The 72,089-nt window shown below is 44.1% G+C and overlaps 2 protein-coding genes across 2 annotated transcripts; both read left to right on the top strand.

Moving 5' to 3' along the window:
• Positions 1 to 31,524: 31,524 nt before the first annotated feature.
• LOC124647836 (protein NRT1/ PTR FAMILY 8.3-like) lies at positions 31,525 to 33,433 on the top strand. Its single transcript, XM_047187704.1, has 3 exons — positions 31,525 to 31,687; positions 31,777 to 31,994; positions 32,084 to 33,433. The coding sequence occupies exons 1-3, from the start codon at positions 31,525 to 31,527 to the stop codon at positions 33,431 to 33,433; spliced, it is 1,731 nt and encodes a 576-aa protein (XP_047043660.1).
• A 6,228-nt stretch (positions 33,434 to 39,661) lies between these two features.
• LOC124647835 (probable sarcosine oxidase) lies at positions 39,662 to 40,846 on the top strand. Its single transcript, XM_047187703.1, has one exon. It carries the CDS (start codon positions 39,689 to 39,691, stop codon positions 40,844 to 40,846), a length of 1,158 nt encoding a protein of 385 aa, XP_047043659.1. The 5' UTR covers positions 39,662 to 39,688.
• The last annotated feature ends 31,243 nt before the right edge of the window (positions 40,847 to 72,089 follow it).

The following is a 72,089-nucleotide window of genomic DNA, read 5'->3' as shown; positions in this document are numbered from 1 at the left end:
CCTTTGTTACAGCAAGCCGGTGAGATTGACAACCTCACTGTTTCGTTGGGGCAAAGTACTTTGGTTGTGTTGTGCAGGTTCCACGTTGGCGCCGGAATCTCTGGTGTTGCGCCGCACTACATCCCGCCGCCATCAACCTTCAACGTGCTTCTTGGCTCCTCCTGGTTCGATAAACCTTGGTTTCTTTCCGAGGGAAAACTTGCTGCTGTGCGCATCATACCTTCCTCTTGGGGTTGCCCAACGAACGTGTGAAATACACGCCATCAAGCTCTTTTTCTCGGCGCCGTTGCCGGGGAGATCAAGACACGCCGCAAGGGGAGTCTCCACTTCTCAATCTCTTTACTTTGTTTTTGTCTTGCTTTATTTTATTTACTACTTTGTTTGCTGCATTATATCAAAACACAAAAAAATTAGTTGCTAGCTTTACTTTATTTACTTGTCTTGTTTGCTATATCAAAAACACAAAAAAATTAGTTTACTTGCATTTACTTTATCTAGTTTGCTTTATTTACTATTGCTAAAATGGCCAACCCTGAAAATACTAAGTTGTGTGACTTCACTAGCACAAATAATAATGATTTCTTATGCACACCTATTGCTCCACCTGCTACTACAGCAGAATTCTTTGAAATTAAACCCGCTTTACTTAATCTTGTCATGAGAGAGCAATTTTCCGGTGTTAGTTCCGATGATGCTCGCTGCCCATCTCAATAATTTTGTTGAACTATGTGAAATGCAAAAGTATAAAGATGTAGATGGTGACATTATAAAATTAAAATTGTTCCCTTTCTCATTAAGAGGAAGAGCTAAAGATTGGTTGCTATCTCTCGCCTAAGAATAGTATTGATTCATGGACTAAATGCAAGGATGCTTTTATTGGTAGATATTATCCCCCTGCTAAAATTATATCTTTGAGGAGTAGCATAATGAATTTTAAACAATTAGATAATGAACACGTTGCTCAAGCTTGGGAAAGAATGAAATCTCTCGGTTAAAAATTGCCCAACCCATGGACCGACTACTTGGATGATCATCCAAACCTTCTATGCAGGACTAAATTTTTCTTCGTGGAATTTATTGGATTCAGCTGCTGGAGGTACCTTTATGTCCATCACTCTTGGTGAAGCAACAAAGCTTCTTGATAATATGATGGTTAATTACTCTGAATGGCACACGGAAAGAGCTCCACAAGGTAAGAAGGTAAATTCCGTTGAAGAATCCTCTTCCTTGAATGATAAGGTTGATGCTATTATGTCTATGCTTGCGAATGATAGGACTAATGTTGATCCTAATAATGTTCCATTAGCTTCATTGGTTGCACAAGAAGAACATGTTGATGTAAACTTCATTAAAAATAATAATTTCAACAACAATGCTTATCGGAACAATTCTAGTAATAACTATAGGCCATATCCTTATAATAATGGTAACGGTTATGCTAATTCTTATGGGAATTCTTACAACAATAATAAGAATACACCCCCTGGACTTGAAGCCATGCTTAAAGAATTTATTAGTACACAAACCGCCTTTAACAAATCTGTTGAGGAAAAGCTCAATAAAATTGATATTCTTGTTTCTAGAGTTGATAGTCTTGCCTCCGATGTTGATCTTTTGAAATCGAAAGTTATGCCTAATAGGGATATTGAAAATAAAATTGTTACTACAGCAAATGCCATCCAAGTTAGAATTAATGAGAATATAAGATTAATGGCTGAACTGCGTGCTAGGTGGGATAGAGAAGAAAATGAAAAACTAGCTAAAAAGGAAAATGTAGCTAAAGTTTGGACGATTACCACCACTAGCAATGCTAATGATTCATATGTTGCTGTACCTCCTACTATCCATGATAAAATAATTGGTGTTAGCAAAGCTTCTACTCCTAGTGCAAAGCGCGCAAAATTACCTGAAACTGCTAAAACCGCTGAAACCGCTTGTGATAAAACTCGCTGAAATTTTTTCCAACCTTGGGGATGATAATCCCATTGCTTTAGATTGTAATGATTTAGATTTTGATGATTGCCACATCTCTGAAGTTATAAAGTTCTTACAAAAACTTGCTAAGAGTCCAAATGCTAGCGCTATAAATTTGGCTTTCACAAAACATATTACAAATGCTCTCATAAAAGCTAGAGAAGAGAAACTAAAACTTGAAACTTCTATTCCTAGAAAGCTAGAGGATGGTTGGGAGCCCATCATTAAAATGAGAGTCAAAGATTTTGATTGTAATGCTTTATGTGATCTTGGTGCAAGTATTTCGTTATGCCTAAAAAAGTCTATGATATGCTTGACTTGCCACCATTGAAGAATTGTTATTTGGATGTTAATCTTGCTGATAATGCTAAAAAGAAACCTTTGGGGAAAGTTGATAATGTTCATATTATGGTTAACAATAACCTTGTCCCCGTTGATTTTGTTGTCTTGGATATTGAATGCAATGCATCTTGCCCCATTATATTGGGAAGACCTTTTCTTCGAACCGTTGGTGCTACTATTGATATGAAGGAAGGTAATATTAAATATCAATTTCCTCTCAAGAAAGGTATGGAACACTTCCCTAGAAAGAGAATGAAGTTACCTTATGATTCTATCATTAGAACAAGTTATGATGTTGATGCTTCATCTTTCGATGTTACTTGAGTTACACTTTCTGCGCCTAGCTGAAAGGCATTAAAGAAAAGCGCTTATGGGAGACAACCCATGTTTTTACTACAGTATTTTTTGTTTTATATTTGTGTCTTGGAAGTTGTTTACTACTGTAGCAACCTCTCCTTATCTTAGTTTTATGTTTTGTTGTGCCAAGTAAAGTCTTTGATAGAAAAGTAAGTACTAGATTTGGATTGCTGCGCAGTTTCAGAATTCTTTGCTGTCACGAATCTGGGTCTATCTCCCCGTAGGTAGCTCAGAAAATTATGCCAATTTACGAGGATGATCCTCAGATATGTACGCAACTTTCATTCAATTTGAGCACTTTCGTTTGAGCAAGTCTGGTGGCCTAATAAAATCCATCTTTACGGACTGTTCTGTTTTGACAGATTCTGCCTTTTATTTCGCATTGCCTCTTTTGCTATGTTGGATGAATTTCTTTGATCCATTAATGTCCAGTAGCTTTATGCAATGTCCAGAAGTGTTAAGAATGATTGTGTCACCTCTGAACATGTTTATTTTTATTATGCACTAACCCTCTAATGAGTTGTTTCGAGTTTGGTGTGGAGGAAGTTTTCAAGGATCAAGAGAGGAGTATGATGCAATATGATCAAGGAGAGTGAAAGCTCTAAGCTTGGGGATGCCCCGGTGGTTCACCCCTGCATATATTAAGAAGACTCAAGCGTCTAAGCTTGGGGATGCCCAAGGCATCCCCTTCTTCATCGACAACATTATCGAGTTCCTCCCCCGAAACTATATTTTTATTCGGCCACATCTTATGCACTTTGCTTGGAGCGTCGGTTTGTTTTTGTTTTTTGTTTTGTTTGAATAAAATGGATCCTAGCATTCACTTTATGGGAGAGAGACACGCTCCGCTGTTGCATATGGACAAATATGTCCTTAGGCTCTACTCATAGTATTCATGGCGAAGTTTCTCCTTCGTTAAATTGTTATATGGTTGGAATTGGAAAATGCTACATGTAGTAACTCTAAAATGTCTTGGATAATTTGATACTTGGCAATTGTTGTGCTCATGTTTAAGCTCTTGCATCATATACCTTGCACCCATTAATGAAGAAATACTTAGAGCTTGCTAATTTGGTTTGCATATTTGGTTTCTCTAGAGTCTAGATAACATCTAGTATTGAGTTTTGAACAACAAGGAAGACGGTATGGAGTCTTATAATGTTTACCATATGTCTTTTATGTGAGTTTTGCTGTACCGTTCAACCTTGTGTTTGTTTCAAATAACCTTGCTAGCCTAAACCTTGTATCGAGAGGGAATACTTCTCATGCATCCAAAATCCTTGAGCCAACCACTATGCCATTTGTGTCCACCATACCTACCTACTACATGGTATATATCCGCCATTCCAAAGTAAATTGCTTGAGTGCTACCTTTAAAATTCCATCATTCACCTTTGCAATATATAGCTCATGGGACAAATAGCTTAAAAACTATTGTAGTATTGAATATGTACTTATGCACTTTATCTCTTATTAAGTTGCTTGTTGAGCGGTAACCATGTTTCGGGGACGCCATCAACTATTCTTTGTTGGATATCATGTGAGTTGCTATGCATGTCCGTCTTGTCCGAAGCAAGAGAGATCTACCACCTTCATGGTTGGAGCATGCATATTGTTAGAGAAGAACTTTGGGCCGCTAACTAAAGCCATGATTCATGGTGGAAGTTTCAGTTTGGACACATATCCTCAATCTCATATGAGAATAAAAATTGTTGCCACATGCTTATGCATTAAAGAGGAGTCCATTATCCGTTGTCCATGTTGTCCCAGTATCGATGTCTAAGTTGAGAATAATCAAAAGCGAGAAATCCAAAATGCGAGCTTTCTCCTTAGACCCTTGTACAAGCGGCATGGAGGTACCCCATTGTGACACTTGGTTAAAACATGTGCATTGCAAAGATCCGGTAGTCCAAGTTAATTAGGACAAGGTGCGGGCACTATTAGTATACTATGCATGAGACTTGCAACTTGTAAGATATAACTTTCATAACTCATATGCTTTATTACTACCGTTGACAAAATTGTTTCATGTTTTCAAAATAAAATCTCTAGCACAAATATAGCAATCGATGCTTTCCTCTTTGAAGGACCATTCTCTTTACTTTTATGTTGAGTCAGTTTACCTATCTCTCTCCACCTCAAGAAGCAAACACTTGTGTGAACCGTGCATTGATTCCTACATACTTGCATATTGTACTTGTTATATTACTCTATGTTGACTATTATCCATGAGATATACATGTTACAAGTTGAAAGCAACCGCTGAAACTTAATCTTCCTTTGTGTTGCTTCAATACTTTTACTTTGATTTATTGCTTTATGAGTTAACTCTTATGCAAGACTTATTGATGCTTGTCTTTAAGTACTATTCATGAAAAGTCTTTGCTTTATGATTCACTTGTTTACTCATGTCATCACCATTGTTTTGATCGCTGCATCCACTACATATGTTTACAAATAGTATGATCAAGGTTATGATGGCATATCACTTCGTAAATTATCTTTGTTATCGTTTTACCCGCTCGGGACGAGCAGTAACTAAGCTTGGGGATGCTTGATACGTCTCCGACGTATCGATAATTTCTTATGTTCTATGCCATATTATTGATGATACCTACATGTTTTATGCACACTTTATGTCATATTCGTGCATTTTCCGGAACTAACCTATTAACAAGATGCCGAAGTGCCGCTTGTCGTTTTCTGCTGTTTTTGGTTTCAGAAATCCTAGTAAGGAAATATTCTCGGAATTGGACGAAATCAAAGCCCGAGGGCCTATTTTCTCACGAAGCTTCCGGAAGTCCGAAGGAGAGACGAAGAGGGGCCACGGAGGGGCCACACTATAGGGCGGCGCGGCCCCCCTTGGCCGCGCGGCCCCGTGGTGTGGGGCCCCGTGCCGCCTCTTGACCTGCCCTTCCGCCTATAAAAAGTCTCCGTGACGAAACCCCCGGTACCGAGAGCCACGATACGGAAAACCTTATCGAGACGCCGATACGTCTCCAACGTATCGATAATTTCTTGTGTTCCATGCCACATTATTGATGTTATCTACATGTTATATGCACACTTTATGTCATATTCGTGCATTTTCCGGAACTAACCTATTAACAAGATGCCGAAGTGCCGCTTCTCGTTTTCTCGCTGTTTTTGGTTTCGGAAATCCTAGTAACGAAATATTCTCGGAATCGGACGAAATCAACGCCTGTGTTCCTATTTTACCCGGAAGCATCCGGAACACACGAGAACCGCCAGAGAAGGGGGCAGGGCCACCACACCACACCCCGGCGCGGCCAAGGGGGGCGCCCCCTAGGGTGTGGGCCCCCCGTAAGCCCTCCTGCGCCGCCTCTCCGCCTATATAAAGCCCCCGACCTAAAAACCTCGGGCGTTCGACGAAACCACGTAAACCTTCCGCAGCCGCCGCCATCGCGAAGCCAAGATCCGGGGGACAGAGTCTCCGTTCCGGCACCCTGCCGGAGCGGGGAAGTGCCCCTGAAGGCTTCTCCATCGACACCGCTGCCATCTCCACCGCCATCTTCATCACCGCTGCTGCTCCCATGAGGAGGGAGTAGTTCTCCATCGAGGCTCGGGGCTGTACCGGTAGCTATGTGGTTCATCTCTCTCCTATGTGCTTCAATACAATAATCTCATGAGCTGCCTTACATGATTGAGATTCATATGATGATGCTTGTAATCTAGATGTCATTATGCTAGTCAAGTGAGTTTTACTTATGTGATCTCCGGAGACTCCTTGTCCCACGTGTGTAAAGGTGACAAGTGTGTGCACCGTGTGGGTCTCTTAGGCCATATTTCACGTAATACTTATTCACCGTTGAATGGCGTAGTGAAGTGCTTATTTATATCTCTTTATGATTGCAATATGTTTTGTATCACAATTTATCTATGTGCTACTCTAGTGATTTGTTATTAAAGTAGTTTATTCCTCCTCGCACGTGTGCAAAGGTGACAGATGTGTGCACCGTGTTAGTACTTGGTTTATGCTATGATCATGATCTCTTGTAGATTGCGAAGTTAACTATTGCTATGATAATATTGATGTGATCTATTCCTCCTACATATGCATGAAGGTGACAGTGTGCATGCTATGCTAGTACTTGGTTTAGTCTATTGATCTATCTTACACTATAAGGTTACTTAAACATGAGCATTATTGTGGAGCTTGTTAACTCCGGCATTGAGGGTTCGTGTAATCCTACGCAATGTGTTCATCATCCAACAAAAGTGTAGAGTATGCATTTATCTATTCTCGCTATGTGATCAATGTTGAGAGTGTCCACTAGTGAAAGTGTAATCCCTAGGCCTTGTTCCTAAATATCGCTATCGCCGCTTGTTTACTCGTTTTACCGTGTTACTACCGCCGCATTACTACCGCTTGTTTACTCGTTCGGGCAAAGCACTTTTCCGGTGTCGTTGCTACTACTTATTCATACCACCCGTATTTCACTATATCTTCGCCGAACTAGTGCACCTATTAGGTGTGTTGGGGACACAAGAGACTTCTTGCTTTGTGGTTGCAGTGGTTGCATGAGAGGGATATCTTTGACCTCTTCCTCCCCGAGTTCGATAAACCTTGGGTATCCACTTAAGGGAAACTTGCCGCTGTTCTACAAACCTCTGCTCTTGGAGGCCCAACACTCGTCTACAAGAATAGAAGCTCCCGTAGACATCAAGCACTTTTCCGGCGCCGTTGTCGGGAGGAAAGGTAAAAGGCTCTCATACTACGGTCTCGGGTAAAGTATTTTTCTCGGCGCCGTCGTGTGTGTGCTCGAAGCTATTTCCTTTAGATCCCGCAATTGCATCTTTTTGTTTCTTGTTTACACTAGTTTGGCATAATGTACAAGAGTGAGCTTCTTATTCTATTTCCTGATTTAAAACATGGATTGTTTGATGCGAAAATTAAAAAACCTATGAAATCTTATTTGCATGCTCGGTAGTAATATTAGTATGAACGCTTTGAACACCATTGTTGATAATAATATAGAAAGTTCTAAGCTTGGGGAAGCTGGTTTGCATGATATTTTTAGTCCCCCAAGCATTGAGGAGAAAATTTTCTTTGATGATACTTTGCCTCCTATTTACGATGATGATAATGATAGTGGTCTTTTTGTGCCACCTACTATGGAGAGTAAATTTTGTTGTGATTATACTATGCCTCCTACACTTGATGAGAATAATAATGATAGCTACTTTGTTGAATTTGCTCCCACTACAACTAATAAAATTGATTATGCTTATGTGGAGAGTAATAATTTTATGCATGAGACTCATGATAAGAATGCTTTATGTGATAGTTATATTGTTGAGTTTGCTCATGATGCTACCGAAAGTTATTATGAGAGAGGAAAATATGGTTGTAGAAATTTTCATGTTACTAAAATGCCTCTCTATGTGCTGAAATTTTTGAAGCTACACTTGTTTTATCTTCCTATGCTTGTCACTTTGCTCTTCATGAACTTGTTTATTTACAAGATTCCTATGCATAGGAAGCATGTTAGACTTAAATTTGTTTCAAATTTGCCTCTTGATGCTCTCTTTTGCTTCAAATACTATTTCTTGCGAGTGCATCATTAAAACTGCTGAGCCCATCTTAATGGCTAAAAAGAAAGAACTTCTTGGGAGATAACCCATGTGTTATTTTGCTACAGTACTTTGTTTTATATTTGTGTATTGGAAGTTGTTTACTACTGTAGCAACCTCTCCTTATCTTAGTTTTGTGTTTTGTTGTGCCAAGTAAAGTCTTTGATAGTAAAGTAAGTACTAGATTTGGATTACTGCGCAGAAACAGATTTCTTTGCTGTCACGAATCTGGGTCTAATTCTCTGTAGGTAACTCAGAAAATTATGCCAATTTACGTGAGTGATCCTCAGATATGTACGCAACTTTCATTCAATTTGAGCATTTTCATTTGAGCAAGTCTGGTGGCCTAATAAAATCCATCTTTACGGACTGTTCTGTTTTGACAGATTCTGCCTTTTATTTCGCATTGCCTCTTTTGCTATGTTGGATGAATTTCTTTGATCCATTAATGTCCAGTAGCTTTATGCAATGTCCGGAAGTGTTAAGAATGATTGTGTCACCTCTGAACATGTTAATTTTTATTGTCCACTAACCCTCTAATGAGTTGTTTCGAGTTTGGTGTGGAGGAAGTTTTCAAGGGTCAAGAGAGGAGGATGATATACTACGATCAAGAAGAGTGAAAAGTCTAAGCTTGGGGATGCCCCGGTGGTTCATCCCTGCATATATCAAGAAGACTCAAGCGTCTAAGCTTGGGGATGCCCAAGGCATCCCCTTCTTCATCGATAAATTATCAGGTTCCTTCTCTTGAAACTATATTTTTATTCGGTCACATCTTATGTGCTTTACTTGGAGCGTCTGTGTGCTTTTGTTTTTGTTTTTGTTTGAATAAATTGGATTACATCATGCTTGTGTGGGAGAGAGACACGCTCCGCTGGTTCATATGAACACATGTGTTCTTAGCTCATAATATTCATGGCGAAGTTTCCTCTTCGTTAAATTGTTATATGGTTGGAATTGGAAAATGATACATGTAGTAATTGCTATAATGTCTTGGGTAATGTGATACTTGGCAATTGTTGTGCTCATGTTTAAGCTCTTGCATCATATACTTTGCACCTATTAGTGAAGAATACATAGAGCATGCTAAAATTTGGTTTGCATAATTGGTCTCTCTAAAGTCTAGATAATTTCTAGTATCGAGTTTTGAACAACAAGGAAGACGGTGTAGAGTCTTATAATGTTTTCAATATGTCTTTTATGTGAGTTTTGCTGCACCAGCTTCATCCTTGTGTTTGTTTCAAATAAGCCTTGCTAGCCTAAACCTTGTATCGAGAGGGAATACTTCTCATGCATCCAAATCCTTGAGCCAAACAACACTATGCCATTTGTGTCCACCATACCTACCTACTACATGGTATTTCCCGCCATTCCAAAGTAAATTGCTTGAGTGCTACCTTTAAACAATTCAAAATTTATCATCTCTGATTTGTGTCAATGTTTTATAGCTCATGAGGAAGTATGTGGTGTTTATCTTTCAATCTTGTTGGGCAACTTTCACCAATGGACTAGTGGCTTCATCCGCTTATCCAATAATTTTGCAAAAAGAGCTGGCAATGGGATTCCCGAGTCCCAAATTAATTAATAAAAATAGACACTCCTCCATGGTATGTGATTGTTGGACTGGCACCCGAAGGATTCGGTTAGCCATGGCTTGTGTAAGCAAAGGTTGGGAGGAGTGTCATCATAATAAAACTAAAATAAAAAGGCACTCCTTCATGGTATGAGATTGTTAGCGTGCACCCGAGGGTTCGGTTAGCCATGGTTTGTGAAAGAAGGGTTGGAAGGAGTGCCATCCAAAAATAAAATAAAATGGGAGCCGCTCTTTGAAGGTTTGTCTGGCAAGGGGGTTAGAGTACCCGCTACCATTCGTTTACAACAACATACACCTCTCAAAACTTTATTTTTATGCTCTCTATATGTTTTCAAAATCAAAGCTCTAGCACAAATATAGCAATCGATGCTTTCCTCTTTGAAGGACCATTCTTTTACTTTTATGTTGAGTCAGTTCACCTATCTCTCTCCACCTCAAGAAGCAAACACTTGTGTAAACTTTGCATTGATTCTTACATATTTGCATATTGCATTTGTTATATTGCTTTGCATTGACAACTATCCATGAGATATACACGTTATAAGTTGAAAGCAACCGCTGAAACTTCATCTTCCATTGTGTTGCTTCAATGTCTTTACTTTGAATTATTGCTTTATGAGTTAACTCTTATGCAAGACTTATTAATGCTTGTCTTGAAGTGCTATTCATGAAAAGCCTTTGCTATATGATTCACTTGTTTACCCATGTCATATACATTGTTTTGATCGCTGCATTCACTACATATGCTTTACAAATAGTATGATCAAGATTATGATGGCATGTCACTCCAGAAATTACCTTTGTTATCGTTTTACCTCGCTCGGACGAGCAGTAACTAAGCTTGGGATGCCGATACGTCTCCAACGTATCGATAATTTCTTGTGTTCCATGCCACATTATTGATGTTATCTACATGTTATATGCACACTTTATGTCATATTCGTGCATTTTCTCGGAACTAACCTATTAACAAGATGCCGAAGTGCCGGTCCTCGTTTTCTCGTTGTTTTTGGTTTCGTAAATCCTAGTAACGAAATATTCTCTGAATCGGACGAAATCAACGCCCGTGTTCCTATTTTACCCGGAAGCATCCGAACACACGAGAACCGCCGCAGAAGGGGGGCAGGGCCACCACACCACACCCCGCGCGGCCAAGGGGGGGAGGGCGCCCCTAGGGTGTGGGCCCCCGTAAGCCCTCCCGCGCCGCCTCTCCGCCTATATAAAGCCCCCGACCTAAAAACCTCGGGGCGTTCGACGAAACCACGAAACCTTCCGGAGCCGCCGCCATCGCGAAGCCAAGATCCGGGGGACAGAGTCTCTGTTCCGCACCCCGCCGGAGCGGGAAGTGCCCCTGAAGGCTTCTCCATCGACACCGCTGCCATCTCCACCGCCATCTTCATCACCGCTGCTGCTCCCATGAGGAGGGAGTAGTTCTCCATCGAGGCTCGGGGCCGTACCGGTAGCTATGTGGTTCATCTCTCTCCTATGTGCTTCAATACAATAATCTCATGAGCTGCCTTACATGATTGAGATTCATATGATGATGCTTGTAATCTAGATGTCATTATGCTAGTCAAGTGAGTTTTACTTATGTGATCTCCGGAGACTCCTTGTCCCACGTGTGTAAAGGTGACGAGTGTGTGCACCGTGTGGGTCTCTTAGGCCATATTTCACGTAATACTTATTCACCGTTGAATGGCGTAGTGAAGTGCTTATTTATATCTCTTTATGATTGCAATATGTTTTGTATCACAATTTATCTATGTGCTACTCTAGTGATTTGTTATTAAAGTAGTTTATTCCTCCCGCACGTGTGCAAAGGTGACAAGTGTGTGCACCGTGTTAGTACTTGGTTTATGCTATGATCATGATCTCTTGTAGATTGCGAAGTTAACTATTGCTATGATAATATTGATGTGATCTATTCCTCCTACATATGCATGAAGGTGACAAGTGTGCATGCTATGCTAGTACTTGGTTTAGTCTATTGATCTATCTTACACTATAAGGTTACTTAAACATGAGCATTATTGTGGAGCTTGTTAACTCCGGCATTGAGGGTTCGTGTAATCCTACGCAATGTGTTCATCATCCAACAAAAGTGTAGAGTATGCATTTATCTATTCCGTTATGTGATCAATGTTGAGAGTGTCCACTAGTGAAAGTGTAATCCCTAGGCCTTGTTCCTAAATATCGCTATCGCTGCTTGTTTACTCGTTTTACCGTGTTACTACCGCTCGCATTACTACCGCTTGTTTATCGTTCCGGGCAAAGCACTTTTCCGGTGTCGTTGCTACTACTTATTCATACCACTCGTATTTCACTATCTCTTCGCCGAACTAGTGCACCTATTAGGTGTGTTGGGGACACAAGAGACTTCTTGCTTTGTGGTTGCAGTGGTTGCATGAGAGGGATATCTTTGACCTCTTCCTCCCCGAGTTCGATAAACCTTGGGTATCCACTTAAGGGAAACTTGTCGCTGTTCTACAAACCTCTCGCTCTTGGAGGCCCAACACTGTCTACAAGAATAGAAGCTCCCGTAGACATCGGACGCCGCCGCCGCCGATCCCATCTCGGGGATCCAGAGATCGCCTCCGGCACCCTCGCCGGAGAGGGGAATCATCTCCCGGAGGACTCTACACCGCCATGGTCGCCTCCGGAGTGATGAGTGAGTAGTTCACCCCTGGACTATGGGTCCATAGCAGTAGCTAGATGGTTGTCTTCTCCTCATTGTGCTTCATTGTTGGATCTTGTGAGCTGCCTAACATGATCAAGATCATCTATCCGTAATTCTATATGTTGTGTTTGTCGGGATCCGATGGATAGAGAATACCATGTCATGTTAATTATCAAGTTATTACATATGTGTTGTTTATGATCTTGCATGCTCTCCGTTTCTAGTAGAGGCTCGGCCAAGTTTTTACTTTTAACTCCAAGAGGGAGTATTTATGCTCGATAGTGGGTTCATGCTCGCATTGACACCGGGACAAAGGATGAAAAGTTCTAAGGTTGTGTTGTGCTTGTTGCCACTAGGGATAAAACATTGGCGCTATGTCCGAGGATGTAGTTGTTGATTACATTACGCACCATACTTAATGCAATTGTCCGTTGCTAGCAACTTAATACTTGGAGGGGGTTCGGATGATAACCCTGAAGGTGGAATTTTTAGGCATAGATGCAGTTGGATGGCGGTCTATGTACTTTGTCGTAATGCCCAATTAAATCTCACTATACTTATCATGTCATGTATGTGCATTGTTATGCCCTCTCTATTTGTCAATTGCCCGACTGTAATTTGTTCACCCAACATGCTTTTATCTTATGGGAGAGACACCTCTAGTGAACTGTGGACCCCGGTCCATTCTTTAATACCGAAATACAAATCTGCTGCAATACTTGTTTTTACTATTTTCTCTCGCAAACAATCATCTTCCACACAATACGGTTAATCCTTTGTTACAGCAAGCCGGTGAGATTGACAACCTCACCGTTTCGTTGGGGCAAAGTACTTTGGTTGTGTTGCGCAGGTTCCACGTTGGCGCCGGAATCTCCGGTGTTGCGCCGCACTACATCCCGCCGCCATCAACCTTCAACGTGCTTCTTGGCTCCTCCTGGTTCGATAAACCTTGGTTTCTTTCTGAGGGAAAACTTGCTGCTGTGCGCATCATACCTTCCTCTTGGGGTTGCCCAACGAACGTGTGAAATACACGCCATCAGCTGGCGTGGGAGGCAATTCGCTGTGGTGTAGCTTTTCTATTCGGAAACAAGGCCTAGGGATCATACTTTCACTAGTGGACACTCTCAACATTGCAATCATAAAGGAATATAAATAAGCACTTCACTATGCTATTCTGAATTACTCTTTGGCAAGATAACGAACACTAATTCATCATGTAGGCAAACCTTAAAGATGTATTCCCAAGTACTAATAAACACCCCACGTCGTCACTATGAGCATTCATAGGAGGTACTAACACACCACAATTACATAGAGACATCCAACCGAAATCATAACTCGGTGAATAAGTATTCACGTGAAATATAGCCTAAGAGACCCACACGGTGCACACACACTGTCACCTTTACACACATGGGACAAGGAGTCTCCGGAGATCACATAAGTAAAATCCACTTGAATAGCATAACGACATCTAGATTACAAAGCTCATCATATGGATCTCAATCATGTAAAGCAGCTCATGAGATCATTGTATTGAAGTACATGGGAGAGAGAGATATGAACCACATAGCTACCGGTACAGCCCTTAGAGCATCTCCAGTCGCGTCCCCCAAACCGTCCCCCAAAGCGATTTGGGGCGCGCCGGACAAAAAAAGCGTTCCAGCCGCGTCCCCCAAAGCCCTTTTTTGTCCGGCGCGGCCCGATACGGTGTCCGGCGCCCCGAGCCCGTCCCCGTCCCACAGGGGACGCTCCGGGGACGCCGGACACAACGAAAAGCGAGGCCAACCGACGCGGGCCCGACGCGTCAGCGGCACAGTTAATTTTAACCTAACCGTCGCCTACCTCGCGACGGAAGTTATTCGCGCGCGAGTGACACACGGCGGCATCTTTGCCTTAATGGCGACGGAGGGGCAGGCGAGACGTCTCGTCGGTGCTGCGCGGCCTCCACGCGTCGCCGGCGTTCGCACGCCACCGCCCGTTCCCGCGCGATCTTCCCGCCTCTTCTCGTCTGTTCCCGCGCTTTCTTCCCGACGCCGGCGTCTATAAAAGGTCTCCCGGCTCATCAATGGTAGCCACCACACCCCGCCGGCAACAAACACAGCCCTCGATGGAGAACTACTCCCTCCTCATCATAGGAGACAGCAGCGGTGATGAAGATGGCGGTGGTGTCGATGGAGATGCCTTCCGGGGGCACTTCCCCGTCCCGGCAGCGTGCCGGAACAGAGACTTCTGTCCCCCGAATCTTGGCTTCGCGATGGCGGCGGCTCTGGAAGGTTTCTCGTACCGTGGCTTTTCCGTATCGAGGTTTTAGGTCAGGACGACTTATATAGGCGAAGAAACGGATTCGGAAGGGGTCTGGGGGCTCCACACAACAGGGGGGCGCGGCCCCCCTCTTGGCCGCGCCGCCACCATGTGTGGTGGCCCTGGGCCTCCCCTCTGGTCCCTCTTCGGTGTTCTGGAAGCTTCGTGGAATTATAAGATCGTGGGCCTTAATTTCGTCCAATTCCGAGAATATTTCCTTACTAGGATTTACGAAACCAAAAACAGCGAGAAAACGAGAACGGCACTTCGGCATCTCGTCAATAGGTTAGTTCTGGAAAATGCATAATAATGACATATAATGTGTATAAAACATGTGAGTATCATCATAAAAGTAGCATGGAACATAAGAAATTATAGATACGTTTGAGACGTATCAGTGCGCTTTTTAGGCTGATGGATAGCATGACGCCCGACGTGTCATAGGTCCAGCTGGTGGAGGAGGCGGTGAGGTGGAAACAGTCGATGTTGCATCGGAGCAAACTAGAGCATTTGACGCTGGTTGAGAAACTGCATCATTTAAAGGGACAAACCGACCAGGAGCTGGCACAGAAAATTCTGTTGCAGGCGGGGCAGTCCGACCAGGAGCTGAAATAGAATCTTCTGCAGCAGGCGGGGCAGCAGCAGAATCGCGGGCAGCAGCAGAATCGCGTGGCGGGGCAGCAGGGTCGCGTGCAGACGCATGCGAGCAGACGCGCTCCAGGGCCTGATGCTCTGCATGCTGCTCCCCATGCGGCTCCCCTGGCGTGACAGGGTGGAAGCCCAAGGCAAGGCTGGGCTCAGCTCGCACGCAACCCAAGGCAGGGGAGTGCTCCACTCACGTGAAAGAGCCGGGCTCGGTGGAGGAGCCAAGCTCAGCTCACAGAGAGCCCGAGGTGGAGCCAACCTAGGTGAGAGGAGCTGTTGTGCATGGCTGCACATAGCCCAATGCATTCTCATGCAGATCAGGATCGACGTGATCAGGCGATGTTGTTGGAGTAAAAACGTCGAGGCGACTCCCGTGTCTGATACCTACAGCATGGTCAGCAAGCAAGGGCAAGACATGTGCAACATCCATAAAGCGGTCAGCTGAAAGTAAAGAAGACTCTGACACAGGTGGTAAATCATGAGAATTGGGCATGTTGGCAAAGGGAAAAACATTCTCGTCAAAAATAATGTCCCTAGAGATGTAGACACGATTAGACGGAACATGAAGACATTTGTATCCCTTATGGAGAGAACTATATCCCAAAAACACACACTTCTTCGAGCAAAAATCAATCTTATGATTGTTATAGGGTCAAAGGTGTGGCCAACAAGCACACCCAAACACCTTAAAAAGGTACAGTCAGGTGTTTCATTGAGAAGCCTCTAAAGAGGTGTTTTCATCGCAATGGTGCGACTGGGAAGCCTGTTAATGAGAAAATAAGCTGTAGAAAAGCATCATTCCAGTAACACAAAGGAACATATGCATGTGCTAGTAAAGTAAGACCGGTTTCAACAATGTGACGGTGCTTACGCTCGGCAGTGCCATTTTGTTGGTATGTGAGAACAAGACACACGATGTGAGACACCCAAGTTATGAAAGAAAGGATGGAGTTTCTCATACTCCCCACCCAAAAATCAGGTTGTACATGAATAATCTCGCGATTTAGGAGACGTTCAACATGTTTTTGGAACTGGAGAAACACATCATAAACATCAAATTTATGTTTGAGTAAATAGAGCCAAGTGAAATAACTGTAAGCATCAACAAAACTCACATAAAAATGATGCCCACTAACAGAGGTCTGGGCAGGGCCCCACACATTAGAATAAATAATCTCTAAGGGAAACTGTGTTACACGAGTAGACAAGAAGAAGGGAAACTGATGGCTCTTCCCTTGCTGACAAGCATCACAAACAGACTCAATTTTACTGGATTCATGTGTAGATGGTAACTCATGACTACGAAGAACGTGTTGAAGACTTGTAATGCTAGATGTCCTATACGATGATGCCACATATCACGCGACACCTTGACACTGGAAAGGGCTTGCTTGATGACAAGTGCTTTAATCTCATAGAGACCTTCACTGCAACGACCTCTAAGGATGGGTGCTCTCGTGTCCAGGTCCTTTAGAAAAAGACCATGAGGATGAAGTTCAATGAACATATTATTATCATGGGAAAGCTTACTCATAGATAAAAAAATCGAGTGGCTTTAGAAACATGAAGGATATTATTTAGAGCTAGAGACCTAGAAGACGGAGTGGATAAAATAGCTTGACCAACATTATAAATGTGCATACCTGTTCCATTAGCTGTATGGACCTGATCAGTGTCGTGGTAGGGCTCGCGCGAAGTAAGCTTGTCGAGCTCACTGGTAATGTGGTGAGTAGCACCTGAGTCTGCATACCACGCCGGGTCTACGGACTGAGACGCACCCTGAGAGCCTCCATGAGAGGCAGACATTGCCATAGCAAGTTGCTTCTCTGTAACACTCCCATCGTTGCCAAGACCTAGAAAATCACGGTTGAACCTCTTGTAACACTGAGAGGTGACATGACGCGGAGTCCCACACAGCTGACAAACAACAGGTGCACGCCCACCATTCTGCTTGGGCGTGGTGGCTGTAGGTGTGGTCTTGGCGATGGTGCTGAGGGCCGGGGTCCACCACGGCCGGCCCCATAGGCAGCTGTAGGCGCAGGAGGTGCAACAATGTGTGCAGCAGGGTAATGCGAGGAGCCACTCGAGCGACGCTGAGCCAATTTGCGATGTTCCGTAGCCTGAAGTTGCGAGAACAAGTCACGAATTGCTATAGGAGTGGTACGATTCGTAACCACTTGGTACAGGGCATCATACTCCTCATCAAGTCCAGCAAGTATGTATGAGACAAACTCCGCATCGCGCAAGGGCTCGCCAATGCTGGTGAGGGAATCTGAGAGGGCCTTCATCTGATGAAAATAATTATTGACGGTCTTGTTTCCATTCTTCAATTAAGCCATCTCCTGTCGAATTGCAGAGGACCGAGCAATGGAGGTGGAGGCAAAAGCTCCACTCAGGGTCTCCCAAGCCTCGCGAGAGGTACCCGAAAACATGATCATGCCTAGGACGCCTTCAATCATCGAGGAGACGAAACCAGAGAGAATAGCCTGGTCCTGCTGAGTCCAGTGTTGATGAGCCGGGTTGGGTGCATGATGCATGGCACCGGCATAAGGAACAACAACATGAGGACCGGGACACGAAAGAGAGCCATCAACATATCCCATGAGCATATGGCTGCGAATAAGCGGACCAACTTGTGCATGCGAGAACAGATAATTCTCGCTTGTCAGTCTAATGGTGATTGACGAGGCGATGGTGACGACTGGTGGCACACCATATGTGCTGGGAACGGTTGAGCTTGAAAGTCTTGCTGGATCAGAGGCGCTGGCATGGGTGGTGCAACAGGGCCCGGCGGCGGTGGTAGGGTAGAGCCGTAGGGCAGGGCGAGCGCTGTTGTTGGCGTCGGCGTGTGAAACCCTAGAGAGGGCTGTTGCATGTGCGGAGGGGCATAACCCATCATCAGCGGGTACCCAGGGTACCCGGGGTAGTACCCTGGATAGCCAGGGAAGCTCGGCCCATGTCCCTGGCCAGATCCTTGACCAAGAGAAGCAGCAACTAGAGCTGCATCGGTGTAGATCGCTGGAGAGAGAGATTCCATCGCCGGGGCTGCGTCGCTGACGATGGAGGGAACAGCGGCCATGGCGGCGCCCGACGCGGTGCCCGGGAGAGCCGGAAGTGGCGGCGGGACGGAACCTACCGGGAGGGCTGGCGGCAGCGGCGTGGCAGAAGCACCCGTGCTCGGAGGAGTCCCTGGGAGGGTCGCGGGAAGAGTCACATACTCTGTTGTTGAGGCCATCGCGGTCTGGAGTGCCAGCGGCGTGGAGAATGCCGGCGGCAGAAGACTTGTAGCGGCGACACCTAGGTCAGGATGTCGGCTCTGGTACAATGAAAGCGAACCAGAAAACAATTGTACGTGGCATACCCCGATGTGCCTCATCGGGTAGGGTTCTTGATATATATATCTATATAACATATAATGTACGGTTTACAATACGTATACAAAACTGTATACGAATACAATTCTGACAGCTTCATTTCGGTCGCTGCTGAGCACGCGCTGTGTAAAATGAGTTCCTCGTCAACGCAGGAGGAGCAGCGCTGCCAGCGAAAACTGGAGTGCCGCCTTCTCATCGCCGAGCGGGACGAGCACGTGGCTCGATTGGGCGGCCCGCTTCCTCGAGGACCTTGTCGCCAAGCAGAAACACTTCGCCACACGCAAGGCGGCGCAGAAGGCCGCAAAGAAGGAGCGCCACCTCTTCCAGAGGGCCGACAAGACGGCGAGGCTTGCCTGCATCGAGGCGTAGATGGACGGTCTTCAGGCCATCTCCGATAACGATCCCCGTTGGGCTGATCAGTTCTCGTCAACACCGATGTCGACCACGACACCGGACTCGTCTGATGTCGAGTTGTTAGATTAGGTTTATTTTTATCTGTACTAGTTTAGAAAATATGAACTATCCCTATTTTATGTTCCATCTAAACTACTTTTATCCTATTTTCTAGATCTTGTTTTGTGCCATTTCTTTGCAAAATCGTGTTTATGGAGCTGCAATTTAGCACGTCTGCTAGGACGATTTTAGCTATTTTTGGCGCGCGGCTTTCTAGCGGTTCTGGTGAAGAAGAAATCGGCGCCGCGCGACACAATAATGCAGCGCGCTGCAAAGCCGTTTTAGCGCACCGCGGTATAGCGTATCACGCAGCTAGCTTATGCCCGTGTTGATTAAAACAGACGTGAGGTGGTACAAGATAGAAGTACAAAGTACAGGTGTACTTCCACTGTAATGAAGTATAAAGTGTAAATTACGAGGCAGATTGGCATAATATGTTTTGCAGGTTAGACATAGTAGGCTAGAACCTCAAGAAACACTTTAAGCTAAAAAAAAGAGATATGACAGGGTATAACATGTGTATTAAGTATTGAACCTTCCTTGATATAATATTTTTCTCAGAGAAAAATATTTTTTTGCATTATAGATAAGGCCACAATTAATGACTCAAGCATTAGCAAGGCATCAATTACTGTAGAATGATAGCTATTGTTAACTACTAGCAAATAGATTGAAAGAATAGTAATATATAGATATAACACATGAAATTAATTGTGCTTATACAATGGATCCTGTGAAGGTATGCTATACACATGAATATATAGATCAAACAATGCACAATGATATAAATGGTGAAAAATGCTACTATTTAACAAACTATTTTAATCCAATTAGAACATGGTGATCCCCTAGCTAAGAGTAAATCTGACACTGCATACATCATAACATATAGAACATGGTACCTTACACATCAGATGACACAACGGCCTTGCTAACTGTGATAGTGATTAAAAAAATGGAAACTCACCGATCCTGATACAATATTCTAATGGATTCAACCTTGCTAACTGTGTTACATGTCAGATCCGTGGTTAACTTAAACAAAAAAGCATGAGAAAGAACCTATACCTCCGGGAGACGTTGGAGCTGACGAGGACGAGACAGCTTGACCGGCTTATCGAAGTTCGGCAGCGAGGTTCGGCAGTGCGATCGATGAAGATGCCCCCGGAGATGTCAACTCTATTTCGGCGAGGTAGGTAGCAGATTCCACCACGTCGACCAGGTGCTCAAGGGGAGCAAGGTGACCTGTGTTTTCCTAAATCTGGATAGGCGGCTATCATGAAGTGAGTCCGGATCGGGACGCTGGTGGTCCTTATATATCCCAAAAAGATGGTACGGCGTGTGCTATGTACCTTCGCGCATGGCTATGTTGCACAAAGTCGTATGCCTTCTTCGCACACGATTTTTGTATACCTGCATCTCCACATGCTTCATACACGACTCATTTATACTAAGTTGCATGCTATACACTTGCACCTACATAAATTTTCTTGCACCTACATAAATTTAGATCGGACACAATTCATCTTTGAGGAAGATTTCATAATATATTTGACTTAAATCGGAGGGGAACCAATTAATGAAACATGGTTTCGCTTCCTTTTACAAAAGACCATCAATACCATTTGAGCATCGGTCGAAAGAGCACCAATCAATAATAGTGTTGCCCTTCCTGTTATAAAAAGACCGGTGTTGATTTCACATTACATACATATATAGGGCTGAATAAAGCTGGTAATAATTATGTCATATACTAAATGTCCTCCTCGTCACTATAGGAGACGTAAACGACGCTGATGTCTGATGCATCTCCATCGTCGACGGATACGCCCTCTCCGGAGACTGATGCATCGGCGTCGTCGGCACACTGACCGCTATTGCTTGATGCTTCTTCTTCGAAGGCGGATATGTGTCTTGCCAGTGCGGTCATCCACACCTCAGCAAGCTCGTCGGTGGGAAATTGTGGAACACGCGTTGTGTGGCCAGCCTTCTTACCTTTCTTCTCGGCGCGCAACCATGCACGTAGCCGGTCCTCGCGGAGAGTCTCGAAGGAGTCCTCCACCACGCGATGCACAACTTCTTCCTCACGCCACGTCAAATCGATGGACTGCTCCAGCACCATCTGCTCCTCCAAGTCCTCCTCCATCCTTGCCAGATCCTCCTCCTCTGCCATGTGCTCCTCTTGCTCTGGAGTGTGCTCCTCCTCCGAGTCAAACCCGGTGAGTTCGATGATGCTTCCCCCGGCATAGAGGAATGCTCCTCCTCCGCATCTGACAGTGCAAGGCCGATGCAACCTAGAGTGGAATGGAGGGAAGGTATGGTGCAGAGGAGGGTAGGCCGCCGGAAGGAAGAGTGAGCGACGCATTTTATAGGCGAGGAGGTAAGAGGCGCGGATATTTTAATTTCGCATTTCGAACGAAATCGGTGAACTTGCGAGAATATTTCATGACCAAAATATTCGCAACAATTTGCTGACGAAAACCGTTTGCACCATATAGCTGACACCGTTTGCGATACCTTCCTCCTCATACGATTTCGCAGACAAAAACCGTTTGCATAGCATGGGTGACACCGTTTGTGATATCTTCCTCCGCATACAATTTTGTTTGAACAAAACGTTTGCGATATTTCATCGTGCACGTATTTGGCAGCCGTAGCATTGCCTCCCATCTCCGCGCGCTCTTCTATGTCCTCTGAACTCATTTCGCCTTCTTCATTGTCTTGGTTGTTAGTCGGTTGGACGGAATGCTCCTGCTCCTTCTCGGCCACCGGAGGCGCCTGATCCGCCACGTGAGGCGCCCCCTCCGCCACCTGAGGGGCCTACTCCACCACCGGAGGGGTCTGGCTCTAAACGGCGATGTTGCGCTTGTGGGTACCGCACGAGAGACGAGCGGTTTTCTCGGTGCGAACCATGATGAAGTGAATCGTGTGTGTACCGTAATGGTGGGGTGTACCAAACATTACGGCGGTGGGGGCGGGGGAGGGGTTCTGTAGCCCGACACGCGTGGCACACTGGAGGAAGGCGTAGAGGCCAAGCGTCGACCGAAAGTTAGACACACGACTTTTATATATTGTACCGTTTGAGTGCCTCAGAAGAGAAGAGACAGGCAAGATTAAAAATTGGTCGCGAAATGTTCACACACGAGAACGTTAGCCACAGTCGTGTGCGATGAAAACCCTATACATTGATCAATATTTTCAAATGGACCATTTATAAACTTTTTATGATGGTCCGGAAATACCTTCGTATGGACCTGCCTGAAGACCAAACACATAATTCGTGTTTCATGGCGTGAGCGTTTAATCGCACAACACAACAAAAGGCTTTTCTGTGTACCACGGCCCACGGGGTCTTTAGTAGGCCCGATCTACACCAGTGGTAATATTTGTTGGAGGTGGGCGCGTGAAGTCACATGGTGAGATTGTGTGTCGCCAGCAGTTGCCAGTAGACAATTAGAGAATCTCTAGCAGAGCCTGTAAAAGGGGTTTAAAACCGAAATGTAACCGTCAGTTTAGGTTCGGGTCGAAACACGGCATTGACCAGTCACCGTAAACGAGGCAAAACTGAATTTTTTTTGCAGGTCGAGCCCGAAAACCCAAACTGGCACGTATTTGTAGGGGCGAACGAGCGAACCGAACGGTGGATCCATATCTTGGCTGCGCTAAAATTTCACCTCACGTAACCGCTCACTCTCTCCGTCCTCCCCTTCCACACCCCCTCCCCCGCGTCGCCAACAAATTTTGCCACCTCCATCGCCGCACCGCCCGATTCGGCCAAGCCCGGCATCCCGGAGCTAGCGTAGGTCGCCCCGCATCCTGCTCGCGGTTCCTCGCCCAGCTCTGGGTGCCGCCGCCACGCCGTCCAAATCGAGGATGAGCTCCGGCGACGAGTTCATCGACGTTTATCTGTCCGATTCGTCGAGCTCGGACGATTCCATCCTCGACGAGCTGCTCCAGGACGACAAGGTGGAGGCCACCATCCTCCTTCTCTCCATCAAGGTGCTGCAGGACCGCGCGCAGCTGCTGAATCGGAGGCGCGGCTCGGTGATTGGACGGAACCACATCCAATGGAATCGCCTCGTCGGCCACGAGAAATTGATGGAGGACTACTTCTCCGAGGTATCTACCTATCCGCCGCATCTATTACGTAGGAGGTATCACATGCGTCATAGTTTGTTCGTCAAAATCGTGAAGGCCTGCGAAGCCAACTCAAATTACTTCAAGCAACGTAGAAATGCTGTCGGCGTGATGGGTTTCAGCCACTTTCAAAAAATCTCGGCTGGCATGTGGGTGATTGCGTATGGCATCCCTGTGGATTACACCGATGAGTATCTTTGAATTGGCGAAGATACAACCACTGAGTCCGTGCGTAGGTTTACTCGCATGATTATCAAGTTGTTTGGGTCAACCTATCTTCGAGCTCCCAATGAGAATGACACAAAAAGATTGATAGAGATAAATGAGAAAAGAGGTTGGCCTGGAATGCTTGATAGTCTTGATTGTATGCATTAGATATGGAATAATTGTTCCAAGGCATGGCATGGACAATACTATGGGAAGAGCAAAGATGCTACCATTGTACTTGATGTCGTCGCATCACAAGATTTGTGGATTTGACATTATTTTGTGTTTGCCAGGAACACTCAATGACATCAACATGCTGCAAAAATCCTCTTTATTTGTGAAACTAGCAAATGGGGAAGCACCCACGCAATTACAAGGCCATGAACAATGAATATACAATGGAATATTGTCTAACCGATGGCATCTATTCGGATTGAGCAACTTTTGTGAAGTCTGTGAAAGATCCCCAAGACAAATTAGAAGTTGAATTTGCCAAAGCTCAAGAAGCAGCTCGCAAGAACATTGAGAGAGCTTTCGGTGTTTTGCAAGCAAGGTCTGCCATTGTTCGTGGTTCAGCCCGATTTTGGGAGAAAAAAACCCTTGTGAACGTCATGACATGTTGTGTGATTATTCACAACATGATCATCGAAGATGAAAGAGAGTTAAGTCTGTCCTACTTCTATGATAATGTTGGCACCCGAGTGCAACCCCGAAGGAATCCCGATCATTGAAGCTTTCCTTGAAACGCATCGGCAGATTGAGAATGCCAATACCCATGCCCAAGCTCGTTTATGATCTCAAAATGCACCACTGGCAGCGATATGGCCGTCGCCTATGATCCTACCATTCCATTCATTTACGTGTGAGATGTATCATTGTTGAGATATTGGTTCATTTATTTGATTGTTGAAAACTATTGTAATTTGGTTGGGACATTTCTTCATTTTTTAATTATTTTAAAACTGTTGCAATTTGGTTGAGACATTTGTTTATCTGTTGTAATAATTTGGATAATTATTTGATTAATTATGATCGATTGTTGTATGTTCATATTTATACTATGTTGCATATGAATTATATGAAAAAACTCTACTTTTACGGGTTCGGATGTCGCTGGCACTACAGATTGGTTTACGGGCTGTGCTCTGTGCCAACGATTTTCCGACCATAAACACGAATTCGGTGAACTGAAATCGGGGTTTTCAGCTGTTAGAGATGCTCTTAGCTAGTTTAGCATTCCCTCATGCGAGTTGTTGAACTGTGAGCTGGGTTACAGTATAGACTGCAGTATAGATTTTTTGGAGAGGAAAATGCAGTATAGTTCTGGACGACGTGAATGCACGCAAGGTTCGGGCACTGCCTGTTATTAGCAGATCCAGCTAGTCACGCGGCTTAATTAAGTAGCAAATGGCTGCCTAGTGGCTGATCAAGGGTATTCAGTGATGGCTTACGTGACCGTTCATGTGGCGCTCTACTTCCTACTGGCTGATGAAGGGTTGACCAGAAGTAGAGACAAGTCTTATACTACCAACTTGCCATTCATTCATGTACATGGTCCTCGAATGTTATTGACAACTGGTTGCGTTAACCAATGTGTTTGGTCTACTCTCGGCTAAGTCTTATTGAAGAGAAAATTGTTTATTCAAAGTACAGCCAACATCTCCCACCTGCCCAAAAATAGGCCCCCAAAAGTTTTTATAAATTTACTTTGATAACAAATAGTCCCACACAATAATTATTATAACAACTATTAATTTTCTTTTTGAGCACACACAATCAATACTTAAACCTCACTCATCACAAATTTAACGGATAGCTTTTCGCAAGGTCAAATAAGGTGTATTCCAACTTCTTCTCTTTGTCTAGTTATTTTCTCACCCTCCCATTTCTTCTTCTCCTCTAATAGCAAATTCCTCTCTTTCTCCACCTTGCACAACTTAGTTCCAGATTGGTCCTCACAATTCTTCTTCAGTTTTGCCATGTTTTGCTTTGACAGACGCTTCTGAATGTTCAAATTATCCTACAAACCCACAGTTCATACCATTCTACAAATTCAAATTATAAACAAATTTAAGAAAGGTATCATACTACTAAATCGAAACAATATAGCACACGCTCACTCATCGTAAATTTGAAGTATAGCATTCGGAAGATCAAATAAGGTGTATTCCAACCTCTTATTTTCATCCTTTAGTCTTTTCATCCCCCTATTTCTTCTTCTGCTCTAGTAGCAAATTCCTCTCCTTCTCCACCTTGCGCAACTTGCTTAGCAGACGTTTCTCATTGTTCGAATTATCCTACAAACCCACAATTAATACCATCCTACAATTTATAATTATGAAACAATTAAGCAAGGTATCATGCTACTAAATCGAAACAATATAGCACATTACTTACAGTGTGCTTCAAACACGCATATAACTAACACCATGTGTTCGTCCCTTCGAAAGCAACGACTTTCTCCGACATAAGGCCATTCATGCAGCAACGTGAGGTAGACTTGGGATCGACAATGCCAATCCACGCTGGGCCGGATATCGTGTCCGGCATAGTCCACCTCGGGATACTGCACATCAGTGGAATTAACCAAGCTATGGACACAATTATTAAAAGAATCTAAGTTAACAAGCCTCAAAGAAACCCGAAACCTATTAACACATCACCGGTGGGAGAGGAGGGTGTGGGTGGAAGAGGGAGTACTCACATCGCCGAGCCAAAACTCACTAGAGGTCTCCCCGTTATTCTAGCTCGACATTCTTCAAGAGGCATCGGTGGGCTGCAGCGGACCGCACAAGCGATGTGGCAGCTTAAGCAACTAGCGAGGCGACGGGCGACGGGCGACTCTGAGCTTCCGGTGCGCCGAATCATGGACGGCGGCCAATTCGTTTAGAGGCGAAGAATGCAATTTTAGGTGGCAAGGGTGATTTGGATTATGTCGCGCAAATCAAGGGGGAGAGAGGGCGGATGAGAAGGGTTGTTTCGCTTCTAGCACAGTTCCGCGCGGCCACTTGCCAAGCATTGTCGGTGCCCCCCATTCAACCACTGGCACGGGAGTGCCGATTGAATTATCGGCCGCAACAAGCGTGGGCACAACTAGGGGCACCGGTAGGAGACGTTTTTGGGCCAGAATCCCAAACCCCATTTGGGACGGGGGGGGGGGGGGGGAGGCTTTGGGGGCTCTCGGTGGGATGCTCTAAGTCATTTGGTTTGGGTTGTGGAGGTAAAAACCCAACAACCATGTTTAAATACTCATGGATGAGGATGAATGTTGTTGGGTAACAAACACTTAAAACATCTTACTCATACTTAAATGTTGTATGCACCCCTAGTTAGTGTAGAGGCCGACAAAATATGATAAGTTGGGCTGCCAACGGTCCACCAAAAATTGATCTTCCTCGTGTCAACTCTGGGATGGCACGGGCACCGCCGCCGCTTCCTTCATCTAGACTTCCCCCACCACTCACCCCATCATGGCCACCGGGTGATGCTACCAACAAGGATGTGCGGGAGATGGCGCCGGCTCTCCTCTTGCATCTGGCTAAAGGTTTTTGAGCATCTCATCTACTATGTGGCGATTTTCCATGTAGATCTGAAGCAACAATGGCTAGCGTGTCTCGTAGTGTAAGGTCCTCGTTTGTGGAGTGCGTCAAGCACTGATCCTGCTCCAATATGACAACCCTCCTAGATATTTTGGAATCCAACTTTGTGTAGCAATGACATGGAGCTCAAGGGTAGAGGGTGACACCAAGGAAGTTACAAAGAGGAGCAGTGGTCAAGCTGACTAGCATCATCGACGAGGAACTGTGTCATGAGGCTCCTTGGTGCTTTTGCATCCCTCATTTATTTGATTTTAATCATGATATTCTTTAGATTTATCTTAGACATACCAATATTTGTTACTCTTTAGTTTGTTTGTTTCTGTTTGTTCTATGTATGCCTTTTAAGCGGGCCTTATCTTTCATGAGCACTTATACGTCATCGGCTCATCGCCACCTAAGTTGTAGCTAAAATGGATAAGAAACCATACCTGAATTTTCAAAACTACAAGGAGCCTCCTAAAGATGATCTCAAATGAATAAGTTATCAACATGATAAATCAACTCTGCCTTTTGGACACGTCAATCGGAGGCCTTATAAATAATCAACCAGAAATTCTAGAATAGAAGATGAGAAGTGGTACGTAACACGCGAAATTAAGCATGTTCTTGGATGGCTCAGTATTACCAATTAGGTGTCCTAATTTGGTTCCTCTTATTTCGATAGAATCGGAGGAGTGCATGAGTGTTTTATGATTATGGAGATTGTCTGGCTTGGTCCACATATGTTCATCTCCGAGAAGAGTTGACCCTAGGAAGCACCAATCTCAAGATCATCATTAAATCATTCTATAGTCATTTGAGACATTTACATAGAATGCACCTCAAAGATGCAAAACTTAGGAGCGGGAGACCATTGAGTAAGAGGAGGATGGAGATGCCATACATGGCGGATGCAGCCGTATGGCCAGTGCCACCATCACCCCACCGCCGGCACCACCATATCTATCAATGTTAATATTTCCATTCCTAACCATGACCTCCAAGATGGGTTGTAGTTATTTGAACCCTAATTTTAATGCAAAGTTGATCTAAGTAACCCTAATGTTTATTTATTTATTTTACTATGTGTATCTTTTCGTGTTTTGAACATATGCACAAATCCTAGTGCCTTTGTGATACATCAAAAACGGATCTATGAATTGTGAAGTTTCTTATTGATATATAAAACATTTTAAAAAATTGATGAGCCGATTTTGGAAAAAGGAATATCATCAAAGCAAGTTCAAGCCCCAAAAATGAAAAAAAAACTTTTATAAACATAAACCCGGTGTTTTGGGCCGAGGAGGAGTTTTTGAACATGTATATAGAGGTTAGAATGTTGTGAAGGGAGGGGATGAGGATTAGGAAATATCACGTAATGAATTGAAAAAAAATTGTTCTCCTAAGAATTTAGGTGGGCTTGGTGTGCTGAATTTGGACTTGATGAATATTATCTCATAAGTGGCTCTAGAAGTTGGAAAGTGAAAATGGTGCATCATAGCAATTACCGAAGAAAGAATATCTGTAGGAATGAACTTTAACTTAGGTTGGGCCTAAATAAGGTATTGGCAGAGTTAATGAAAGTGAAAACAATAAGTAAACTAGAAGGGTCGCAAAACACTAGGATGGGAAACAAAACAGAATGTTCTGAAGTTTAAGCACCTTCAACCATCAAACCAACCCCTTTTTTCTTATATTTACTAGAAAATTTGATCCTCTCTTTTTTCTTCCATAGTGGAGATATTTACAGGTAATGACATATCACAACCATATTATAAAAATCTTGCGGTAAGATGGGGTTTCGTTCTAGTGCTAGTAAATAATATTCCAAAGCCTTTCTATGCTCTAAATGAATTGTGAGTATCCTTAACATACTGAATTGATTGCCATAATTCGTAACAAATCAATAGCGATTCATACAAGCTAAATCTTCAAATCATTGGTGGGGCTTTGGTTGATGCTAACACTCAGGCCCTAAGAAGGATCAGCGTCTTATGTTATATATGGTAATTGTTGCGCCTATAGTCCTAGAATTCTATCTCGACCTTCCTATTTTGAAAATAAAAACGGAAACTGGGAGAAAAATCGTAAAATATCAAGGTTTTCCACATAGGGAGGGACAAACCGATAAGAAAAAGGAGCCGGTTTTGGAAATAGGAATATCATGAGAGCAAGTTCAAGCAATAGTTGATTGTTCCAGAAAGAAATTAAATTAGTCTAGGTCTAGGAAATGAAAAGAAAGTTCTTTTATAAACATAAACCTGGTGTTTTGGGATGATGAGAAGATTTTGAAGATGTTATGATAATTGGCCCTTTCTTTCAAGGCATAACTATTTCCTTGTTCATTCTAGTTGTCAAGCATCTTATATAACTTCTGTGATAGAATAGTAGTATAGGGAAATAAGATAAGGTTTTGGGAGGATGTTTGACACAACGGGGAATCCTTGGAGAGAAGAGTTCCTGGATTGTTTGACTTGTCTTTTAATGAAAATAAATAAAGTTGACAAAGTTATTCAATCTAGGGGTTCTTGCTTAGTCTTTAGGAGATGCCATTGGGGGGATTTGGCTGAATATTTTTATAATTTCTTAGACATAGTGCATAATGTTAATCTAAGCAGGCATATGACATGGTGACATGGAACTTAGAAAACAAATGCGTTACAGTGAAACCACTATGTATTGCTCTGTAAATCGAACCACCAGCCAAAGTTTTCAACAACTTTGGTATCTCAAGCTTCTTGCCAAAATCAAATTTGCATTTGGTTGGTTATATGGGTTAGAAATCTGTCAAAGGAAAATATCAAGAAAAGAGGATGGGATGGATCAATTCAATGTAAGTTCTATGCCTCAGATGAGAGCATGCATGTATCACATATTCTTTCCTTGTACCCATTGTTAGATACATTTGGAGTGTCTTTTGGTGTGTTTTCAATTCTCTGAGACAACCTAAAACGGTCGCTAAACTGGGTGAGTGGGTACTCAAGTTTCAGGGATTGAGAGAGTGGGTGTGAAAATTTGTGCAGTGTCTCTCTCTTCCCGTCTCTTTGGAAAACAAGAATACAACATGTTTTGATAGTATTTTACCTAATGATCCTTGTGACATATTGTTTCAAATATGCCATCAAATGGATTATTGGGGTGATTTGCAGAAACCGATGGTGCAAAAGGTACTTTGTCGAAGCACCGAACTTCCGAAGATGTTGGTCTGCGGCGTCTTCAACCGGTCAAAAGGCTGGCGCCAATATGTCAAAGGATAGATAGTGGTTTAGATTCATCAAGAACAATTGCGTTTGGGTCTTGCTTAGACTGGGAAGAGGCAGAATATGGGGAGTGTTTTATGGCTCCACACTTTGTAACTGTTGGTATTTGGTTCATGCTATATGGGGATTGTTTTATGGTTCGGAAGTTTGTAACTGTTGCTATATTTTGTTCATGCTTGCTTACTCTGGTATACACAGTTGAATCAGTGTATACAAATAATCTTGTATGCATGCTATAGACAAATTGATGCTTCATTAATGAATTAACAGCAATGCTACATCTATGGACGGCACGTACAAAAAATTCTTACGGACAACCACCTCCAGACACACCAGATCAGTACGTGCTCCGGGGGTGGAAAAAACTAGAACCAAACATCAGCCACCACGTCAGCCCGTAAGCCCATTCCGTAGGATAGTTTCGGTAGGTCTAGGATTATTGGTGAATTAAGGGGAACCCATATGAGGAAAAAGAACATGAATGGCACCGGCCGGACTTGTATAGCTTGCACCGCAACTATTAGGGCATGCACAACGGTAGGCAACACACTCTTCTCTTTGCACTCCCATCATCTCGATAAGGCGATAAATATTATTGATATAATGCATTATCTTTATTGTTATTCTTAGTAATAAATAAAAAAGTAGTAAAAAAATTGTGTAACTAAGAAAACATAAATGTTACAATAGAAAAAAAGGTTATTTTTTAGTTTTAAAAGATCATCATAGCTAAAAGAAGATAAACTTCTCTTTCTTATTTCTCTCTGCTTAAGCTAAACGACAATTCAACCCGGGCAGCTGACCTCGCCACTTTGTAGATGCGCTTATCTCGGCATGGAAATGTTCTCGTTACCACCAGCAGCACCACTTCTTCTCCCCTATGATCCCGCGCGATAACCTCAGTTTTGACTTTCAGCTACTGTTTCATTAATTTCGTACCTCTGCTCTCCTCCAAATCTACCTCTGCTCTGGTCAGTAAGCACTAGCACCGCAGGAGTCCGGCCGGCCTCACCTTGTTTTCCCAGTCGGGATGCAGATGACGCGCTCTGCTAGTAACGGCGAGGAGATGACCATGCTGGAACCCGGCCACGTATCATCGTCTTCGTCGTGCTCGTCAGCTGCTGCAACGAAGACGACGACGACCATGAGGGAATCCCGCCCCTTCACCTGGACAGGCCCTGCCATTGTTCTAGGTAACTTACCAACGACGGCTCTGCTCCATCTAGGCATCTAGCCTATGTTCTACTAGCTAGGAACGACGACTGACTGGCTGACCGTGCAGGCTTCGAGCTGCTCGAGAGCATCGCCTTCTCCGGGGTGGCACTGAATATGGTGGTCTACCTGGGCACCGTGCTCCACGGCACCACCGCCTTCAACGCCGCCCATGTCGACACCTGGAATGGGACCACCTTCATCGTCCCAGTCATCGGCGCCCTCCTCGCCGACAGCTACTGGGGGAAGTACAACACCATCGTCGCGTCGCTCCTCTTCTACCTCGCCGTCAGTATCCTATCATCCTCTTAATTGTCTCTTGTGATTCCGTCAAGCAACTGAAGCTGACAAATTTGGAATTGATGGAATGGATGCAGGGCCTGGTGCTGCTCACCTTGTCCGCGGGGATCTCGCCGCTGCGGCCGTCGCCGTGCGAGGGAATCTCGTGCCCACCGGCCACCGGGAAGCAGTTCTCCGTCTTCTTCGCGGCGCTGTACCTGACCTCCATCGGCACGGGGGGCGTCAAGTCGGCGCTGCTCCCATTCGGGGCAGAGCAGTACGACGTGGACGGCAGCCCGGAGGAGGTGCGGAGGAAGCAGTCCTTCTTCACCTGGTTCTTCGGCGCCATCAACCTTGGCATCTTCGTCGCCGGGACGCTCGTGTCTTGGCTGCAGCAGAACGTGTCCTGGGCGCTCGGCTTCGGCGTCTCCACGTTCTGCCTGCTGCTGGCGGCGGCGGGCTTCCTGGCTGGCACGTCCTGGTACAGGGTGCAGCTCCCCGCCGGCAGCCCGCTCAAGGACATCCTCAGAGTGATTGTGGCGTCCCTGAGAAAGAGGAATACCAGGCTGCCAGCTGCGGATCACGGCGGCCTTGGCCTGCACGAGGTGGTGGAAGACGGTGACCTGCAAAAGCTGGCGCACACCAAAGGACTGAGGTGTCTGGACAAGGCAGCGGTGAAGGGCTCTAACGACGACGAAGGCCCGTGGTATCTATGCACGGTGAGCGAGGTGGAGGGTGTCAAGATCCTGACGCGCATGGCGCCCATCTGGGTAACCTGCGTGCTGTACGCGGCGTCCTTGGGGCAGATGACCACGACATTCATTCAGCAGGGGATGGCCATGGACAACAAAGTGTTCGGGAGGTTGAAGGTGCCGGTGGCGTCGATGGTGTCGGTGGAGGTGGCGTTCATGCTGCTGTGGGTGCTACTACACGACGCCGTCATCATGCCGCTCGCCAGGAGATGGGGGCCAGCCGGGAGCGCTGGTCTGACTCAGCTGCAGAGGATGGGCGTCGGGCGGTTTCTGGTGGTTCTGGCGATGGCGACGGCGGCGCTGGTGGAGAGGCGGCGGCTGCAGAGCGTCGGCGCGGGCACGATGATGGGCATCGGGTGGCAGGTGCCGCAGTTCGTGCTGGTCGCCGGGTCAGACGTGTTCTGCGGGATCGCGCAGCTGGAATTCTTCTACGGCGAGGCGCCAGTGTCAATGCGCAGCATCTGCTCCGCCCTCTCCTTCCTCGCGCTCTCGCTGGGGTACTACGTCAACACAGCGGTGGTCACGGCAGTGTCGCGGTTGAGGCCCGGGTGGCTGGCGCCGGACCTCAACGCGGGGCACCTCGACTACTACTTCTGGCTCTGGGCGGTCATTGGCGCCGGCAACCTGCTGCTCTACATGCTGCTCGCCGCCCGGTACACGACCAAGCAAGTCCTCCACTCGCCATCGTCGAGTTAATTACCTAATTCACAATGTAGTAGAAGTACTTCCTTTCTCTCGAAACAGGCTTTCGCCCCGCTATATTAATATAGCAACGAACTGATACAAGGTAGAGACCACCGCTGGGGCAAACAGCACACCGAAGCCCAAAAGAAAACAAAAGAAGAAGAAAAAAGAAAGAAAGGATGACAAAGACGGATCGACGAAAACGCTGATGATCCGCAACCGCTGCGCCCTCCGGAAGATTCCCACCACGAGCTTAGCCCTCCGAAGCGCCGCATACCAAGACAGCACCTTCAAGAAGGAATGCGACGATGACGACGCTGCTGCCCGGACAAGCCTAGGGTTTCCCCCGGTATGCGGAAGGGAAGTGGGAAGGGGGAACCCCGACGCCCCTCAAGAAGGAATGGTGGCGCCCGCGAGCGTCACCGCGTCGGTGTCGGCCGTCGACAAGGATTTCTCCTGTCCCCCACAGTCCCACGGCCCCGGACACTCCGTCATGCTCCGCCAACCTCGACGCCCACCAACTCGCGCCACCACGGTCACGCAACCACCGGCGCCGTCTCACCGTGACCCACCGACGAAGACCGACGAAACCGAAAGGATTCCCCCGAGCCGAGGAGAGTCTGGACAGCGGCCACGCGGGAGGGCGCAACCTCCACCGCCAGCTGCGGTGACAGACCGGACGCAGCTACAGGAGCAAACCAGGCCCCTCTGGCCCGGCCGAGCCCGCCGGGCTCGTGAAGCTCCCGTGGCCGCGCTGCAGTCCACGCGCCGCCGTCCTAGCTACCCTCAGCAGGAGAAGCTCCACCAGCCGCCGGGAGCAGAGGGATGCCAGATCTGGCCCGCCCAAGCCCAGATGGGGCCCAGACAGGCCCAGATCTGGGTCAGGGCCGCGCCGCCCGCGCCGCCGCTGACCACCCTGCTGCCCCGCTGCCAAGAGGCGGCGCCGCCGCCACCAGACCACCCGGAGCCGCGCCACCCACGGTGCGCCGCCGCCGCCGGCACCTTGCCTACCAGGCAGCACCACCGCTGGCCGGAGAGAGCCCCGCGCCTCCCAGCCTAGCGCGTGGGTAAGGGACGGCCGCCGCCGCCGGCACCGCGCGGGCTTTGCCCGGCGGCCTGCGCCGACGGCGGCGGAGGAGAGAGGAGGAGAGGTCGGCCTGGGCGGGGAGGGTTCGGGTCGTCGCCCCGACGCCGCCCGCGGGGGACGGGACGGGACGAAACGTACTTCCTTTCGCAGGCAAAAGGTTTGCCTGGTCCAAAAAGTGCCCACATAATTATGGAAAACTGAACAAAACGCCCAAACCTAGGCTGGGATCCCGGTAAGATTTCACTTATAGTGTTTTTTACCTTTTTTAGTTCAAATTTTAGTGCCAAAATTACACTACAAAAAGCAAAATGCACTACAAGTGGGACTTAAGTGGGATCCCACTTGACATCCTACACTCGCCAACGGCTGCAACAAACGCCACAAAACACAAAACACGCCCAACCAACCCCAAACACAAGACCTTGTCACTCACACGATACAGGGACAACACCTCAACATTGCATAAACTCTCGGGATCACCGCCACGACACGCGCAGCCCGCCAACACCGCCTTTCAGGTTACTGCCCTGACGTAGCACCACTCACATGAAAGTTGCAGTGACGCACGACATGGAACCCCACGACCCTAGCTGTGTAGGAAACCCTCTCGCAAGACCCTGGCCACCACACAACAATCTGGTGCCACTGCCTCGACATCTAGTCAACCACCCACTTTGAGATGCATCAACCGAGCCAAAAACCTTGCTGCCCATGCAACCCGAAGTTGCCACTCGTACCATGCCGAACTGCTGCCCTTCCTCATAGGGCTGCCATCGCATGGCTCCCCGAGGCAGCCACCTCAGCGCATGATCATGAACCACATGGATCCACCACCCCGACATCCACCAACCACGGAGGGAGTCACAAATGAAGCAGATGGAAGGCATGCCCTCAAAGACAACACCTCCAAGGAGGTGAAGATATAACCATTGCAGTTGCCCGCTTCGGCATCCCAAATCTAGGGCTTTTGCCTTGAGAGCCCATCACCCCACGAGGAACGAGGAAGGAGCTCCTCAACGACGCCCCAAGAGGGAAAACAACGTCTAAGACGTTTCCATCCACATCACCAATCAAAGTTGGTTCAAGGGCTTCACCTGGAGCTCCTCCTTGCTGATAGGCGACGAAGTTGAGGTCCGACCGTGGTTATTGATGCACCATCCTCAATGTTTTTTTGCTCTTTTCGTGGTGCATCGCAAAACTTATTTTTCTTGTATTTGAGGCTATCTAGCACCAGAATCGGGAAAAACGTTGTGCATGGTGGCCCGGGACGTGGTGCATGATGAATTCTCAGGGGCGCCGACCAAGTCAACGCAAATCCGCACCCCCGCAGACTATAGGACCCAGATGGCAGCGTCTCTAGCGCTGTTTTTTTCGATCGCGCCCTCTATTCATGTTTTTCGATTGAGCCGTTTATGCTGTTGGCTCATTGATCCCTGATGTCAACCTCTTTGAACAATACGGATTTTTTTCTTAATTTTTTTTTGACCCCTGATTTGAGGCTACTTATTTGTTTCTTTCGACCCTCTACCACATTTGTAACGTTGAGGCGCTGTTGCAAGATGGGTCTTATATGCCAGCCTCTCAAAACAATAAACATTTTCTTTCTTGAATTTTTTTCCGATGATTTCTAGTTACTTGGTTTTTTCTTTCGATCTCCTGCCGCCTTTGTAACATTGAGGCTGTTGCTGGCTCATGTGCCCCATATGTTAGTCTCTCTGTACAATAAACATTTTCTTTCTTAGAATATTTTTCGCACTAGATTTTTGGCTACTTGAATTTTTTCTTTCGATACTCTCTCATCTTGTTAACGTTGATGCCGCTTCTGGATAATGGGTCATACATGGCTGCTGGATAATGGGTCATACATGCCAGCCTCTCTAAACGATACATGTTTTCTTTTTAGATTTTTTTTTACCCGTTATTTCTTCCTACTAGACCTTTTTGTTGGATCCCCTACCGCCTTGTTAACGTTGATGCCGCTGCTGACGCATGGGCCGGGTCTCATATGTCATACTCTATGTAGAATAAACGATTCCTTTCTTGCATTTTTATGACCCTTGATTTCTAGGTACTTGCATTTTTCTTTTGATCTCCTGCCGCCTTGTTGACGTGGCAGGATGATGGGTCGCTAATGTCAGTCTCTATGTACAAGAAATGTGTGATATCTTTATTTTTTACCATTGATATTGCGGGATATTTTTTCGATTCTTTCAGTTTAATTTTACCTTCTAAATGTTGAGGGAGGCTGTTGGCTGATGGCCCCCTGATGTCAGCCTCTTTGTACAAGAAACTTGAGAAGTCTTGATTTTTTTACATTAATATTGCGGATACTTGCCTTTTTTCAACCCCTTCTGTTTGATTTACCTTTTAAATGTTGAGAACGTTGCTGGCTGATGGGTCCAAGATTTGAATTTCCATGTAGTGCAAGAAACGTGTGATATCTCGATTATTTTTATACTTGCGTTTTTTCATCCCTTTCTTTTGATTTTACCTTTTAAACGTTGAGGGATGGTCTGGCTGATGGTCCCTCATGCCAGCCTCTCTGTACAGGAAACTTGTGATATCTTGATTTTTTTTACCCGTGATATTGTGAGATACTTGTCTTTCTTCGACCCCTTACGTTTAATTTTATACATTGTTATAACTTTGAGACACAATGTTGGCCGATGGGTTCCAGTTGTCAGCCTCTTTGTACAAAAAACTTGAGATATCTTTTTTTACCCGTGATATTGCGGGATAGTTCTTTTTTGTTATTCTATTTAGTTTTACCCTTTTATAACTTTGATGACTTGAGGGACGCTGGTGCTGCTGGATGATGGTTCCTAGATGCCAGCATTCGTGTACAAGAAACTTGTGCTATCTTTGATTTTTTTTTACCAGTGATATTAGGGTCACTTGCCTTTTTCTCGATCCCTTATGTTTAATTTTACCTTGTTATAATTTTGACGGACGTTGTTGGATGATGGGTCCCTGATGCCAGCCTCCCTGTATAAGAAACATGTGCTAGCTTTGATTTTTTTACCCACGATTTCTGGTTACCTGATTTTTTTTCAAACTTGGTCGTTTTATTTTAACTTGTTATTAAGTCGAGGGATATCGCAGGATGTGGGTCCAAATTGTCAACATGTCCCTACTCTGTAGTTACGAGAAAAATACTAGTACAAAAAATATGTTTAAAAATGATTCGAACACAAGAGTTCGTTCTAGATGACTAATTGGGTGCATTGTCACTGCAACAAAAATGATGTGCTGGCAACGACTTTTTCAGAATTTTAAAAAAAATTAAAATCCACTTTATGATTTTTTCAAAATACCATGCTCCATGCAGGTATGGAGCGATCAAGGTTTTTCACATTGGGTATGCGGAGTGTCAAAAATTGCAACCCAAGGATACAAAAGAAATAAAAACAACTTATATGTAAAATCTCCATGTTTGTTTTCTGGCGAATCATAGGATTTGTGCTTCATTAAAAAAGTGGTCGAAAGTGCATTAGTAGAAAGGCACATTCGTAGTTATTAGGCCATTATCGCCCGAGTATGTAGGCCCACGTTAATTACGGGGTATGTATGGTGATTTATCTCGAAGTGAAGCTAGGATTTATTTTTAAGTTTCGACCGAAATTATTAAAATTTGAACTTTAGGTATTGTAAATGTTCGTACTAAATTTTGTCATAAAATATGTAGAGGTACCTAATGTGCCATGCATAAGCCCGTACCTCAAATTTTCATCCCATTGTACTAATGTCAAGGCCGACAATTTCAAACAAAGTTTGAATTCAAGAAAATAAAATAAAATAAAAACATAAAAATGAAAACTTGGGCTTCGAGTCATTGTGTGCGATATAGTTGCTATAGGATAAATTACAAAGTAGACATGTGTGGTGGTTTAAAAAAATAATGCTTCAAAAATTTGTGCCATATATCACGTATGAGTATGTAATATAATTGGCTAGCTTGACTTTCTACCTAAATTTTTTGTTGATTGCAATGCCCACTACAAGGTTATCAATAATCACGCCAATTCTAGCAAAAATGTGAATCTTGTGAAAGCAGCTACCTAGAACCAAGTCTCCAAGTTTCATCATTTCAATAATCTTCACACATGGTAGACCTCTCGTCACTAGGAACCATGGAAAAAAATAGCGCGCTATTCAACGCTAATAGCATGCTATAGCATATCTGGAGAGCCGACGCTATGCTATTTCGGCGCTATAGCGCGCTATTCGCGTTAATAGCACGCTATAACATGCTAATAGCGTATTTTTAGACCCACGCTATTTTTTTATAGCGTGCTATTTTTTTCAACTCAAATATTTAATCGGTCCACAAATTAAAACTCCTTGTTCAAATGGTATGAAAATTTTATGTTTTAGAATCATCTAATTTAAATTGTCATAAAATGTGGAAGATATGTCACACCATCTTCCCTAAAATGTGAAACGAGAGAAGGTTTGGCATGCACGGAAGGTCTCGTGGGCTGTAGAATTGCCGCTCTCAGCATTGGAGCTGTTGTAGCAGATGGTACAACACATGCTGCATTATTGATTGCCTCTCTTCCACGCCTTCCTATCTTAAAATGTGAAAGAAGAAATAAGGTGGGACGTGCACGGAAGATAGGCTGCACGGTAGAATTGCCCCTCTCACCATTTGAGGGACAACACACATGCTGCATCCATGTCATAGACACGGGCGTCTGTCTATTTCCTTCCATGGCAACGTACATCACTCATTTGCCACAAAAATCATCCGTGCTGTGCACCAACCATGGTTTTAAATTTCAGTTTCGGAAAATTTTCAGTCCCTACCACTGAAATTCACTGATTTTGGTTTTCATTTCCGTCAAAGGAGCGCCATTTTCTGTAAAAAATAATTAAAATTTTCAAATTTTCGAAAAATGAATATTGTTTAATCCATGTGTATTACTGAAATGACTGAAATATTTTGAAAGAAAGGTAATTATTTCGGTGTCCACCAAAATCACTAAAATTCAGTGCATTCCGTTGGCACCAACCCACTATTACTTGCCACTCCTTTAAGTAGAGCACTCACTTGCTCACTATTATCGGGTGCAGCAGCAGCTATCGCGGGTGTTGGCGCCATGACCGCAGAGGCAGCATCTGACGCCGCAGGCGTCAATGGCCCGCTCAGCTTCGACGTGATCGTGCTGGGCGCGGGCATCATGGGCAGCTGCGCGGCGCACGCGGCGGCGTCCCGCGGCGCAAGCGTCCTGCTCCTCGAGCGCTTCGACCTGCTCCACCACCTCGGCTCCTCCCACGGCGAGTCGCGCACCATCCGCGACGCCTACGCCAAGGCGCACTACCCGCCTATGGTCCGCCTCGCCCGCCGCCTCTGGAGCGACGCCCAGGCCGACGCCGGCTACCGCGTGCTCACCCCGTCGCCAAACCTCTGCATGGGCCCGCGCAGCAACGCCCGGCTCCTCGCCGCCGTCAGGAACGCGGGCGCGGCCGAGGTGGATGATGTCGGCGAGAGGTGGGGAGGCGTATTCCACGTCCCGGACGGGTGGGTGACGGCGGTGAGCGAGCTCGGCGGCGGCGTGCTGAACGCGACCAAGGCGCTCGCCATGTTCCACACGCTGGCCGTCAAGAAGGGCGCCGTCGTCAGGGACAACACGGAAGTCGTCGGCATCGTCAAGAAGGAAGGAGAGGACGGCGTCCGGGTGGTGACAAGCAAGGGCGAGGAGTTCCATGGCGCCAAGTGCATAGTGACGGTCGGCGCGTGGGCGAGCAAGCTGGTAAAGTCCGTCGCCTTCATGGAGCTGCCGATCCAGCCGGTGCAGAAGACCACCATGTACTGGAAGATCAAGCCTGGCCGCGAGCACGAGCTCACGGCGGAGGCCGGATTCCCGACGTTCTCGAGCTACGGCGACACATTCGTGTACAGCACGCCGTCGCTGGAGTTCCCGGGTCTCATCAAGATCAACGACAACAGCGGGTCGCCGTGCGACCCGGACAGCCGAGACTGGGGCTCCGGCGTCGCCGGCGCCGCCGAGCGGGTCGCGCGGTGGATTCAGGAGTTCATGCCGGGACATGTGGAGACCGCCGGCGGGCCGGTCATCCGGCAGTCGTGCATGTGCGCCATGACTCCGGACAAGGACTTCGTCATCGACTTCCTCGGCGGGGAGTTCGGCCAGGACGTGGTGCTCGGTGCCGGGTTCTCTTGTCACGGGTTCAAAATGGGGCCAGCGGTGGGGATCATCCTTGCCGAGATGGCCATCGATGGCGAGGCGAGGACCGCGGTAGAGGCCGGGGTGGAGCTCCACCATTTCAAAATCAACCGGTTCGAGGGCAATCCCGCGGGGAACACCAACAAGGACTAGATCGCGTTTGCCAATAAATATTCAGTTATCCGAGACTTCCATGCATAAATATCGTGACCAAACTGAAATCTGAACTGAATCTATACATACTGCCAGATAAAAATCTGAAATCGCGTTTGAGAAACATATTTTTTTAGAGAAAAAGGGCCTCGCCCCGGTTCCAAATATATTGAAACCAAACAGCACCACACAGTGTTCACACAACTCCACACACCCCTACTGAGCTTATCTTACAACACACCGAGCCAACACATAACAGTTTAAACCCCAACCAGGGGGGGAAAACAGCCATCAGTTTTGAGGCAAAACACAAACTTGCACAGAAAAACACACCAACCCATCAAGATAGAACACATCATCCAAGCTCAAGGGCGGTTTAGGACCTGGAAGCCAACGCCATCACCCACCAGGATTAAGTCGTTCGTCTCCATTGTCCTCCTCAGATCCTCGGCAGTGATCAGCATCGGCCCAAAGCCCCTTGCATTGTTCATAGCACAAACTGTTGGACAATTAGGCACAATTTCCATGATTAATTCCAGAATATAAAGCATGACGAAAGTAACTACTAACATGTGAAACTCGAACATACTAGATGCAGTGATCAACATGAACAATGAGCAGAGCAAACGGTACAACATCCATCGCTAAACAGATCGAGATATGTCCCACGTACCGATCCGGTGGAGGTGGCGGTGGAGGTGTAGCAGACGATGTCGCAGCGAGTAACGTTGTTGATGACAACGTTGTTGACGACGGGGACGATGAGTCGAAGTAGACGGCGTTGAAGACGACGGTAGGCAGCATCGCCCGACTTGGACGGAAGGCGACCCGTGATGAAGAGCTTGAGCATTCGCGCAGAGCGCTTCCCAAAAACCTAATTCGCCCTCTCCCGTACAGGATCGCGAGGACGAGCTGTTCCGGAGACCTGCTCTCCCGTTTGCCGATGCACGTCGGCGCACGGGATGGAGTAGGCTATGATGGCGGCGCAAGCAGAGAGAGGTGGAAACCCTAACTCGTGTATTAGATATGTTTCTGCGGTAGCCGGGCAAGAGATTATATAGGCTCGGGAAACCCTAGGCAACGTGGGCCACGCCCACGTCGCACGAACGTTTCGAGTCGGTTACGTGATAGCCCACGATCCGGGAGCGACCCGAACCGACTAACTGCGACGCGTTCGTCTAGGACTCTGTTCGTTTTCCTGAGCTGCAAAAAGTAAGGAAAGTCTCGGCTCGAGGCTCAATCCACTCACCACGAGCGCGGCGCGCGCGTCGTGTCGAGTCGAGTCGAGTCGAGTCGAGACGAGACGAGCGAGAGAGGAGGAGGAGGAGCGCGCGCGTGTAGCACTCCTATTCTTACTCACTTACTAGTGGTGGAACAACCCACCTTTTAAGGTGGTCTAACTTCCTCCCAACTTTCCATGTGGGACTAAACTTCCCACCTCTTGCCACTCCCTAGTGAGCTGCCACCAACTTGGGCTCAAACTCACAAGGCTTCCACTATGTGGGCTTTGAGATTTATAGGAAAACCTGAAATCTAGTATGGGCCACTAAGTGTAGGCCCAATATTTCAACACAAACCTCCAAAGCTGACCTGACCCTCTTCTGAGGAGTCAACCAGGCTCCGGCCACAACAGCAGCGGTGGCCGTCGAGCTGAAGCCTCCAACCTGTTCAGCAACGTCATCATTTCTTCTCTTCCTTCCTCTTTCAGGAGTATTTTCCGTTGTACACAACTGCAGACCAAGTGTTTCCACAAACCCTGCATGCCAAGCCATTGAGAACGATTGAAAACAAGTTCATTTCTGGTAATCCGGATAGCTCTCAACACAGCAGCAAAGATCATATTAATGTTACAATTCTTCTTTTTGTTAACCCAGAGAGCAGAGATGTCATGCATACTTGAAATATTAACATTAATATCCAAAGCAATACCAATCTCTCCCCAGAGTTTTGTTGCTACTACACAGTCAAAAAAAAAGATGTTGACAAGACTCCATTTTATTACAAAAAAACACAAGTCAAATCATCAACATTCTGTCTTTTGACCAAGTTATCTCTAGTGAGTAACTTGTCATGGAAAAGTAACCAGAGAAAGATATGAATTTTGGGGGGAACTTTGAGTTTCCAGACAGAGCGAATATTAACAGGGGTAATACCACCAAAATTGATCACATCATACATAGATTTCACACTATAGGAACCACTAGTCTCCCACGTCCAAATCAGACTATCTTTTGTACCATCAAAGGAAATAGATTGAGCAATTTGTTGGATTTCAAACCATTGCAGCAATATATGTTTGAGAAACATATATTTGTTAAAATCTGAAACGCGCAAGCTATATATATTTCTGATGTTATACATACTGCAGGTATTCTCCTGACAAAACTGAATCTAGAAATACTGCTAGTTAAAAAATGTTTGCTTCTTGGAGCTGAATGGAATCAACTAAAACGGTCGAATGGTCAGAAAAGAACGCAGCTACCGGGAGGAAAGTTACTAGTATTGTATTTTCTTTATTTTTACGATGAATATTGTAGCTATTGTAAATTTGAATTACACTCTCCACTTTCATCCTTCAGTGAAGAACTATGTATATTTAGAAAGTGCCTAAAATTCATGTAAAGAGAGCAACTAAATATGCACACCAAATGAGGAACCTTTCAACTACAATAGGTTTATGCAAGCACACACCATAACACCAGTTGTTGATCGCCATGACAGCCGATTCCACACCATGACCCTTTCAACTACAGTATGTTTATGCACACACCATGACGGCCGTTGCACCCCTAACCGCAAGGACATCGTCTCCCTATCCTTGCTCGTCATTTGGGAAATTTGGAACGAAAGAAAAGCTTGGGTGTTCCACAACAAGCATGCGTCCCCATCCTTAGCCTTAGATCGTATTAAAATGGAAGCCCTGTTGTGGGTTATAGCGGGTGCTAAGCGTTTGAGTGAAATAATGCTAGGAGAGCAATCCCTTATATCGCTCACCTAGTTGGGACTATCTTGTCAAACACTTCTTCTTAATTAATAGATTGGGGTAAAGCTTTTGCCCCTCTTTCAAAAGAAAAAGTTGTTGATCACACCTTCCACTGGATCATCAATACATACATGGAATCAAATAGCAACTTAGAGGGAGAGGGGATCACCTTGTCGTAGACCACGTGATGATGCAAATGATTCTAGTAGGGTTCCGTTAAATTTGACAGAATATCTCACCTCTCTCCGTTCTTGTTCCTTTTTGTAGCTGGTGGGTTTTTGGCTCTTCTAAAGCATGGGACAGATTCTGATCAAATCACACCAGTTAAAGTCTGTCGCCGAGCTCGGGGGATATCCCACCTCCTTTTTGCAGACGATACATTGCTATATTTTAAGGCAATGATACGTCTCAAACGTATCTATAATTTCTTATGTTCCATGCTACTTTTATGATGATACTCACATGTTTTATACACATTATATGTCATTATTATGCATTTTCCGGCACTAACCTATTGACGAGATGCCGAAGAGCCGCTTGTTGTTTTCTCGCTATTTTTGGTTTCAGAAATCCTACAAAGGAAATATTCTCGGAATTGGACGAAATCAACGCCCGGGGTCTTATTTTTCCACGAAGCTTCCAGAAGACCGAGGGAGAAACGAAGTGGGGCCACGAGGTGGCGACACACTAAGGCGGCGCGGCCAAGGAGGGGCCCGCGCCGCCCTAGTGTGTGGCCCCTGTCAGCCCTCCGACTCCGCCCTTCCGCCTACTTAAAGCCTTCGTTGCGAAAACCCCAGTACCGAGAGCCACGATACGGAAAACCTTCCAGAGACGCCACCGCCGCCAATCCCATCTCGGGGGATTCAGGAGATCGCCTTCGGCACCCTGCCGGAGAGGGGAATCATCTCCCGGAGGGCTCTTCATCGCCATGATAGCCTCCGGATCGATGTGTGAGTAGTTCACCCCTGGACTATGGGTCCATAACAGTAGCTAGATGGCTGTCTTCTCCTCATTGTGCTATCATGTTTGATCTTGTGAGCTGCCTATCATGATCAAGATCATCTATTTGTAATGCTACATGTTGTGTTTGTTGGGATCCGATGAATATTGAATACTATGTCAAGTTGATTATCAATCTATCATATATGTTGTTTATGTTCTTGCATGCTCTCCGTTGCTAGTAGAGGCTCGGCCAAGTTGATACTTGTAACTCCAAGAGGGAGTATTTATGCTCGATAGTGGGTTCATGCCTCCATTGAATCTGGGACGAGTGACGTGAAAGTTCTAAGGTTGTGGATGTGCTGTTGCCACTAGGGATAAAACATCAATGCTTTGTCTAAGGATATTTGTGTTGATTACATTACGCACCATACTTAATGCAATTGTCTGTTGTTTGCAACTTAATACTGGAAGGGGTTCGGATGATAACCTGAAGGTGGACTTTTTAGGCATAGATGCATGCTGGATAGCGGTCTATGTACTTTGTCGTAATGCCCTGATTAAATCTCATAGTACTCACCATGATATATGTATGTGCATTGTTATGCCTTCTTTATTTGTCAATTGCCCAATTGTAATTTGTTCACCCAACATGTTATTTATCTTATGGGAGAGACACCACTAGTGAACTGTGGACCCCGGTCCATTCTTTACATCTGAAATACAATCTACTGCAAACTCGTTCTTTACTCGTTCTTCGCAAACAAACATCATCTTCCACACTATACATCTAATCCTTTGTTTACAGCAAGCCGGTGAGATTGACAACCTCACTGTTACGTTGGGGAAAAGTACTTTGATTGTGTTGTGCAGGTTCCACGTTGGCGCCGGAATCCCTGGTGTTGCGCCGCACTACACTCCGTCACCAACGACCTTCACGTGATCCTTAACTCCTACTGGTTCGATAAACCTTGGTTTCTTACTGAGGGAAACTTGCTGCTGTACGCATCACACCTTCCACTTGGGGTTCCCAACGGGCGTGTGCTTTACGCGTATGAAGCTAAATTTCTGGCGCCGTTGCCGGGGAGATCAAGACACGCTGCAAGGGGAGTCTCCCGCATCCAATCTCTTTACTTTGTTTTTGTCTTGCTTTGTTTTATTTTATTTACTGTCTTGTTCTCCATATTAAAAACACAAAAAAATTAGCTACTTGCATTTATTTTATTTAGTTTGCTTTATTTAGTACTGCTAAAATGGGTACTGTTGAGAATACTAAGTTGTGTGACTTCACTAGCACAAATAATAATGATTTCCTATGCACACCTATTGCTCCACCTGCTAGTACAACGAGAATTCTTTGAAATTAAACCTGCTTTACTAAATCTTGTTATGAGAGAGCAATTTTCTGGTGTTAGTTCCGATGATGCTGCTGCCCATCTTAATAATTTTGTTGAACTATGTGAAATGCAAAAGTATAAGGATGTAGATGGTGACATTATAAAATTAAAATTGTTTCCTTTCTCTTTAAGAGGAAGAGCTAAAGATTGGTTGCTATCTCTGCCTAGAAATAGTATTGATTCATGGACTGAATGTAAGGATTCTTTTATTGGTAGATATTATCCTCCCGCTAAAATTATATCTCTGAGAAGTAGCATAATGAATTTTAAGAAATTAGATAATGAACATGTTGCTCAAGCATGGGAGAGAATGAAATCTTTGGTGAAGAATTGCCCTACCCATGGACTAACTACTTGGATGATCATCCAAATATTTTATGCAGGATTGAATTTTTCTTCGCTGAACCTATTGGATTCAGCTGCTGGAGGTACCTTTATGTCTATCACTTTGGGGGAGGCAACAAAACTTCTTAATGATATGATGATCAATTACTCTGAATGGCACACGGAAAGGGCTCCACAAGGTAAGAAGGTAAATTCTGTTGAAGAAACCTCCTCCTTGAGTGATAAGATTGATGCTATAATGTCTATGCTTGTGAATGGTAGATCTAATGTTGATCCTAATAATGTTCCTTTAGCTTCATTGGTTGCCCAAGAAGAACATGTTGATGTGAACTTCATTAAAAGTAATAATTTCAACAACAATGCTTATAGGAATAATTCTGGTAACAACTATAGGCCATATCCTTCTGCTAATGGTAATGGTTATGGTAATTCTTATGGGAATTCTTACAACAATAATAGGAGTGTGCCCCTGGTCTTGAAGCTATGCTTAAAGAATTTATTAGTACACAAACTGCTTTTAACAAATCTGTTGAGGAAAAGCTTGATAAAATTGATATTCTTGCTTCTAAGGTTGATAGACTTGCCTCTGATGTTGATCTTTTAAAATTGAAAGTTATGCCTAATAAGGATAATGATAATAAAATTGTTACTACAGCAAATGTCATCCAAGTTCGAATTAATGAGAATATTAGATTGATGGCTGAATTGCATGCTAGGTGGGAAACAGAAGAAAACGAAAAACTAGCTAAAGAGAATAATGTAGCTAAAGTTTGGACTATTACCACCACTAGTAATGATAATGCTTCACATGTTGCTACACCCCCTACTATCAATGGTAAAATAATTGGTGTTGGCAATGTTTCTACTCCTAGTGCAAAGCGTGCAAAATTGTCTGAAACTGCTAAAATTGCTGAAACTGCTTGTGATAAAACTGCTGAAATTTTTCAAAATATTTGGGACAATGATCCCATTGCTGTAGATCACAACGGTTTAGATTTTGATGATTTTCACATCTCTGAAATTATAAAGTTCTTACAAAAACTTGCTAAAAATCCCAATGCTAGTGCTATAAATTTGGCCTTTACAAAACATATTACAAATGCTCTCATAAAAGCTAGAGAGGAGAAACTAAAACTTGAAACTTCTATTCCTAGGAAGTTAGAAGATGTTTGGGAGCCCATCATTAAGATGAGGGTCAATGATTTTGATTGTAATGCTTTATGTGATCTTGGTGCAAGTATTTCTGTTACGCCTAAGAAAATCTATGATATGCTTGACTTGCCACCATTGAAAAATTGTTATTTGGATGTTAATCTTGCTGATAATGCTATAAAGAAACCTTTGGGGAGTATTGATAATGTTCGCATTATGGTTAACAATAACCTTGTCCCCGTTGATTTTGTTGTCTTGGATATTGAATGCAATGCATCTTGTCCCATTATATTGGGAAGACCTTTTCTTCGAACTATTGGTGCTACCATTAATATGAAGGAAGGTAATATTAAATATCAATTTCCTCTCAAGAAAGGTATGGAACACTTCCCTAGAAAGAGAATGAAGTTACCTTATGATTCTATTATTAGAACAAATTATGATATTGATGCTTCATCTCTTGATAATACTTGATTCACACTTTCTGCGCCTAGCTGAAAGGCGTTAAAGAAAAGCGCTTATGGGAGACAACCCATTATTTTACTTCTGCACTTTTGTTTTATATTTGAGTCTTGGAAGTTGTTACTACTGTATCAACCTCTCCTTATCTTTATTTTATTGCATTGTTGTGCCAAGTAAAGTCTTTGAAAGTAAAGTCAATACTAGATTTGGATTACTGCGCAGGAACAAATTTTTTGCTGTCACGAAATTGAGCCGCCCCTGCTGTAGAAAAATCTGCCAATTTACGTGCGTGATCCTCAGATATGTACGCAACTTTCATTCAATTTGGGCATTTTCATCTGAGAAAGTTAAGTGCCCCTGAAAAATTCGTCTTTACGGACTGTTCTGTTTTGACAGATTCTGCCTTTTTATTTCGCATTACCTGTTTTGCTATGTTTGATGGATTTCTTTGTTCCATTAAATTTCAGTAGCTTTGTGCAATGTCCAGAAGTGTTAAGAATGATTATGTCACCTCTGAATATAAGAATTTTCAATTATGCACTAACCCTCTAATGAGTTTGTTTTGAGTTTGGTGTGGAGGAAGTTTTCAAGGGTCAAGAGTGGAGGATGATGCAATATGATCAAGAAGAGTGAAAAGTCTAAGCTTGGGGATGCCCCCGTGGTTCATCCCTGCATATTTTAAGAAGACTCAAGCATCTAAGCTTGGGGATGCCCAAGGCATCCCTTCTTCATCGACAACTTATCAGGTCACCTCTAGTGAAACTATATCTTTATTCCGTCACATCTTATGTGCTTTACTTGGAGCGTCTGTTTGTTTTTGTTTTTGTTTGAATAAAATCGGATCCTAGCATTCCTTGTTTGGGAGAGAGACACGCTCCGCTGTTTCGTATGAACACATATGTTCTTAGCTTTATTCTTAATGTTCATGGCGAAGGTTGAACTACTTCGTTCATTGTTATATGGTTGGAAACAGAAAATGCTGCATGTGGTAAATTGGTATAATGTCTTGAATAATTTGATACTTGGTAATTGTTGTGCTCATATAGATCATGTTTAAGCTCTTGCATCATGTACTTTGTACCTATTAATGAAGAACTACATAGAGCTTGTTAAAATTTGGTTTGCATGATTGGTCTCTAGAGTCTAGATATTTTCTGGTTAAGGTGTTTGAACAACGAGGGAGACGATGTAAAGTCTTATAATGCTTGCAATATGTTCATATGTGAGCTTTTCTGCACCGTTTCGTACTTGAGTTTGCTTCAAACAACCTTGCTAGCCTAGCCTTGTATTGAGAGGAATTCTTCTCGTGCATCCAAATCCTTGAGCCAAAAACTATGCCAATTGTGTCCATCATACCTACCTACTACATGGTATTTCTCTGCCATTCCAAAGTAAATTACTTGAGTGCTACCTTTAAAAATTCTATCATTTGTCTTTGCAATATATAGCTCATGGGAAAATAGCCTTAAAAACTATTGTGGTGAAGAATATGTAGCTATGTATCTTATTTCTTAATAAGTTGCTTGTTGAGCGGTAACCATGTTTCTGGGGACGCCATCAACGATAACACCTTTGTTGAATATCATGTGAGTTGCTATGCATGTTCGTCTTGTCTGAAGTAAGGGCGATTTTCATGATCAAATGGTTTGAGTATGCAAATTGTTAGAGAAGAACATTGGGCCGCTAACTAAAGCCATGATTCATGGTGGAAGTTTCAGTTTGGACAATTAATCCTCAATCTCTTATGAGAATATTATCTGTTGTTGAATGCTTATGCATTAAAGAGGAGTCCATTATCTGTTGTCTATGTTGTCCCAGTATGGATGTCTAAGTTGAGAATAATCAAAAGCGAGAAATCCAATGCGAACTTTCTCCTTAGACCTTTGTACAGGCGGCATAGAGATACCCATTTGTGACACTTGGTTGAAAGTTGAAACATATGCTATGCAATGATAATCCATGTTAATCCAAGCTAATTAGGACAAGGTGCGAGCACTATTGGTATACTATGCATGAGGCTTGCAACTTATAGGATATCTTATACATAACACATATGATTTATTACTACCGTTGACAAAATTGTTTCTTGTTTTCAAAATGAAAAGCTCTAGCACAAATATAGTAATCCATGCTTCCCTCTGCGAAGGGCCATTCTTTTACTTTATTGTTGAGTCAGTTTACCTACTTCTTTCTATCTTAGAAGCAAACACTTGTATCAACTGTGTGCATTGATTCTTACATATTTACCTATTGCACTAGTTATATTACTTTGTGTTGACAATTATCCATGAGATAAATATGTTGAAGTTGAAAGCAACTGCTGAAACTTATATCTTCCTGTGTGTTGCTTCAAAGCTTTCTACTACGAATTTATTGCTTTATGAGTAACTCTTATGCAAGTCTTATTGATGCTTGTCTTGAAAGTACTATTCATGAAAAGTCTTTGCTATATGATTCAGTTGTTTACTCATTGTCTTCACCATTGATTCGAATCGCTGCATTCATCTCATATGCTTTACAATAGTATTGATCAAGATTATGATAGCATGTCACTTCATAAATTATCTTTGTTATCGTTTACCTACTCGAGGGCGAGTAGGAACTAAGCTTGGGGATGCTTGATACGTCTCAAACGTATCTATAATTTCTTATGTTCCATGCTACTTTTATGATGATACTCACATGTTTTATACACATTATATGTCATTATTATGCATTTTCCGGCACTAACCTATTGACGAGATGCCGAAGAGCCGATTGCTTGTTTTCTGCTGTTTTTGGTTTCAGAAATCCTACAAAGGAAATATTCTCGGAATTGGACGAAATCAACACCCAGGGTCTTATTTTTCCACGAAGCTTCGAGAAGACCGAGGGAGAAACGAAGTGGGGCCACGAGGTGGCGACACACTAAGGCGGCGCAGCCAAGGAGGGGCCGCGCCGCCCTAGTGTGTGGCCCCCCTGTCAGCCCTCCGACTCCGCCCTTCCGCCTACTTAAAGCCTTCGTCGCGAAAACCCCAGTACCGAGAGCCACAATACGGAAAACCTTCCAGAGACGCCGCCGCCGCCAATCCCATCTCGGGGGATTCAGGAGATCGCCTCCGGCACCCTGCCGGAGAGGGGAATCATCTCCCGGAGGGCTCTTCATCGCCATGATCGCCTCCGGATCGATGTGTGAGTAGTTCACCCCCTGGACTATGGGTCCATAGTAGTAGCTAGATGGTTGTCTTCTCCTCATTGTGCTATCATGTTAGATCTTGTGAGCTGCCTATCATTATCAAGATCATCTATTTGTAATGCTACATGTTTTGTTTGTTGGGATCCAATGAATATTGAATACTATGTCAAGTTGATTATCAATCTATCATATATGTTGTTTATGTCCCTGCATGCTCTCCGTTGCTAGTAGAGGCTCTGGCCAAGTTGATACTTGTAACTCCAAGAGGGAGTATTTATGCTCGATAGTGGGTTCATGCCTCCATTGAATCTGGGACAGGTGATGAAAGTTCTAAGGTTGTGGATGTGCTTGTTGTCACTAGGGATAAAACATCAATGCTTTGTCTAAGGATATTTGTGTTGATTACATTACGCACCATACTTAATGCAATTGTCTGTTGTTTGCAACTTAATATTGGAAGGGGTTCGGATGATAACTTGAAGGTGGACTTTTTAGGCATAGATGCATGCTGGATAGCGGTCTATGTACTTTGTCGTAATGCCCTGATTAAATCTCATAGTACTCATCATGATATATGTATGTGCATTGTTATGCCTTCTTTATTTGTCAATTGCCCAATTGTAATTTGTTCACCCAACATGCTATTTATCTTATGGGAGAGACACCACTAGTGAACTATGGACCCCGGTCCATTCTTTACATCTGAAATACAATCTACTGCAAACTCTATTCTTTACTGTTCTTCGCAAACAAACATCATCTTCCACACTATACATCTAATCCTTTGTTTACAGCAAGCCGGTGAGATTGACAACCTCACCGTTACGTTGGGGCAAAGTACTTTGATTGTGTTGTGCAGGTTCCACGTTGGCGCCGGAATCCCTGGTGTTGCGCCGCACTACACTCCATCACCAACGACCTTCACGTGATCCTTGACTCCTACTGGTTCGATAAACCTTGGTTTCTTACTGAGGGAAACTTGCTGCTGTACGCATCACACCTTCCACTTGGGGTTCCCTACGGGCGTGTGCTTTACGCGTATCAGGCAACTACTAGTCAAGCACGGAATGTGAACAAGATCATTCAGACCTATGCGATAGCCACATGCCAGCTAGTGAATAGAGCCAAATGTTCCATCTTGTTTGGAGCACGATGTCTTGAAGCAGTAAGTTCAGAAAGTACGTTCAGAAATTACACAGGTGCTCCAAGTTGAAGTTGCAGACTTTAAAGAGAAATACGTTGGACTCCCTACACCCCAAGGACGCATGCATAAAGGTCGGTTCCAGAGCCTGCAAGAAAGATCGTTGAAAAGAATGTTGTAGTGGGGAGATGGCATGCCCTCCCAAGCTGGCAAGGAGACCTTGATAAAATCTGTAGCTCAAGCCATTGCAACCTATATTATGGGAGTTTTCAAACTGCCTATGGTTGTGTGTGATGATTTGACGCGTATGGTCAGAAAATGTTGGTGGGGTTTAAGACAAGGAAGGAGGAAAACACCCTGGATATTGTGGGATAAAATTACACAACCCAAATCACATGGTGGTTTGGGTTTCAGGAATTTCTGGGTTTTCAACCAGGCCCTTCTGGCAAAGCAAGCATGGCGCCTCATCATCAAACCAGATAGCTTATGCACCAGGGTTTTGAAGGCTAAGTACTACCCAAGAAGAGCTCTCCATGATACAGTCTTCACGACCAACTCCTCCTCGATCTGGCAAGGAATTCAACATGGTCTTATACTTCTGAAGAAGGATCTTTTATGGAGAGTTGGGGACGGTTCAAAGATCAGGGTTTGGTGAGACCCATGGATTCCACGACCCCATTCTTTCAAGCTGGTCTCCGAGCAGAAAGAATGCAGGATTAGGCGACTCTCGTCGTTACTAAATGAGCATGGTACATGGAATATGCAACTCCTACATAAGCATTTTGTTCAGGCAGACATAGATGCGATCATTCAGATCAAGGTTAATCCGAGGCAAGCCGAGGGTGTGTTTGCATGGGCATCATCGCTGAACGGAATCTTCACCATCAAGAGCGTGTATTGGGTCGGCATGGAGGAGCTGAGTCGGCCTGCTCAAGCGCCACAAGCAGTGCACCGAATGGTCGGAGGGCCATTTGGAAGGCACTTTGGGGCTGCCCTCCCCCCTCCCCCCAGGGTACGCATCTTTGCGTGGAAGTTGGCTACTAATTCCCTTGCTACTTGGGAGAATAAGAAGAAGCGGAGAATTGAATTGACTGACGTTTGTGTAATATGTAGAATGGAATGCGAGAACACATTTCGTACCTTTTGCAGGTGTCCCATGGCGCGAGCTCTCTGGTAATCTATGACGTGAGAATGGGCACTGCCAGATTTGGAGAAGCTGGAGAATACAGATACTGAATGGCAATTGCACCTATTGGACGAAAAGACTGAAACGATGAAGATAATGATCCTGATGACCTTATGGCGTATTTGGCATTGTCGGAATGAAGTGGTTCACCATAAACCGGCGCCACCCATAGAGAGCTCCAGACGGTTCCTCTGTAGTTATCTGGAGTCGATTTTATCAATCAAACAATTCCCAAATGTTGATCTGGCAAAAGGGAAGCATGTTGTTTCCCGGGAGAAGGTGGAGAGAGCAGCGGCGAAGCAGAAGGTGGCGACAACTAGTACCTCAAACCCATGGAAGAAACCACCTGAGAATTGGACGAAGTTAAATATGATGGGTCTGATGACGTTGGGACTCCAAGTGCAGAGTGTTGCGTCAGCGAAGTATTTTCCCCACAAGGGTGACTTGAGGGTTTATATTGAACTGTCGGGAAACGGGATGGAAGAGTATTCTCCTCTCTTTTCTTCTATCAATCTTTCATGTAAAGTAAATGCTTTGTGTCCCCAACTCCACCATGTGGTTGCCAAGCACAAGGTTTCATGTAAGTAAATAACGCAAGTAGAAATAAAACAAGTAAAAACCAAATTAGATAAAATAACTAAGTAAAAATTTTAAAGAGGTTGATTGTTTTTGGTGTTTTGGATGCAAATAAGGAAAGTAAATATTTTTGTATTTTCGAATTAAAATAGTGCAGCAAATAGAAAACAAGGTAAAAGCAATATAAAGGTGTTTCTTATGATAAAAAGTGGACCGGGGTTCATGGGTTCACTTGACTATTCTCTCATAAAGTTGTGGTGGACAAATATCAATTCATCAATGTGATATGAAGGTGCAGATAATATTATAATTAACATCAGAATTAATATGGGCATCGCGTCCTATCAAAGAGATGATGCAACACACCTCTCTTATACTTCACAAGAAAGAAACTTCATCAATCTTGTATTAAGAATTAACAGAGCATAGCAATAAGTACTTTGACATGAAGTTTGAATATCAAATATGCTACCTTGAACAAACAATATCATCACTACTATCACATGATGAACATAGCACATGCATTCACTTTCTCCCTAGTAAGCTAGGTAGCAAAAGAAAGGAAAAGCCATAATAGATCTTGAACATATTGTCACTATCCAATCACTAAAACCATGCTACTCCATCTAACATACACATCACCCCACACACGCTCATGCACATAAGTTTGATAAGAACAAATATTTAAGCACGGGATACATAATATGCATCTATCAATACATCTCACCATAAAATAAGATCATATCTCATAAAGCAATACCATAGAATAATGATCCACCACATAGGTATTACTGACATGGCCATAATCATGATAGGCAACTCATATGGCACTAAGAACTACGAAAAACATGAGAGAAACAGATCAAGTTACTGCCACAACCCCGTAGTCCAGAGGTGGACTACTCCCTCTTGGTCATGGTGATGATGATGAAGACGTTGGGGAAGATGGAGATCCCTCCGGCGGTGATCCCGACGGAGTTTCCCAATCCAATCTTCTTTACAGTAGGCTCCGTTTTCGCGTTTCTGTGTTTGTGAGGCGCTCTCCTCCCGATAACTCTTTAGGGTCATAAATACAGTCGTTTTTAGGAAAAAATACATCAGTTCACAAAATAATTAGGACAAACGGGCGATCGACGGCTGAAAGAGGAGGGGTGGCGTAGCCTCTCTTCCTGGCCGCGCCACCTGGACTCTTTTGGCCCCCAGGTCTCTCCAGGTGAGCTTCCAGGGTCCATGCTACTTCTCCAATGAAAAAGTGACACTTCAAAAATCTCAGGTTAATTTGACTCCGTATAGGTCTCTAAAAGTGAAAAATACACAAAACAGGGTTTTCCTGTTCTGCAGCGTTATAATCAAAATAAAGGGTATCATTGGTAAATCCCCATAAATCAATGTGCAATATGGTATTATCATCATATATGTTGCAAATACGTAAGAATTCAATATGATGAAGGACAAAGTTCATGTATGCATTTTACATGCATCAGGGTCATACTGTAGTGCATCAGAGACATGAGGAACAAGTGCTAACGGAGAGATCATTGTCTCTGCTTGGCGTTTCCTTCCCTCTTGCCAGAACCCGCTTGAAACAGAACTAGAGGCTTGCCGACATAATTTGGCTCTGGCCCTGGAGTGGTCCACCCTACAATGTGTAGTGAAGATGGATTGTTCATAAACTATGAGATAAGCTCAGGTGAGCTTGACCGCTCGCCCTTCACAACTATCACCCAGGAGATCAAGCACCTGAAAGGCGTTTGGTCCTTTGTTAATTTTTCAATATTAGTTAAAAGAGAGTAAAATAATGTAAGCCACAGTGCCACACGTTGGCGAACTTTGGTCGTTTACATGGTAGGTCAGACTTTGGCCTATGTCAGGCCGGGTGACGTTCCGGCGCCGCAACGAGTGTAATCTAGATGTTTAATCATACAAGGGCTCTCTTTCTCGCAAAAAACAATAGCAACTTAGAGGGGAAAAAATGCAGCTTAGCATCTCAACAAAAGAGCAGCGACGTTAAACTGTCAAAGGATTTAGCAAGACATGTACCGGCTCAAGATTAGGCATCAATCGGTAAAGAAATAAAGCAAAAGTTATGAGAATTAGTATGATACATGGGACTACCCTCGAGCAGAAAATTGGTGGCATATCGGACAAGGATTTGGTACACGTGGGCACCAGTGCCCCCTCCACTTTTAGCTTTAATTTTTTTTAAAATCTCACACTTCTATGTTTTTAAAAATTATGGCGTCAAATATGTGGATAGATATGTTCATGAGAAGTGTATGCAAAAAAATCCCAATAAGAAATACTTTAAATTTTGTGAAATACAAAATTAAAAAATTTCCGACAAAAGAATACACTATTGTAATACTATTTTATTACCATTTATTGTCAGAAATTTGTCTTTTTATATTATTCAAAATACAAAGTATTTTTAACGGAATTTTTTTGCATATACCCCACCCGTATATATCTATCTATATATTTAACAGCATAATTTTTTGAGACATAGAAACGTGAGATTGTAAAGTTTTTAAAAATCTGAAAAGAAGAAGAGCACTGGTGGTGTCCATATGTCAAAGACACTTTCCCTGGCATAGTACTCTGATCTATAGACGAATTCCCTCCTTGGCAATCGATCGCTCGAGCGATCTGTTTTCTTGCACGGCAGCGCTCGCGCCATGCGCAAAATTAATTCCCTTTTTTATCTCGTAGTGTTTAATTACGTTCACATGTAGCTTTGTGTTCACACTAACAGCTCACGTTCCCACTTGCAAGTTGCATACAGCCAAGAGCGTTCACACTTCATGCATGCATAAAGTATCTCATGGGTTTGCATTTAATGAGCCAACTTTTCAGCACGAGGCTAGCTCTCACAAGTTGCTGCATGCATGCACAGAGCATCTCGCTCTTTTTTTTTCAGCACGACGCATACTTTCAATTCTCTTTATTTGCAATTCCCTTTTCACAACTCTTTTTTCTGCAATTCCCTTTATGTTGTTATTTCGTACGGTAATTCATATTTTTTTGGATTAATTTTATAATTCCCTTTTTCGGGCCAGTGGTTTTTAAGGGGAAAATAACGGGTGGAAAGATCCACTTGCAACTCAAATGAACTACTTGCTACTCAAATTAAGTACTGTTTTAAGTTGTAAGCTAACAAAAGTTGCTAAAATATTTTAAATAAAAGTTACTTTTTAGGGTTGCTAGGTATTTATATTTACCGTTGATAAATAACGAGACACCGGGTTGATAACTTGTAAACAAGAAAAGAGTCGCTACATATTTTAAATTAAATTAAATTTTTAGGGATGATATTTATTTATATTTACCATTGATAAATAGCGGGTCACCGGGTTGATAGCTTGTAAAATAAAAGAGAGTCGCTAAAATATTCTAAATGTAATACTTTTTAGGGTTATTATTTATTTATATTTACCGTTGTTAAATAACGAGGCACCAGGTTGATAGCTTGTAAAATAAAAAATGTTCGCTAAAATATTCTAAATTAAATACTTTTTATGGTTGGTAGTTTTTTATAATTACAATTGATAAATAACGGAGCACCGAGTTGATAACTTGTAAACTGAAAAGAGTCGCCAAAATATTCAAAATGAAGTTAGATTTTTAGGGTTGGTAGTTATTTATATTTACTATGGATAAATAACAGGACACCGGGTTGATAGCTTCTAAAGTAAAAAAGATTCGCTAAAATGTTTAGAATAAAATTAACTTTGGGGTTGATAATTTTATACATTTTACCGTTGATCACTCAAGTACGGAGAGTTGATTATTCAAACAGAGAGGGTTGATAACTTTTAGCCCGAAAAAAAGTTTGTCGAAACATATTAACATGGGTGCTAGTTTTGAAGATCTCGTTGATACGTCTCAAACGTATCTATAATTTCTTATGTTCCATGCTAGTTTTATGACAATACTCACATGTTTTATATACACTTTATATCATTTTGATGCATTTTCCGGCACTAACCTATTAACAAGATGCCGAAGCGCCAGTTCTGTTTTCTATTGTTTTTTGTTTCAGAAATCCTACACAGGAAATATTCTCGGAATTGGACGAAACAAAAGCCCACGGTCTTATTTTCCACGGAGCCTTCCAGAAGTCCGAAGAGGAGACGAAGAGGGGCGACGAGGCGGACACACCCTAGGGGGGCGCGGCCCCACCCCTGGCCGCGCCGCCCTATGGGGTGGGCCCCTCGAGCGTCCCCCGACTCTGCCCCTTCGCCTATTTAATCTCTCTGTCGCGAAAACCCTAGTACCGAGAGCCACGATACGGGAAAACATACTGAGACGCCACCGCCGCCAATCCCATCTCGGGGGATTCTGGAGATCGCCTACGGCACCCTGCCGGAGAGGGGAATCATTACCGGAGGGCTCTACATCACCATGCCCGCCTCCGGACTGATGCGTGAGTAGTTCATCCTTGGACTATGGGTCCATAGCAGTAGCTAGATGGTTGTCTTCTCCTCTTGTGCTATCATGTTTAGATCTTGTGAGTTGCCTATCATGATCAAGATCATCTTATTATAATGCTACATGTTGTGTTTGTTGGGATCCGATGAATATGGAATACTATGTCAAGTTGATTATTGATCTATCATATATGTGTTGTTTATGATCTTGCATGCTCTCCGTTGCTAGTAGAGGCTCTGGCCAACTTGATACTTGTAACTCCAAGAGGGAGTATTTATGCTCGATAGTGGGTTCATGCCTCCATTGAATCTGGGACAATGACAGAAAGTTCTAAGGTTATGGATGTGCTGTTGCCACTAGGGATAAAACATCAATGCTTTGTCTAAGGATATTTGTATTGTTCACATTACGCACAGTACTTAATGTAATTGTCTGTTGTTTGCAACTTAATACTGGAAGGGGTGCGGATGCTAACCCGAAGATGGACTTTTTAGGCATAGATGCATGCTGGATAGCGGTCTATGTTCTTTGTCGTAATGCCTGATGACCCACAAGTATAGGGGATCGCAACAGTCTTCGAGGGAAGTAAAACTCAATTTATTGATTCGACACAAAGGGAGCCGAAGAATATTTGTAAGCCTTAACAGCGGAGTTGTCAATTCAGCTGCACCTAGAAACAGACTTGCTCGCAAGAGTTTATCAGTAGCAACAATTTTATAGCAGTAGCAGTAGTGAAATATAAGCAGCAGTGTAACAAAGACAGCAGTAGTGATTATAGTAAACAACAGGATTAAAATACTGTAGGCACAGGGATGGATGAACGGGCGCTGCATGGATAAGAGAACTCATGTAACAATGAAGGCAGGGCTTTTGCAGATAATAATAAAACGGTATCCAAGTATTAAACAACCATAGGCATGTGTTCCGTATATAGTCGTGCGTGCTTGCAATGAGAAACTTGCACAACATCTTTTGTCCTACCAGCCGGTGGCAGCCGGGCCTTGATACGTCTCAAACATATCTATAATTTCTTATGTTCCATGCTACTTTTATGATGATACTCACATGTTTTATACACATTATATGTCATTATTATGCATTTTCCGGCACTAACCTATTGACGAGATGCCGAAGAGCCGATTCTTTGTTTTCGCTGTTTTTGGTTTCGAAATCCTACAAAGGAAATATTCTCGGAATTGGACGAAATCAACGCCTAGGGTCTTATTTTTCCACGAAGCTTCCAGAAGACCAAAGGAGTTACGAAGTGGGGCGACGAGGCGACGCCACACTAGGGCGGCGCGGCCAGGCTTGGGCCCGCGCGGCCCTAGCGTGTGGGTCCCTCGCGTCGCCCCTAAACCTACCCTTCCGCCTACTTAAAGCCTTCGTCGCGAATGCCCCAGTACCGAGAGCCACGATACGGAAAACCTTACAGCGACGCCGCCGCCGCAAATCCCATCTCGAGGGATTCAGGAGATCGCCTCCGGCACCCTGCCGGAGAGGGGAATCATCTCCCGGAGGTCTCTTCATCGCCATGATCGCCTCCGGATCGATGTGTGAGTAGTTCACCCCTGGACTATGGGTCCATAGCAGTAGCTAGATGGTTGTCTTCTCCTCATTGTGCTATCATGTTAGATCTTGTGAGCTGCCTATCATGATCAAGATCATCTATTTGTAATCCTACATGTTGTGTTTGTTGGGATCCGATGAATATTGAATACTATGTCAAGTTGATTATCAATCTATCATATGTGTTGTTTATGTTCTTGCATGCTCTCCGTTGCTAGTAGAGGCTCCGGCCAAGTTGATACTTGTGACTCCAAGAGGGAGTATTTATGCTCGATAGTGGGTTCATGCCTCCATTGAATGCGGGACGATGACGGAAAGTTCTTAGGTTGTGGATGTGCTGTTGCCACTAGGGATAAAACATCGATGCTTTGTCTAAGGATATTTGTGTTGATTACATTACGCACCATACTTAATGCAATTGTCTCGTTGTTTGCAACTTAATACTGGAAGGGGTTCGGATGATAACCTCGAAGGTGGACTTTTTAGGCATAGATGCATGTCTGGATAGCGGTCTATGTACTTTGTCCTAATGCCCGATTAAATCGCATAGTACTCATCATGATATATGTATGTGCATTGTTATGCCTTCTTTATTTGTCAATTGCCCAAGCTGTAATTTGTTCACCCAACATCTGTTTATCTTATGGGAGAGACACCACTAGTGAATCTGTGGACCCCGGTCCAATTCTTTACATATGAAATACAATCTACGCAATTGTTCTTTACTTGTTCTTCGCAAACAAACATCATCATCCACACTATACATCTAATCCTTTGTTTACGACAAGCCGGTGAGATTGACAACCTCACTGTTACGTTGGGGCAAAGTACTTTGATTGTGTTGTGCAAGTTCCACGTTGGCGCCGGAATCCCTGGTGTTGCGCCGCACTACACTCCGCCACCAACAACCTTCACGTGTTCCTTGACTCCTACTGGTTCGATAACCTTGGTTTCTTGATACGTCTCCGACATATCGATAATTTCTTATGTTCCATGCCACATTATTGATGATATCTACATGTTTTATACACATTATATGTCGTATTTATGCATTTTCCGGCACTAACCTATTAACGAGATGCCAAAGAGCCAGCTTGCTGTTTTCTGCTGTTTTTGGTTTCAGAAATCCTACAAAGGAAATATTCTCGGAATTGGACGAAATCAACGCCCAGGGTCCTATTTTTGCACGAAGCTTCCAGAAGACCGAGGGGGAAAGGAAGTGGGGCCACGAGGCGCCGACACCACAGGGCGGCGCGGCCTGGACCTTGGCGGCGCGGCCCTGGTGTGTGGGGCCCTCGTGTGGCCCCCCGTGTTGCCCTTCCGCCTACTTAAAGCCTTCGTCGCGAAACCCCCGCATGCGAGAGCCACGATACGGAAAACCTTACCGAGACGCCGCCGCCGCCAATCCCATCTCGGGGGATTACGGAGATCGCCTCCGGCACCCTGCCGGAGAGGGGAATCATCTCCCGGAGGACTCTTCACCGCCATGGTCGCCTCCGGAGTGATGAGTGAGTAGTTCACCCCTGGACTATGGGTCCATAGCAGTAGCTAGATGGTTGTCTTCTCCTCATGTGCTTCATTGTCGGATCTTGTGAGCTGCCTAACATGATCAAGATCATCTATCCGTAATTCTATATGTTGTGTTTGTCGGGATCCGATGGATAGAGAATACTATGTTATGTTGATTATCAATCTATTACCTATGTGTTGTTTATGATCTTGCATGCTCTCCGTTATTAGTAGAGGCTCGGCCAAGTTTTTACTCTTAACTCCAAGAGGGAGTATTTATGCTCGATAGTGGGTTCATGCCTCCATTAAATCCGGGACGAGTGACGTAAAGTTCTAAGGTTGTGGATGTGCTTGTTGCCACTAGGGATAAAACATTGATGCTATGTCCGAGGATGTAGTTATTGATTACATTACGCACCATACTTAATGCAATTGTCCGTTGTTTTACAACTTAATACTGGAAGGGGTTCGGATGATAACCTGAAGGTGGACTTTTAGGCATAGATTCATGTCTGGATAGCGGTCTATGTACTTTGTCGTAATGCCCAATTAAATCTCACAATACTCATTATATCATGTATGTGCATTGTTATGCTCTCTCTATTTGTCAATTGCCCGACTGTAATTTGTTCACCCAACATGCTATTTATCTTATGGGAGAGACACCTCTAGTGAACTGTGGACCCCGGTCCATTCTTTACATCCGAAATACAAATCTGCTGCTATTGTTCTTTACTTGTTCTTTGCAAACAATCATCATCCACACTATACATCTAATCCTTTGTTACAGCAAGCCGGTGAGATTGACAACCTCACTTTGTTTCGTTGGGGCAAAGTACTTTGGTTGTGTTGTGCAGGTTCCACGTTGGCGCCGGAATCTCTGGTGTTGCGCCGCACTACATCCCGCCGTCATTAACCTTCAACGTGCTTCTTGGCTCCTCCTGGTTCGATAAACCTTGGTTTCTTTCTGAGGGAAAACTTGTCGCCGTACGCATCACACCTTCCTCTTGGGGTTCCCAACGGACGCGTGCTGTACGCGTATCAAGCTCTTTTTCTGGCGCCATTGCCGGGGACCTGAAGGAAAGTTACTCCACAAAGATTTCTGACTCCCACGTCAACTACACGCCAGCAACTCTTTTTCTGGCGCCGTTGCCGGGGAGATCAAGACACGCTGCAAGGGGAGTCTCCACAATCCAATCTCTTTACTTTGTTTTTGTCTTGCTTTATTTTATTTACTACTTTGTTTGCTGCATTATATCAAAACACAAAAAAATTAGTTGCTAGCTTTACTTTATTTATTGTCTTGCACTCTATATCAAAAACACAAAAAAATTAGTTACTTGCATTTTACTTTTGTTACCATGTCTAGCTCGCACTCGTTACTTCTTCACTCGAGGAATTAGTCTTCACTTTTAAACAAGGGGATGAGGAGAGTTTTAAAGATGCTTGGTCCAGAATTTTTACTTCTTATCGTAGAACCGAACCTCAAATGACTCTAAGTTTGCTCCTTAGTAATTTTTATTTTGGTCTTATGATTCGCTATAGATATGCCTTGGATGCTTGTAGTGGGAGGAGATTTCCTTCATTGCAATGGGGATCAAGCTTTTAATGCCATAAAGAAGTTGGTTGCATCACATGATTCAGCTAATAACTTTGATTCAACCCTTATTAGCATTTATAATAGATTAAACACTCTTGAGACAAGTGCATCTCGCTTGAATGAAAATTATGGATATGTTCGTAACCGTCTTGATCAAGTTTTAGTGAACTCGAACCTTCATTATGGGATCCTACTGTTAAAATTGCTATCGGTGACCAAACTCTTCATGCTAATTGTGATATTATGTCTGAATTTTGCCTAATGCCTAAGAGTATTCATGAATCTTTGAAACTTTGGGGATTTATTGAAGGGGGAGAAGGAATAACTCTTGTTGATAACTCTGTTATAATTCCTAAAGGAATAGCTGCGGGTGTGCATACAACCATTCTTGGGAGAACAATATCCATTGATTATCTTGTTATTGAATGTGCAGGAACAGGACAAATCACACTCGGAAGATCCCTGCTGAAACTATTGGGAGCAGTCATAGACATGGGAGAAGGCACCCTAAAATTTACCTCTACACCCGGGGGTAGACATATATTCCCTAAGACAAGGAGTAAGAAAAAGAACAAGAAAGGTAAGGGTAAAGCCCAAGGTAATGTCGATGCATCATCTCTTGATAACACTTGATATACACTTTCTGCGCCTAGCTGAAAGGCGTTAAAGAAAAGCGCTTATGGGAGACAACCCATGTTTTTACTAAAGTATTTTTGTTTTATATTTGAGTCTTGGAAGTTGATTACTACTGTAGCAACCTCTCCTTATCTTAGTTTTGTTCATTGTTGTGCCAAGTAAAGTCGTTGATAGTAAGCTTCATACTAGATTTGGATTACTGCGCAGAAACAGATTTCTTTGCTGTCACGAATTTCGACCTGCCTCTCTGTAGGTAGCTCATAAAAATATGCCAATTTACGTGCGTGATCCTCAGATATGTACGCAACTTTCATTCAATTTGGGCATTTTCATTTGAGCAAGTCTGGTGTCTCAATAAAATCCATCTTTACGGACTGTTCTGTTTTGACAGATTCTGCCTTTTATTTCGCATTGCCTCTTTTGCTATGGTGGATGAATTTCTTTGTTCCATTAATGTCCAGTAGCTTTATGCAATGTACAGAAGTGTTAAGAATGATTATGTCACCTCTTAACATGTTAATTTTTATTGTGCACTAACCCTCTAATGAGTTGTTTCGAGTTTGGTGTGGAGGAAGTTTTCAAGGATCAAGAGAGGAGGATGATACAATATGATCAAGGAGAGTGAAAGCTCTAAGCTTGGGGATGCCCCGGTGGTTCACCCCTGCATATTCTAAGAAGACTCAAGCGTCTAAGCTTGGGGATGCCCAAGGCATCCCCTTCTTCATCGACAACATTATCGGGTTCCTCCCCTGAAACTATATTTTTATTCCATCACATCTTATGTGCTTTGCTTGGAGCGTCGGTTTGTTTTTGTTTTTGTTTTTGTTTGAATAAAATGGATCCTAGCATTCATTGTGTGGGAGAGAGACACGCTCCGCTGTTGCATATGGACAAATATGTCCTTAGGCTTTACTCATAGTATTCATGGCGAAGGTTGAATCTTCTTCGTTAAATTGTTATATGGTTGGAATTGGGAAATGCTACATGTAGTAATTCTAAAATGTCTTGAATAATTTGATACTTGGCAATTGTTGTGCTCATGTTTAAGCTCTTGCATCATATACTTTGCACCTATTAATGAAGAAATACAAAGAGCTTGCTAAAATTTGGTTTGCATATTTGGTCTCTCTAAAGTCTAGATAATTTCTAGTATTGAGTTTGAACAACAAGGAAGACGGTGTAGAGTCTTATAATTTTTACAATGTGTCTTTTATGTGAGTTTTGCTGCACCGGTTCATCCTTGTGTTTGTTTCAAATAACCTTGCTAGCCTAAACCTTGTATCGAGAGGGAATACTTCTCATGCATCCAAAATCCTTGAGCCAACCACTATGCCATTTGTGTCCACCACACCTACCTACTACATGGTATTTCTCCGCCATTCCAAAGTAAATTGCTTGAGTGCTACCTTTAAAATTTCCATTCTTTACCTTTGCAATATATAGCTCATGGGACAAATAGCTTAAAAACTATTGTGCTATTGAATATGTACTTATGCACTTTATATCTTATTAAGTTGCTTGTTGTGCGATAACCATGTTCCTGGGGACGCCATCAACTACTCTTTGTTGAATATCATGTGAGTTGCTATGCATGTCCGTCTTGTCTGAAGTAAGGGAGATTTACCACTTTATTGGTTAGAGCATGCATATTGTTAGAGAAGAACATTGGGCCACTAACTAAAGCCATGAATCATGGTGGAAGTTTCAGTTTTGGACATATATCCTCAATCTCATATGAGAACATTAATTGTTGCTACATGCTTATGCATTAAAGAGGAGTCCATTATCATGTTGTCTATGTTGTCCCGGTATGGATGTCTAAGTTGAGAATAATCAAAAGCGAGAAATCCAAATGCGAGCTTTCTCCTTAGACCTTTGTACGGGCGGCATGGAGGTACCCCTTTGTGACACTTGGTTAAAACATGTGTATTGCGATGATCCCGGTAATCCAAGCTAATTAGGACAAGGTGCGGGCACTATTAGTATACTATGCATGAGGCTTGCAACTTGTAAGATATAATTTACATAATACATATGCTTTATTACTACCGTTGACAAAATTGTTTCTTGTTTTCAAAACCAAAGCTCTAGCACAAATATAGCAATCAATGCTTCCCTCTGCGAAGGGCCTTTCTTTTACTTTTATGTTGAGTCAGTTCACCTATCTCTCTCCACCTCAAGAAGCAAACACTTGTGTGAGCTGTGCATTGATTCCTACATACTTGCATATTGCACTTGTTATATTACTCTATGTTGACAATATCCATGAGATATACATGTTATAAGTTGAAAGCAACCGCTGAAACTTAATCTTCCTTTGTGTTGCTTCAATACCTTTACTTTGATTTATTGCTTTATGAGTTAACTCTTATGCAAGACTTATTGATGCTTGTCTTGAAAGTGCTATTCATGAAAAGTCTTTGCTTTATGATTCGGCTTGTTTACTCATGTCATTACCATTGTTTTGATCGCTGCATTCATTACATATGCTTACAATAGTATGATCAAGGTTATGATGGCATGTCACTCCATAAATTATCTTTGTTATCGTTTACCGCTCGGGACGAGCGAGAACTAAGCTTGGGGATGCTGATACGTCTCCGACGTATCGATAATTTCTTATGTTCCATGCCATATTATTGATGATATCTACATGTTTTATACACATTATATGTCGTATTTATGCATTTTCCGGCACTAACCTATTAACGAGATGCCGAAGAGCCGATTCACATTTTCTGCTGTTTTTGGTTTCAGAAATCCTACAAAGGAAATATTCTCGGAATTGGACGAAATCAACGCCCAGGGTCATATTTTTGCACGAAGCTTCCAGAAGACCGAGGGGGAAAGGAAGTGGGGCCACGAGGCGCCGACACCACAGGGCGGCGCGGCCTGGACCTTGGCCGCGCGGCCCTGGTGTGTGGGGCCCTCGTGTGGCCCCCCGCGTTGCCCTTCCGCCTACTTAAAGCCTTCGTCGCGAAATAACCCAGTACCGAGAGCCACGATACGGAAAACCTTACTAAGAAGCCGCCGCCGCCAATCCCATCTCGGGGGATTCTCGAGATCGCCTCCGGCACCCTGCCGGAGAGGGGAATCATCTCCCGGAGGACTCTTCACCGCCATGGTCGCCTCCAGAGTGATGAGTGAGTAGTTCACCCCTGGACTATGGGTCCATAGCAGTAGCTAGATGGTTGTCTTCTCCTCATGTGCTTCATTGTCGGATCTTGTGAGCTGCCTAACATGATCAAGATCATCTATCCGTAATTCTATATGTTGTGTTTGTCGGGATCCGATGGATAGAGAATACTATGTTATGTTGATTATCAATCTATTACCTATGTGTTGTTTATGATCTTGCATGCTCTCCGTTATTAGTAGAGGCTGCGGCCAAGTTTTTACTCTTAACTCCAAGAGGGAGTATTTATGCTCGATAGTGGGTTCATGCCTCCATTAAATGCGGGACAGTGACATAAAGTTCTAAGGTTGTGGATGTGTTGTTGCCACTAGGGATAAAACATTGATGCTATGTCCGAGGATGTAGTTATTGATTACATTACGCACCATACTTAATGTAATTGTCTGTTGTTTTACAACTTAATACTGGAAGGGGTTCGGATGATAACCTGAAGGTGGACTTTTTAGGCATAGATGCATGCTGGATAGCGGTCTATGTACTTTGTCGTAATGCCCAATTAAATCTCACAATACTCATTATATCATGTATGTGCATTGTTATGCTCTCTCTATTTGTCAATTGCCGGATCGTAATTTGTTCACCCAACATGCTATTTATCTTATGGGAGAGACACCTCTAGTGAGCTGTGGACCCCGGTCCATTCTTTACATCTGAAATACAAATCTGTTGCTATTGTTCTTTACTTGTTCTTTGCAAACAATCATCATCCACACTATACATCTAATCCTTTGTTACGAGCAAGCCGGTGAGATTGACGACCTCACTTGTTTCGTTGGGCAAAGTACTTTGGTTGTGTTGTGCAGGTTCCACGTTGGCGCCGGAATCTCCGGTGTTGCGCCGCACTACATCCCGCCGCCATCAACCTTCAACGTGCTTCTTGGCTCCTCCTGGTTCGATAAACCTTGGTTTCTTTCTGAGGGAAAACTTGCCGCCGTACGCATCACACCTTCCTCTTGGGGTTCCCAACGGACGCGTGCTGTACGCGTATCATTTCTTACTGAGGGAAAACTTACTGCTGTGTGCATCACACCTTCCTCTTCGGGTTCCCAACGGACGTGTCGACTGCACGCCATCAGGTCTCTAGGGAATCAACTGGTAATTAAGGTACTCCTTTTAATAGAGCACCGGAGCAAAGCATTAACACTCCGTGAACACATGTGATCCTCGTATCACAGCCTTCCCCTTCGGTTGTCCCAATTTCTGTCACTTTGGGGCCTCGGGTTCCGGACAGCAATATGTGTATACAACTTGCAGGTAAGATCATAAAACAATGAATATCATCATGAATCAATAACATGTTCAGATCTGAAATCATGGCACTCGGGCCCTAGTGACAAGCATTAAGCATAACAAGTTGCAACAATATCATAAAAGTATCAACAACGGATACTAGGCACTATGCCCTAACAATCTTATGCTATTACATGAACAATCTCATCCAATCCCTACCATCCCCTTCAGCCTACAGCGGGGGAATTACTCACACATGGATGGGGGAAACATGGATGGTCGATGGAGAGGCGTCGGTGGTGATGATGGCGATGATCTCCTCCAAATCCCCGTCCCGACAGGGTGCCAGAACGGAGTTTCTGGTCCCGAGACGGAGTTTCGCGATGGCGGCGGAGTTCTGGATGTCTTCTGGCAGATTGGTCAAACCCCCGTGCGTTTTTAGGTCGAAAGCCTTAAGTATTCCAGAGGGGAGCGTCGGGGGGCGGCCGAGGCGACGCCACCATAGGGCGGCGCGGCCCAGGGGCCCACCGCGCCGCCTTGTGGGGTGGGCGCCTCGTGGCCCCCCTCCGTCTCGTCTTCTGGCTCCGTCAATCTTCTGTGAAAATAGGCCCATTGCGATTATTTCCGGGGATTTTCCCGAAAGTTCAGACAAAAATAAGAAACCAGGGCAATTCTGCTGAAAACAGCGTTAGTCCGTGTTAGTTGTATCCAAAATACACAAATTAGAGGCAAAACAATAGCAAAAGTGTTCGGGAAAGTAGATACGTTTTGGACGTATCAACTCCCCCAAGCTTAGCTTATTGCTTGTCCTCAAGCAATTCTATTAACAACTGAGTGCGATAAAAGAACTTTCACGAACACATTTGTTCATATGATGTAAATATTCTCATGATATGGACAAGTACTTAGGCAATTCATAATAAGATACATGCAAATAAAGTCATCTAATAGTTATGTCAATCATGAAAAAGATACCAACAAACTTATAATAAGCATCATGAATCATGTCTATCAGCAGGATTGCAATGTTCATAGAAAGATATGATAAAGTGGTATCTCGCTTGCCCGTATTTGTATAGCAAAACATAAATGCCCAGGCACCTCTGAACTTCATGGAAAGACTAGAAGTAAAGATTATCAAAGATAAAAGCATCAAAGTTATACCACAGTTAACCATATTCTGGGACAAGCATATTATACTAAGCATGAAAATTATGCTCTCAAGAAGGTACTCAAAGAAAGGATGGTGACTCAACATAAAAGTAACAGATTGACCCTTCACAGAGGGAAGCAGGGATTAACATGTGCTAGAGCTTTTCATTTTTAAAACAGGAGTAAAATTGTTTTGAGAGGTGTTTGTTGTTGTCAACGAATGATAGTGGGCACTCTAACTACCTCGTCAACCAGACTTTCAAGAGCGGCTCCCATGAAGGACGTTATCTCTACCAGCAAGGTAAATCATCCTTCTTCTCTTTTGTTTACACATGTACTTTAGTTTCATTATGGATGACACTCCTCCCAACCTTTGCTTACACAAGCCATGGCTAACCGAATCCTCGGGTGCCTTCCAACATTCACATACCATGGAGGAGTGTCTATTTGTAAATTAAGTTGCTTACTGATAAATCAGGGTAAAACATGTGAAGAGAATTATTGATGAAAGTTAATTAATTGGGGCTGGTGATGTCTACGGGTGCTTCTATTCTTGTAGACAGTGTTGGGCCTCCAAGAGCAGAGGTTTGTAGAACAGCAGCAAGTTTCCCTTAAGTGGATCACCCAAGGTTTATCGAACTCAGGGAGGAAGAGGTCAAAGATATCCCTCTCATGCAACCACGATGGCGTGTAACTCACACGTTCGTTGGGAACCCCAAGAGGAAGGTATGATGCGCACAGCAGCAAGTTTTCCCTCGGAAAGAAACCAAGGTTTATCGAACCGGGAGGAGCCAAGAAGCACGTTGAAGGTTGATGGCGGCGGGATGTAGTGCGGCGCAACACCGGGGATTCCGGCGCCAACGTGGAACTCTGCACAACACAATCCAAAGTACTTTGCCCCAACGAAACGAGTGAGGTTGTCAATCTCACCGGCTTGCTGTAACAAAGGATTAACCGTATTGTGTGGAAGATGATTGTTTGCGGAGAAAACGAGTAAAACAAGTATTGCAGAGAGATTTGTATTTCGAGTATTAAAGAATGGACCGGGGTCCACAGTTCACTAGAGGTGTCTCTCCCATAAGATAAAAGCATGTTGGGTGAACAAATTACGATCGGGCAATTGACAAATAGAGAGGGCATAACAATGCACATACATGTCATGTTAAGTATAGTGAGATTTAATTGGGCATTACGACAAAGTACATAGACCGCCATCCAACCGCATCTATGCCTAAAAAGTCCACCTTCAGGGTTATCATCCGAACCCCTTCCAGTATTAAGTTGCAAAGCAACAGACAATTGATTAAGTATGGTGCGTAATGTAATCAATAACTACATCCTCGGACATAGCATCAATGTTTTATCCCTAGTGGCAACAGCACAACACAACCTTAGAACTTTCTCGTCACCGTCCCGGTGTCAATGCGAGCATGAACCCACTATCGAGCATAAATACTCCCTCTTGGAGTTAAGAGCAAAAACTTGGCCGAGCCTCTACTAATAACGGAGAGCATGCAAGATCATAAACAACACATATGTAATAACTTGATAATTAACATAACATGGTATTCTCTATCCATCGGATCCCGACAAACACAACATAGAGTATTACAGATAGATGATCTTGATCATGTTAGGCAGCTCACAAGATCCAACAATGAAGCACAATGAGGAGAAGACAACCATCTAGCTACTGTTATGGACCCATAGTCCAGGGGTGAACTACTCACTCATCACTCCGGAGGCAACCATGGCGGTGTAGAGTCCTCCGGGAGATGAATCCCCTCTCCGGCAGGGTGCCGGAGGAGATCTCCGAATCCCCCGAGATGGGATTGGCGGCGGCGGCGTCTCCGGAAGGTTTTCCGTATCGTGGTTCTTCGCATCAGGGGTTTCGCGACGGAGGCTTTAAGTAGGCGGAAGGGCAACGTGGGGGCCACACGAGGGCCCCACACCACAGGTCGGCGCGGCCAAGACCTGGGCCGCGCCGCCCTATGGTGGCGGCCCCTCGTGGCCCCACTTCGACTCCTCTTCGGTCTTCCGGAAGCTTCGTGGCAAAATAGGACCCTGGGTCTTGATTTCGTCCAATTCCGAGAATATTTCGTTACTAGGATTTCGAAACCAAAAACAGCAGTAAAACGACAATCGGCTCTTCGGCATCTTGTTAATAGGTTAGTTCCAGAAAATGCACGAATATGACATAAAGTGTGCATAAAACATATAGGTATCATCAATAATATGGCATGGATCATAAGAAATTATCGATACGTCGGAGACGTATCAGCATCCCCAAGCTTAGTTCTGCTCGTCCCGAGCAGGTAAAACGATAACAAAGATAATTTCTGAAGTGACATGCCATCATAACCTTGATCATACTATTTGTAAACATATGTAATGAATGCAGCGATCAAAACAATGGTAATTACATGAGTAAACAAGTGAATCATAAAGCAAAGACTTTTCATGAATAGTACTTCAAGACAAGCATCAAGAAGTCTTGCATAAGAGTTAACTCATAAAGCAATAAATCAAAGTAAAGGCATTGAAGCAACACAAAGGAAGATTAAGTTTCA

Source organism: Lolium rigidum, chromosome 4, assembly GCF_022539505.1.
Source record: "Lolium rigidum isolate FL_2022 chromosome 4, APGP_CSIRO_Lrig_0.1, whole genome shotgun sequence".
Lineage (NCBI taxonomy): Eukaryota > Viridiplantae > Streptophyta > Magnoliopsida > Poales > Poaceae > Lolium > Lolium rigidum.
Note: the sequence above shows the minus strand (reverse complement) of the source record. Positions and strands in the feature narration are given on the sequence as shown.

Bases quoted from the DNA above. Each gene is read 5' to 3' on its own strand.
- LOC124647836 (XM_047187704.1), top strand. From the start codon at position 31,525: ATGCAGATGACGCGCTCTGCTAGTAACGGCGAGGAGATGACCATGCTG. The intron at 31,688-31,776 runs GTAACTTACCAA...CTGACCGTGCAG, and splicing joins AGGCCCTGCCATTGTTCTAG to GCTTCGAGCTGCTCGAGAGC. The intron at 31,995-32,083 runs GTCAGTATCCTA...GAATGGATGCAG, and splicing joins CGCTCCTCTTCTACCTCGCC to GGCCTGGTGCTGCTCACCTT.
- LOC124647835 (XM_047187703.1), top strand. From the start codon at position 39,689: ATGGGCAGCTGCGCGGCGCACGCGGCGGCGTCCCGCGGCGCAAGCGTC.